This window comes from Vulpes lagopus, chromosome 1 (genome assembly GCF_018345385.1).
Source record: "Vulpes lagopus strain Blue_001 chromosome 1, ASM1834538v1, whole genome shotgun sequence".
NCBI lineage: Eukaryota > Metazoa > Chordata > Mammalia > Carnivora > Canidae > Vulpes > Vulpes lagopus.
In genome coordinates, this window is record NC_054824.1 from 109580716 (window position 1) to 109652804 (window position 72089).

Here is a 72089-nt window from a genome sequence, read left to right on the forward strand (position 1 = left end):
ACCCAAGATCTATAAAGAACTTATTAAACCCAACACCCAAGAAACAAACAATCCAATCATGAAATGGGCCAAAGACACGAAGAGAAATCTCACAGAGGAAGACATAGACATGGCCAACATGCACATGAGAAAATGCTCCACATCACTGGCCATCAGGGAAATACAGATCAAAACCACAATGAGATACCACCTCACACCAGTGGGAATGGGGAAAATTAACAAGACAGGAAACAACAAATGTTGGAGAGGATGTGGAGAAAGGGGAACCCTCCTGCACTGTTGGTGGGAATGTGAACTGGTGCAGCCACTCTGGAAAACTGCGTGGAGGTTCCTCAAAGAGTTCAAAATAGACCTGCCCTATGACCCAGCAATTGCACTGCTGGGGGATTTACCCCAAAGATACAGATGCAGTGAAATGCTGGGACACCTGCACCCCAATGTTTCTATCAGCAATGCCCACAATAGCCAAACTGTGGAAGGAGCCTCGGTGTCCATCGAAAGATGAATGGATAAAGAAGCTGTGGTCTATGTATACAATGGAATATTACTCAGCCATTAGAAATGACAAATACCCACCATTTGCTTCGACATGGATGGAACTGGAGGGTTTATGCTGAGTGAAATAAGTCAATCGGAGAAGGACAAACATTATATGGTCTCATTCATTCGGAGAATATAAAAAACAGTGAAAGGGATGATAGGGGAAAGGAGAGAAAATGAGTGGGAAAAATCAGAGAGGGTGACAAACCATGAGAGACTCCTAATTCTGGGAAACAAACAAGGGGTAGTGAAAGGGGAGGTGGGCAGGGGAATGGGGTGACTGGGTGATGGGCACTGAGGGGGGCACTTGATGGGATGAGCACTGGGTGTTATACTATATGTTGGCAAATCGAACTCCAATAAAAAATATACAAAAAAAAAAAAAAAAAAAAGAAGAAAGAAAGAAAGAAAGAAAAAGAAAAAAAGAAAATCCGGAAGAAAATATTCAATTGCAAATGCTTGGAAGCCAGTCAGTGTAGTAACATCTTTGTATTTTTCACAAGCTGATTTTAACATCCTTAAAGTAAAATGCTTCATGAAGAGGAAAGAGGCCCCCTTAATGCATGAAAGCCTCAAATCCCCAAGATGCACAATGACAAGCAGCACGACCACTGTAATAATTTAAATTCTTGTGCACCTTCCCTGAACCATGCACATTCATCATTTCTAATCTTTACAACAATTCTGCAACGTGGTTACCACAGGGTACCATGCCATGGGGGGTCGGTGGGGGATGACAGTAGGTCAGCTAATACCAAGAGTGTGTTAAAATGAGAATATTCTAGATGATAATCCCAATATATCCTTGGACATTTTAACTGAAAACATATAAGTGTACATTTACTCATTAGTTTTTTCATAAGGAACTAGAAACTCCTTTGCCCATTGGTTCATCTATTTCTTTTGTACATCTCACTTATAACACATGACCCAGTTTCCCAATTTCCAGTTTGGTCTTTCTTCAAAGAGAAGGGAGAACTTCGAAACACTTATGAAATCATTAAAGCTCAGATTCTTTCTGCGTCGTTATGTCCCACCAGCCCAGCCAGCAACTCACAGTTGTCTTATTTACACCTCACTCAACAGGAACATTTTCATTCCCTTTTTGTACTGTCTTCCCGATGCATTCAATGTGGATTTCATGGAGACAATTCTCTTTAAAAAATTTTTTTAAGTCATTATTTTGTTTATTAATTTTCTCTTTTCTATCATTTTAAAAATCAGCTCTGAAGTCATTTATATAATGACAATAAAAAGAAGAGAAAGCATAAATAAGGGTGGGAATTAAAACAACTTTGCAATGGGTATTCGGTCAGTTGGTGGCAGTGGAAGTGCTGAGTGTACCAGAGAGTAAGCCAAAGTCACACTTCTCAGACTTGAATGTGTGCACGAGCCACCCAGAGAGAGATCCTACTGAAATGCAGATTCTGATTCAGCAGGTCTGGAATGGGACCTGGGATTGTACATTTCTAACAAGCTTCCCGGTGACACAGTGCCACTGGTCACAGTCCCCCGCTCTGACAAGCAAGGTGGTGAAGCAGGCCGTGGCATCAGCCCGAGTATCTTCTGGAGGGAATGGGAGAGTCCATGAATGCAGATCGCTGAGAAGTGCCGGTCGGCTGTAAAAGCTTCTATTCATTATATAAGTGCAGAAGCTGAACACGGAGGCTGAAGGACGTAGCCAAAGAGGGCAAGTGGGCAGTGGGTGAGCAGGGACTCAAACAGATCTGCTTGGCTCCAAGGACTGCTGGAGGTCCTGCACAAGATGCCCGGGAAGGGCTGTAGGCAATGATGGCAGCTCTGCCCAGCCTGCTCAGAGGAAACAGCAAAAAGGAGAAACAGTTTTCGGGGCAAGATTGGTGACTTTCTGCATCTTATACATATCATTATATGGGTCAGCTAAAGATGAGAGACTTCACATTCTCTTCCTTAAATGTATGTATTGTCGCAAACATTTGAGGCTTGCAGAGTTCCTATGGGTTTTTAATTATTTTTATCACCACAATTTTGTCCAATATCCTGGTGCTCTTCGAGTGAATTGCAACTGGAAAGTTAACTTATTGGCTCTCTGTTGCCTGGAAAACTGATCAGAAGCTAGGCACAAATCAACAACTGGGCATTGTACAGTGATGTTAGTGCCTACATCATTCCTTAGAAGAAAGGTTGTTCCAGAAATAGAAAGTATTGTTGTTGGTTGTTTTCTTTTTTTCAATCAGGCTGCTCATTTGAATTCATATTCACTGCTTTATTATGCTGAAAATTGCACATGACTGCTTTGGATCTTTGGCTCAATAATCACTTTGATGTTTTATTTATTGATGCAAAAAAGGGACTTGCCTTTCAAGTTTGTTATCTCTCATTTCAATGGAATTTTTCAAAGTATTAAGAAGCTAGCTCCATAGTAGTGTCTACCCAGTTTGGAACTGGCACAAGATTCTGAAGTGTTATTGGTACCCCTGGGTGTTTCCTACCATTTAGTTTCAAGCTAATAAGGAAATGCAGAGGTTGACTAGAGTTTGCTGTGAATACTGTAGATAGACATTTGTACTGGAACACACTCAAAGAAGTTTCTTTAGAGAATGCATTTTATCGTACCAGAGACTTTGTTTTTTTGGCTATTGAAATGATCTGTATTTGGAAATCAGAGCTATTTCTCATCTTTGACCAACTCTTTTGTGAAGTCTGAACTTCCATGTTTATGGAATCTGTCTGTGACATTATTCAGTTTTTACCGTGGCAAAAAAAAAAAAAACCCACAAAAAATAATTTTAAAAAGTCTAGAAAAAGCCAAGGAAGGAACAATATAAAATATAACACTATTTTTGGAGAAATGCTTATTCAAGTCCTTCATCCATTTTGAAAATTGTTATTTCTTTTGTGTTTGGCTATTGAGTTGTAGTGGTTCCTTATACCTCATGTTTCTTGGGTACTAACCCCTTGTCAGATACATGATATTTTCTCCCATTCCATAGGTTGCCTTTTTATTCTATTGATTTTGGTGTGCAGAAGCGCTTTGGTTTGATATATGCTCATTTGTTTATTTTTCCTCTTGTTGCCTTTGCTTTTGGAGTCATATTCAAGAAATCATTGCCAAAACCAATGTCTGTGAAGCTATACTTTTGGTTTTTTTTTTTTCATAGAAATCTTACAGTTTCAGGAGTTTAAGCTTCTAATTTATTTTGATTGGATTTTTGTAATGATGAAGAATCCAATTTCATTCTTTTGGGTGTGGATATACAGTTTTCCCAACACCATTTGCTGAAGAGACTGTTCCCATGTATTCTTAATACCCTTGTCAAAGATCAATTGACTTTATAAATGTGAGTTTATTTCTGGGCTCTCTATTTTGTTCTACTGATGTATGTCTTTATGTCAATGCCATACCGTTTAATTACTATAGCTTTGTAATATATTTTGAAATCGGAGTATGATGCCTCCAGTTTTGTTTTTCTTTCTTAAGATAGCTTTGGCTCTTCAGAGTCCTTTGTGGTTCCATATAAATTTTAGAATTATTTTTTCTATTTCTGCAAAAAAAATGCCATTGAGATTTTGAAAGAATTACATTGAATCTATAGATCTCTCTGGGTAGTATGGACATTTCAACAACATGAATTTGTCCAGTTCATGAACATGGATGTGTTTCCATTTATCTATGTCTTCTTTAATTTCTTTCATCAATGTTTTGTAGTTTTCAGTGTACAAACCTTTGACTTTTTTAGTTAAGTTCATTCTAATGTGAAAAGCAAACTATGGAATTGGAGAAAATATTTGCAAACTATGTATCTGATAAGGGAGTAATAAAAAAATATAAGGAACTCTTATTACCCAAGAGCAAGTATACATATGTATATATGTATATATACATATATATATACATATATCCTGATTATACAATGAATAATGAAAATAATTATGCACAATGACTAAGAGGAATTTATTTCAGGTATGCAAGTCTGGTTCAATATTTGAAAATCAATAAATGCAAATCACCATATCAGTAGGGTAAAAAAGAAAAATCACAATGAGCACATCAATAGGTGTAGGTGCAGTAAAAATATTTAACAAAATCCAACAACCATTCATGATAAAGATTTTCACTAAACTAGGAATAGAGGACTTAATTAAGTCCCCAACTTGATAAAGACTATCTATAAAAACTGACAGCTAACATCATACCTAATGGTAAGAAATGGAAGCGTCCCCACTAAAATCACGTACAAGGCAAGCATATCCCCCCTCATCATCACTTTTCAACATCATACTAGAAGTTCTAGCTAATGCAAAAAGGCAAGAAAATTAAACAAAAGGTATACAGATTAGGAAGGAAAAATAAAACTGTTCACAGCTGCCATGATCATTTATGTAGAAAATCTAAAAGAATCAACAAAAAAACCTTTCAGAACTAATAGGTGATTATAGCAAGATTTGCAGGACAAAAGTCAATCACTTACCTATATACTAGCAATGAGCAAATGGAATTTAAAATTAAAAACACAATACCATTTTTTAAAAAAAGATTGTATTTATTTACTCATGAGACACACACACACACACACACACACACAGAGAGAGAGAGAGAGAGAGAGAGAGAGAGAGAGAGAGAGGCAGAGACACAGGCAGAGGGAGAAGCAGGCTCCATGCAGGGAGCCCGATGCAGGACTCGATCCTGGGTCTCCAGAATCACACCCTGGACCAAAGTCGGCGCCGAACCTCTGAGCCACCCGGGCTGCCCCACAATACCATTTACATTAGCACCCTAAAAACTAATACTTAGCTATAAATGAAACAAAATACGTACAAGATCTATATGAGGAAAACTACAAACCTCTGATGAAAGAAATATGGTAACTACATAAATGAAGAAACATTCCATATTCATGGATAGGAAGACTCAATATTTTCAAGAACTCAGTTATTCTCAACTTGATCTTAGGTTCAATGTATTCCCAATCAACATCTCAGCAAGTTAATTTGTGGATATTGGCAAACGGGTTCTAAATTTATATAGAGGGACAAAAGACCCAGAATAACCAACACAATATTGAAGAGGAACAGTTGGAGGGCTGACAACCCTGAACTCTAAGATTTACTTTAAAGTTACGGTCATCAAAACAGTATAGTATTGGCAAAAGAATAGACAAATAGATCAATGGAAAAGAAATAGACCCACATTGTTGTACTCAACTGATCTTTGACAAAAGAACAAAGGCAACACAATGGATCAACAAATTATGGGGAAAAGTGGACACCCACATCTGAAAAGTTAATTTAGACACAGACCTTTCACCCTTTACAAAAATTAACTCAATATGAATTGTAGACCTAAATATAAAACACAAAACTCCTAGAAGACAACATAGCAAAGAGCCCTAGATGACCTTGGGTATGGCAAAGACTTTTTAGATACAATATCAAAGACATGATACATGAAAACAATAGGATGGACTTCATTAAATTAAAAACTTCTGCTTTGTGAAATACAATGTCAATAAGAAGACAAGCTGCAGACTGGGAGAAAATATCTACCAAATAAACATCTGATAAAGAACTGCTATTCACAATATATAAAGAATCTTTAAAATCCAACAATAAGAAAACAACCCAATTTTAAAATGGGGTAGAGACCTGAAGGGACACCTCAGCAAAGAAGATGTATGGATTGGAAAGGAAAATAAGCACATTAAAAGATGCTCTGTATCATATGTCATCAGGGAAATGAGATACCACTGCACACCTATTAGGAAAGACAACACTAAATGCTGGTGCAAAACTATGGAGATAGTAAAAAAGATCCAAGGTTGCCAGGGGTTGGTGGAGTGAAGTGGGGAGGGATCAATATCTAATGACCACAGGCAGACATGGCCTTACTGGGACGATGTGCTAAGTCAGGGCCAAGATGAAAGCTAGCCTGCTAGAAAAATTCACTAAAACACACTTCAGCCCCAAAGAGTGCAGACACTCGTACACATACTTCCACCCAAAGGATGTCTCACACTGCACAACATGCTTCTCCTAAGGAGTTTCACTGAGTGCATTACATCTCTCTCCAGCTTGACCCAAGCTGCTCAAATGTCTGTCCCTTGAGCTTTAAATATCCAGTGTGTGCTCCTGTGTGCCAAAGACCATTATGAAGGCACCTTCACTCACTGGTCTGGAGACCTTGGACCAGGAAAGATCTGAATGGAGTCCTCTTGGGCCGGCTGAGGAACCGAGGGTCACTGAAGCCTGACAATGTCTGGAAGTTGAAAATGCCCACTTGATGCAAAGAGGGCACGCACTGTTCTGTCCAGACGGTTTCCGAAGCCTTCTGAGAGGAAGGAGGCTCCCTCAGCTTCCCCAAGCCTGATCCAGAGGGTAATGATTGGAAGTTCCACTCTCAAAGTTAAAAGCAGAGACTGACACTGCCCTAGTTTCCACTCTCTCTCCCCTGAAATCCGGGACTCACATATGTTTCACCAGCTTTGCTGTATCTCCACATGTTCTGGAAGGGTGGGTGATAAAGTCCCCAAAGAAAAACTGGCTTGTTTGTGGGGAGTTAGGACAAGCACGCTGCAAACCATAACCAGATTTTTCAGCAAGAATTCAAAACTGTAAAGAATTCACTACAACCATGCAAGGTTGTAGTGAAGATGAAACGAGTTAATGAATGTGAAGAACCAGTTATGATGTCACATATTCAGTGTGCATTCAAGAAACGGCTGCGGGGCTGGGGGAAGTCAGGCTGAAATTCTGGAGCGTGAGAATAACGACTCCATAAAAGCTCTTTGATTCCCTAATCCCTGACCTCAGGGAGCTTCACCTTTATCATTTATTAACATGAAATTAGTGATGCCTTTTTGGTCTTCTCTGGAGCCAGTTGAAGTTTACAAGGAATTTAATGCTCTATTTGCTACCTTATTTCAAGATTTTACCAATTGGTCAAATTTAATCTGGAACATGTAGTAGGAAAGAAGATTTGCACATTGATGAAATATACATATAATTAAAAACCAGAAGGATCTTCACACTGACAAAGGGTGGAAACAGCGTTGAGGTGGATATGGACGCCCGCCGGAATTGGATACGGACTGCCTCTCTTTCTACATAAGTGGCATGAAACCCTACAAAGAATGCTATTTCTTTTTAAAGGACCATCGTACTTGTCTTGCTGTGCTCTCTGATATTGGGAAGAGAATTCATTTCAAAAGCTTAATTTATGCAAAGGGCTTTTAAGGCAAAGTGGCCTTATGTGTTACTAAGGTGTCTTATTTCCAGGGATCGCAAGGCAGTAATGGAGTAAGAGAACTGTCTTCTTGCCTAATGCGAGTTTCCCCTGCCAAGCTGCTTGTTTCTAATACAACGCAATATACTCTCTTCTGCTTCGAGACGACACACTCTTTACAGGAACCTTTTTTCTTTGAATGCTCTAATTAGTTGCTCTGAGTTGAGAATACTATGAGGCTGATTATTCTTTCACGTAAGTGATGCTGGGACTCAGATGTAACATAGCTCCATTTCCCAAATAAATTGGAGGATAAAACTGCAACATGCAACAGATATTTCCATTTTTCAGTCTATGAGATATCTTAATGTTTCAAACTGATTCCAGGGCAGTCGTATTACCCAGGGCCCAGCCTGTGAGAATGTGGACTGTGTTATTTAGGGAACAGAAAGACATTCTGCAAATGAGCTTTCTTAATACACGGCGTCCCTCACTTGTTTATTATAACCTTGATTTTCTGAAGGTCACGCCCTATCAATAGTCCTCTGTATTGGCCTCATCTGCTGCAGAAAAATGTCTGAGCCTCCAGTGCCTGAAGTCCTTGGCAAGTACAATTCCTGAACTGCTGAGGATCTTTCTCAGATTTTCGTATCACTCGAGAAGGAGAGACTTCATGGGGAAGGGAAAGGCTGAAGCAGTTCCTAAGCAGCAAAGCTGCCAGGTGCCCCTCCAGCTCAGGAGGATGAAGAGGCAGCTAGTAGACAAGGCTTGGGGGCACGGGGCTGCAAAGTGCTCCTCTCCCTGCTCCCAAATCCTCTGGCCTCTGGATTCTAACGTAATAGCTATACCAGATTGATTAAGTCAAGGGGGCATGGAGTTGCTCGGGTGGTGTTCCACAGGGCATAGGGGTCATAGAGGTGGTGGTATAGCAGATGTCAGAAACCAAGAGACCAGAATGAATCCATGGAAACCACGGGAGGCCACGGGTCATATCCCACAACCTGTCGCCCAGGGAGCTGTGCAGTTGAGTAAAGGAGATGTGTGTTTGCCCGGTGTGGCACCTCTTGTGGGTACAACTGGGCGTCAGTTGGGTACCCCCTGGAGAAACGTGGTTGTGTCAAGCGTCCACTTCATCAGGCCTCAGCCAACGTTGAAGTCATAACCAGTAGTTTTTTTTTTCTCATGATAGTGTTACTTCTACCTACTGAAACACCAGGGAGATGGGGTTGTGAAAACATAGGAGCCCCACGGACACTCAGAGATGGTTTGTTTGCCCTGTGAGCCCAAAACTCTTGGATCATTACAGGGATTTAAAGAATTCAACTAGTATTTTAGGACATAAGATTCTCTTACTTGAGAATGCTTACACATTTTGTCAAGAATCTAGAAATCAGTGAGAAACATTTATCCAAGCTACTTTTATTTGTTCTTCACGCAGATATATTCTTATGAAAGATGTTTGGATTCACAAAAGCTTAGATGTCTTGAGAAGGCCAGAAAAACCTGTGTCAAGTAGAGAAATTGTGTCAGAGTGGGTTCCTCTCTGTGTATTTCCACCCACCATCCCTACTCCCCCAATACCCTCAGGACGGTCTGCATTTTCTTTTGAGGACAGTGTCCAGAAATGCCTCGTTAGATGCTGTTGGTTTTGGCACTCCATTGCTACATGCCTGATTTAAGTCTTATAGGGATGGCGGGGTTACCATTTTAAAATATAATATTGCAATATGTGTGTGGACTACTTAATGTAATCTTTGCTTTCAAGATATATTTAAAGAGTTGGTGGGATGGAGAATGGCTCTTCTATTATTGTGAAAGCTTTCCCTTCAACCAGGAACCACAGGTCTTATGTTCCAGTCGTTTTTACAAGATGTGTGTAAAGCCTTGTGGAGGATGCCCTGACCCTCAGCTCCTCTTGCAGGGATTCCGGGCACCGGGCACTGCTAAGAGTTACATTAGTGGGCTGCCACAGGACCGGGACCCCCTGATGGACTGTTCAGGATGGCAGGATGGACATCACCTGGATGTCACAGGCACTGGGCACCTAAGCAGATGACCAGATTTGTCATGTCTGCACAAATTGCCTTTATTCCACACTGAGTGATGGGGGCTCCAGGAAACTCCTTTCTGAGTCCAGGGTCCACCTGGATTTTACAAGGTTCACCCAAGGAACAACTTTCTGACCCTGACCATCATCAGCCTACTACCCAGGAAAACAGGAAGTCTAGTTCCAGGCCAGGGAAGTCTAGTTCCAGGACAGGGAAGTCTAGAAGAACCATCTTTTATTTACGTACTTCTTTCACCAAACCCAGTTTTTACAAGTGGAACTATCTGCTATTAACTTACTGACCCTTATTTGCATTAACATGACATAACCAAGACAAGATGTGATACACGTGGGTGATACAGCAAGCAACAGGCATATATCGGTGTGGATAATTTGTGAGTAAATTATACCAGCCATTCTCTGTAGTGATGTATAGTGTATCAGGAAGTGCTATGACCCCACAAATATCGTGTTATCTCTAAGACATAAACACATACATTACATACATGTTAATATCTACATATTTGGATATACGTGTGTGTGTGTGTGTGTGTGTGTGTGTGTACGTAGTGTACTTTTTAAAAGTGTGAGTAGCTAAGTCTAGGTGAGTGCCTGTGAATTCAATAGCTATAAATCTATCACTTTTATGGCAAATCACTGAGGTATTCTTTAGCAGTGAACATAGTTTTTCATATAATTTTATTATATCCTTTAAAGATAGCATTAGTATTGATTAAATAGATCCACAGGTAAAATGTATTCTGTGGGAGTACTTTTGACATCTTTATTAAACTTGGCAGACATTAAGTTAGTATTTTCATTTGAATAAACCCCCTCAGTATGCACCACAACTTAAAATATATTCTAAAGATAAAGCGCTTTGGTACTCCATGCTATCCTTATAACTTATCACCACACTGAATGCTACAGCATTTCATAAAGTTAATTTTTAAATACAAGTATGACTCTCGACCTTGATCACAGTTTCCATGCTCACTCCTGATTCCATCCAGGCTTTGGATGCCTTGCTATTTCCCTCCGTCGGTCTCTATTGGCAACAGCACTTGGTGTTCAGATAGCACCATCTGTAATAATCCAAAGTAATGGGCAGACATGCCTCATGCATCCTCCCAGTGTCTGAGAGAGAGAGAGAGAAGCTCACAGGCACTCTAGAAGGTGACCCTGAGACCTTCTGCAGTCACAGAGCAAAGGCAACAACAGCAGAGCAGAAACCAACTCAAGCTGGTACATCCGAGGATACGGGGGCTTTACCCAAAGCCTGGGTTGCACACACATCGAGTATCTAGTGCAGGCCTGGTGAGGACGCCCCCATGGCACGCTCTCTGAACATCCTGGCCCCCGAAGCAAAGCACGGTCTCTGAATAGTCATCTTTGAGGGTAGCAGAGATGGCTAGGTGAGGTTCCATCTACTCACCCCAGCCAGATACAGCATGAGCGAGGATGAGGGTTCCACGGGGAGGAAAGTGTGGAATGAACAGGCACTTTTTATCATTCGGGTGGCACATGACACAGTCACCACCCCGTACATTGCTGGGTCTGCCTGTCTTGCTTTTGATATTTGCTTGACTACCCTTGTCAACTGAGCAGCAGTAAAGCAGCGTGCATTCCGCAACCAGCCAGAAACCAGCACATAACCAAGTCTCCTCTCCCCATAAGTTAAAACAACGATAGTTTAAATTACGTTAAAACTTTAATTACAGATGTTTTTCCACTCAACATTTGAAAACTTGGATTCCCCCTTTTTTTTTTTTTTTGCATAAAGGCTGTCAGGATGGTTAAGCTAAACCCTGTGTCTTTCCCTATATACATATCTACACTCAAGTCTTTTCTTTATTAATAAGAGGTGTCTTGATTGCAGTCCCAAACCAACTCTGCATTGGATTCCAGGTTGCAAAACAGTTTCAAGGGAGGACAGGAAGCAACTGCGATACAGTGGCAGGAAAAGCTGGAGCTTGATACTCATCTAAGTTTAACTCAGAAATATAATAATAATTATGAGGAAGAAAAGAAGAGGACTTCGTTATCACCCTGCCCCCTCTACCAAACACACTAGCTCGACACTCTCTGCGGTCTTAAAGTGCAATTACCCTTGAGAAGGCACCCAGGCCTGGGATCCCACTGGACAGAGTTCAAAGCATAAACTTCAAACAGCACTGCTCAGGACTCAGGCTGAGAGGGAGGGGGCCAGGCAGCAGAAAAGGACCTCAGTTCTGGGGCATTCAAGTGCATCACAAGAAATAGTGTCCTTTCTTTTGGTAAATCTGTAAATTATAAGGAATCCTGGTCTGGAAAAATAGAGCTTCTTAAAAACTTCTATCTGAGGACATTCCAGTGCAGTAGAGTCAAAAGGCCGGTGAGTACAGCAAGGAGCAGGGGACAAGCGCTCCTTCCAGGCGCCCAGCTCCCATACTGGTGACCCCGGTAGTTCTCGGAGAAGTCCTCAGCTCTGGGCACAGAGGACGCACACTGCACTAAGGGCATCTGGTAGGAGGTGGCTCTCTTCTCGGGCCTGTCTGGACTAGACCCATCGCTGGGCCTCTGGCCATTGAACAGCAGATAGCGGCCACGGGCATCCTGCTCCATTTTGAAGATTTCGTATTCCGTGTGAGGTAGTTTGATCCCCAGCGCCACGCAGCCATTGGTGTGTGTCACGTCCTGCTGGACGCCCACCTGCCAGGAGCCCTCAGCTCCACACTCATTCCCGTTAAAGACGTTGAGGAGCGAGGCTGTGGCCGCATCCATGGGGGTGACCTTCATGTGGTTCACTGCGAAGGAGAGATGACAGGTCGGTGACTCTAGGGGTGGCGTGTGGTGCAAAAAGCACTCCAGCTGCGCTGGCCATCTGCTCTAAACCCCACCATGCCCAGCCACCCCCCTGCCGCAGCTTGCCTAAAAGCATCCCACAGTGGAGAGAGTTCGACATGTCGATCTGAAGGGTCATGACACCAAACACACTGCAGGTAGACCACATTTGGCGTAGAAATGCTGCAGCTGACTGCATGTTGACGTGACATCAAGCTGTCACACAGAGTATCTCCAAGGAGCTGTCTTTGGTGACAATGACTCTAGGGGATTGACGAAATATTCAACACAAACTGGAATGTTGTTTTTATGAAAGCATTTTGAAGTTTTTAAGTAGCTTTGGTGTTGAATACCTTTCCTAGTTATTTAGCAGTCTGGCAAATTAATACTGGCCCAAATATCAGGTATCTAAAATAAATGAGGCTGCAGGCAAGTAAAATATGAGTAATTAAATAGAAACCCCAGCACTTATAGAGGGCTGTTTTTGAAGGAGCCCAGGGGACCGTATTTTATGTATGCCGCCACAGCTCCAGGGTGGAGTCAGAGACTGTTGTTCTCTTAGCCACATCTAGCAAAGGTCCATCCTCCCTGGAGAAAAATCTTCCTTGCTAAGGTGGGGGGGGGCGGGGGGGGCAGCATGGGCTAAGATGCCCTAGGACTTATCTGGGTCAGCAGAAATATTTCATGTTAAATAGCCTGAATCAGGGGGTCACACCCAGTCTCTGCGCCACCTCTCTTTTGTTTGTCTGTGATGTGACTGACACCATCTCTTAAAGATGCATAAGTTTCAAAAGAAATTCTAGAAAAAAAGAGGCCACAAGACCTCCCTCACTTGTAACAGCCTGGTGAATTTCTACCCCTTAATCTTTCTCACTTTGATCCTCATTACGAATCCCAAACTTCCCACCTCCAAGCGCATGACAACTTGCAAGCGCATGACAAACTCAGCGCTGGAAAGGACCCTTCGGAGCCCCTGAGGCATGTAACTACCATCTCCTCTTTACTGCCCACTCAAGAGAGCACCCTGAATGCAGCAAGTACGTGTGACGTCATCCCAGGGGCAGCTCCAAATTGCCCCCAGCTGTGCACACGACAGGAACATGCAGATGCGAGGTTTCATCTGCAGTAACGCACCCCGTGGCCACATGTGACACCATGCACAGTGGGGAGGGGGGTGTTCCCCCATCTTGGCCCACAGGCTGAGCCACCCCTGCCGGCCCCATTCTGAGCAGAGGGGAGCCTCAGAGGCCGGTGTAAATGATGAACTAAAAGCAGAAAGTATTCCCTAGTCTCTCACCCAACATCTCTACCGGAAAAAAAAATAAAAGCCCTTTCCTTCCTTCAGGCTCTGCCTCGACAAAAAGGTCCCCAAGCCACTCAAGTTTGTCACCTGCTGGGCTGTTACCCTGGTTGCTGAGGTGGGAGCCCTACCTTTGAACACAAATTCCGTTCCTCCCATGACCCTGGAGGAGTGCACGCCCCGGCTGTAGCGGCCCTTAGCGTAGATGGTGAAGGTGGGATGCTTGCAGACGGGGTCAGAGTAGTGGTAGTAGTGCCCTTCCCAGGTGTTGTTGTTGTCATGGAAGATGAAGTGGCGCGTGAGGAAGAGGACTTCGGGCCGCACCTCGCAGCGCTGGCTCACCCACTCGCCATGCAGCCCGACGGTCAGGTCAGCCTTGGGGGGCAGGAGGGGCGGGCGGTGCTCGTCTGACCTGTGGATGATGCGGCAGGCTATGCAGGCATGGTCATGGTTCTAGAGACAGGAAACAAACACACGAGAGAACTTGGTCTTCATGACAGAGCAGTGCACGCACGCTTCCTTCAAGTCAGGCTCACAGTGGGACTGGGCGACATCGCTTGTCACCTGGGCACCCAAGAGGCACCTGGAGCCAAGCCCTCGGGCACAGATGGGAGAGTGTTGTGTGTGTGCAGGGAGGGGCTCACAAGCGCACACATGTGTTCGGCTGACATCAGGGACGTGTCTAAATATTTCAGCTGTGATGTGTACTCTCTTTAGAATCCTATCATATGTCCCAGACACTTGACTTTGGCAAGCCTGGCTTCACATCATACCCATTGGGATGGCTAGTATGAAAAAAATGTGAAAAGAACGGTGTGGACAAGGATGTGGGGAAGCTGGAACCCTCGTACTCTGCTTGTGGGAATGTAAAATGGTGCAGTTGCTGAGGAAAAGACCTCCTATACGATCCAGCAGTTTCTGTGCCCCCTCTGGTTTCTGCGCAAAGGAACTGACACCAGGGTCTTGAAGAGACAGCTGTTCATCCACGTTCCTCGCAGTATTATTCAGGCGGCCCGGTGACGCTAACAACCCAATCACATAGACAGGCAAATGGAGAAACAAGATGTGGTCCATCCATACAGTGAAAGATGATTCAATCTTGAAAAAAAGAAAAGTTCTGACCCAGGCTACAACAGATGAACCTTGATGACACGATGCTCAGTGAAATAAGCCAGACACCAAAGGACAAATACTGTATGATCCCACTTATATGAGGCACCCAGAGTGATCTAATTCAGAGACAGAAAGTAGAATGGTGGTTACCAGGGGCTGGGGTGGGAAGGAGAGTTTGTGTTTAATGGGGACACAGCTTCAGTTCAGGAAGATGAAAAAGTTCTGCAGATGGATGGGGGAGATGGGTGCCCAATAACATGAATGTGCTTAACGCTACTGCACCGGGCACCTAAAATGGTTAGGATGAAAATGCTTCTGTGTATTTTACAATTAGTTTTTTTTTTTTTCACTTTTAAAAACAATTATGAGACACACAAAACTGAAAAAAAAGGACAGCATTCCAATTGCTGGAATGACAAAGGGAGTTGCGTAGTAAAGCAGGGGTCCTTTCAAAGGAGGCGGCTGGCAAGAGGGCAAGAGCAGAGCCTCCGCGAAGCCAGCCTGCACACCTGTCATCCATTTGTGTCTGCCCGCCTCGAGGTTTGAAGGCCTATGGGCTCTTAATTTGCTTCCTGCTTTTTAGCTTTCAGCCATTTAATTAGTGCAACATAGCTGCAGCTCTTTCAGGGGCGCCTCGTTGTGCACCTGCTTGAGAACACTACCACAGCCTCTGGACAAGGGCCGTCTGTCTAGGGCTGTGGCTGAGAAAGCCTTTCAAGAGTAGAGGTGGCCAGACACTGCCAGCCATGTAAATGCTATTTGTCCAGAGAGCTTGGGGCTCCTCTCAAAACGCTACAGTCTGGAAGACAAGACAACTGGGTTCTGGGTTGCATCTGCCATTGCTGGGTGTTCAACCGAAGCCATGGGACACCTGCGTGCCGTGGGCTGCGTGCCCCTGGATTGGGGGATGACCTTTCTGGTATTCTCCTCCCACACCAGCTTGGCTAAAGCCAACTGGGCTAACAGAAGCACAAGGCAAATCTGATCAGTGCTGTGGAGGGAGGGTAACAGTTGTAGCCCACAGTCAGGAGGGCAGCTCGTGGACACTGGCCGGGGGCTCCCCTAACCATGGGGGCCATGGTGTGCAGCAGCTCACTGGTATGGCCTCAGGCCTGAGAGTGGGCACTGACAGGAACTCCCAGGAGCCTATGTATATGCTTCCTGGAGTCAGAAACCCAGATTTCCAATGCCTTTTCTTGTCTAGCAGTGGCTCAGTGTGACCTACGGTTGTTTGGTTAGGGGCTGGGAGATCTCCGAGGGTAGGAGAGCAGGAAAGGGCTTTTCAGTTGCCATGCCTCTACATTCCCTCTACATTCTCCTCCAAAGAGAACACCAGGCTTGCTAACTTGTTGCTGTGCTCATCAGATGAGTCTAGAGTTGGAACTAGGGGAGAGAAGGCTTCCTTTGTTCAGCTTTGTTTGTGGTTTGTAGATGATAAGATCAAGTGGGCTGCCACAGAGTCTCATTCCCCACAAACTGCTTTGCGATCTATAATTTGGGAATTTTAAAAATATCGTATGTGGCCACTTCATTGCTGGCCATTCTTAGGTAGGAGTCTCATTCCCTGACAAGATTTGTCTGCTCAAATACCAACATCAAGTCAAGAACCTCCCAGAAAGCTTCTTGGATGGGGTGGAGGTGGGTAGGAGAATAGGGGTCTTAGCTCTCACAAGACTGCTCCAGCATAATATCAGGGATCAAGTGCTCTTCCATCAGAACAGGAACCAGCTTGGTGATGAGAGGTAGGCACAGCCTGCAGGCCCAGGCTGCTCCGGAGACGTGCCATGGTAGCATCTGGAGTTCATGTGGTGCTTTTAAGGTCAATGGCATAGAGGCCTGAGCCTTGAGATGGGGACCTGGCGGAAGCATTTCCGTTTATCAGTGGAGAAAAGTAGGCCACAGGCAAGGAAGGCTTGCCGTCCATCATTTGGGTCTGTGAGAAATGAGGGACAGAGTGAGAGGAACTTGGCCCTTGGGTATTGGTCTTACCAAATTCCTACTTATTTTATTGTGGTAAAATACATAATGTAAATACATATGTACATAATGTAAAACTTACCATCTTAACCATTTTAAGTGCACAGTTCAGTGGCACTAAGCACATTCATACTCTTGTGCAACCATTACTACCATCCATTACTAGAACTTTTTCATCTATCCACATTGAAACTCTGTATTCAATAAACACCAACCCCTCATTCTTTTAATCGCAGCCCTTGGCAACCACTACTCTACTTTCTGTCTCTATGGGCTTGTCTACTCAAGGCACCTCATAGAAGTGAAAGCATACAGAATTTGTCCTTTTTGTGACAGGCTTATTTCACTTAGCGTAATGTCCTCAAGGTTTATTCACATTGTAGCTTGTGTCAGAATTTCATTTTAAGGCTGAATAGTATTTCAATGTATGAATGCACCACATTTTGTTTATCCATTCATCAGCTGATGAACACTCCAGTTTTTGGCTACTGTGAATAATGATGCCATGAGCACAGGTGTACAATCTATTTAAGACCTGACTTTCCATTATTTTGGGCATACCCTCAGAAGCTAAATTTCCCGATCATACCATAATTCTATGTTTAACTTTTAGAGGAATCACCATACCGTTTTTCCACAGCAGCTGCATACTTTACATTCCCACCCATGGTGCACAGGGTTCCAATCTCTCCACATCCTCATCAACAGGTTTTTTTTTTCTTTTTGATAATAGCCAATCTGATGGGTATAGTGCAGTGTCCTACTGTAGTTCTGATTTGCATTTCCCTAAGGATTAGTGATACTGAGCATCTTTACATACACTTATGGGCTCTTTGTATATCTTCTCTGGAGACAGGTCTACTCAAGTCCTTTCACCATTTTTTTTAATAGGGTTGTTTTTGTTGTTGAATGGACTAGTAACTTTTTATAACAACTCTTAAGCAGGCATTAAGAAACCAAGATGTCATAAACAAGGGTGGGATTTTTGGCCTCTCTGTGAATAACGTCATCAAGGGGAAAGTTTAGCCATGGTTAGATAAGGGGGAAACCTTTCTGTTGTACAGACAGATTTTTTAAAAGTCTAATTTGTGCTCTTTATTCCTATCATCCTTGGCTTGAATAAAACCCGCAAGACCCATAGCGACAATTATGTGGAAGCAGAAATTAAGGCCTATACTCTGTATTGGCTCTAAAATTTTTCTTCTTCGGGATGCATTTCTTGAATAGCAGCTTTTCAAAACAAATAAATGGGAAGAGCTTTTTGACATGAAAAGCGATGTGTACTCTGAAATATCAGGTGCTTTATGATTCTTGGTCCCCAGCTCCGATCCATTCTCTCCTCTGAGAAGCTGTCCTTTTGTAGGCTCTACCATTGGGGTTTCAAATCACTCCCTTCCCTGAATCATAGAAAGAACTACTTTAAAGTGAGGGTCCACAGAAGATCTGAAGGTTAAAGCAGAGGGACCAGAATGTGTTTTCTTGTTGCAACTCTTTACACCAACTATAAAATGTTTTAGCTCTGAAGGAGGAGGAGAGAAAAAAGATCCCTATGGAATTCATTGCCTAGAAGAAGACAATCAAACCTATTCTAAAAATGAAAAATCGGCCTTCAACCTCGTAAGTGTGCAATGTTCTAGGCAGAGTGGGGTTTTGCCCACTGTGCATTCTGATTCCTGCACATCAGCTAACCACAGCCTGCATGTATGGGACATTTGAGTCTGAGGAAGGTCAAGTAAATCATCCCCTTAGCTTATGATCTCTCAAAGAGACCATGGGCACACTTTACAGATGAGGCCACCATGGCACAGAGAGGTAGAATAACATGGCCCAGAGGATTCTACAAGCCAAAAGTAGAGTTTGGAACATAATTTATTCTTGGGGCTTTGCTGAGTGCTATCCCCTGGTTACCCCTTAGGCTGACGTCCTGCAAAGAACAGATGTCTCCCTATCAAAGACTCTGGTCCCTGGAACAGGTTTTCTCTGACCGATGACTGATAGGGATTCTCCAGGCTTTCTCCCGGTCCCAGCCAACATTTATTTCTGGAGAGTTGGTTCGTCAACAACATTTGGTGACAGTATCCACTTGTTTCCAGTGTCTTCCCAGAATGGAAGAAATTACTTTATATCATCTTGCTGTGAACAGATCAACTAGAGAAGCAGGATGAATAAAACATTTCTTGGGCTAAAAGTTTTGCCCAAGGAGGAGAAATGGGAACAGATGATGGAAACTTCCTTTCACAGTTTTCTTCCATGGGATAAAAAACACATTCATGTTTCTTAGGAAGAAACCTGCCAATGACTGAAGCTGAACACTTTTTTTTTCCATAACCGCAATTCTCCATGCATTTGATTCAATTTCTATTGTAGGTATTCCTACACATACAGCCTTCCTGGGGCCTCTCCATTCCACTGGAGAAGAACTTTATCAAGTTCTTGGTGGCCAAGACCAGACGTCTCTCCCTTTTTCCTACTTCCCATGACCCTGGGGGAGTGCGACAGATATGAAAAAGTCTCACCTGTGGCAGACTAATTGCTAGGATGCTGTCACTGGCTATTTACCAAAATGAATAGAGTAGGCTAGCATTCATCACAAATGATGAGAGCTGACTGCCTTGTGGAAGGGGCCTCTCAGGGTGCTTTTCAGATCTGGGGTCCCAGGACTTGATGTACTTGGGCTCATTTTGACCACCTCAATGAGTCATGATGATTCCACTTTCAGGAAGCAGTAAGTGGACTAGCCACGGTCACACATGCTGTGTCTCCCAAACAGTAGCTTTAGGGGCTGGAGGTAGCTGGCAGGAACCATGAGGGATGAACGGATGATGGAAGGACACAAGAAAGCTAGGCTGCCGACTCCTCAGGCTTTGCATTTGTCCCCTGACCACTTAGTGAGACAATGGTCAATTCAACACTGTCCTGGAGTTAAGAAGTGGAGGAGGCGCTTGGGGGATTGGGGTCCCTGGGAGCAGCTCTTCATTTTCTAGAAAGAGGCTTTCTAAGAAGTTTTGAACCTAAAGGTTAGCTCACAAAGACCTTTCTGGTTTATAAAACATTAGAAAAGCACACCAAAGATAAGTTTGCCTCCCCCTCGCATACACACACACACACACACACACACACACGCAATGTGCACACTCAACAGCCAGACAGAAAGGGCCCTCAGAAGCCAGTTCTTTAAAATAAATGACTTCAAGGATGGTTTCAGAACAAAATTTCTGATTGACATTTTGACTTGTTTCTTCTATCAATCTCAATTCATTTCAATAGCTAAAGTAGATTCGATTTAATAATCACACTAAATCTGCTAGAAATCCAAAGCCCCCATCAGGTCTGCCCCATCCCCCTCCTCCACTCTCCCTGCAGCGCTGAGCAGACGCCCCTACACACTGCGGGCTTACTACAGACTTTCTGAATGGTTGATTTCTGGCATGCCCAGGCTCTCACTCTGTCCTCTGGACTCTCTTGCCTTTTAAGGGATCAACTGTTTACCACTTACACTGTCCCTGACAACAAGTATTTCCTGGTCTGCAAACTCCTTAAATAAATCAACCTTGCATGTCTGTTTATCTGCTGAAATACTCCAGAGTCAAGGAGTATAATGAACTGTTTCTGCAATAAAAGTACGTGCCAGCAGGTGCGTGGTGCAGCAATTGCCTGACACTTCATACTCTGGCCCCAATAAAAGGTCCACACCAGCAATCCTTTCAGCATCAAGACCCCATCATCCAACCCCAATCATCAGCTCCGTCTTCTCATACAATGGGCAACGTTTGCTACTCTGCAGTAAACACCCAGCCCCGGCCAGCAGGGCCACACTTTTCTTTAGGACTCATCCTCAGTGTAAGATGGGCTTTTTAAGTGATGACTCCTTGAACTCCCCAGTCCTCTATCACCTCCTGTCACCTCCAGGATTCCCTCTCTTTTCCGGCCAGTGGAAGGAAGAGAAGGAAGGCCAATTCTTCCACAACCCACCTTCCAGGGCTCCTTTGACACCCACTGACCCAGCCACTGGGAGCCCTACCACACTCATGCCTGAGGAGGGGCTCGTCTGTGGCAGAGCCATCTCCTGGGCCTGGGCTGAAAAGTGCGCTGCCCGTGGCCACCTGGCCCACAGTCTCTCAGCTGTCACAGATACCAGAAAGTCTCACAGACTCTGAAAAGGCTCAGGAAGGCAAGCTCCCTCATAAACAAAGGCCGGTTGGCAATCTAGACATTTCTACAGAATTCAAGAGAGAAAGCACATGAGTATCACCTTCTTCATTTTCAGTGCTCAGCTACTTTTTAAAAAAGCATTTGGGTGCCTGTCTCCCTCTGATGTGCTATGAATGTGCAGGGGTACAATATTTGAGATACATGGCTTGGGGAAAGTGTCTGGTTTTAGACAACCCCTTTGATTTATGGCCCTGTGGCTAAATCAGTGCAGGATTTTGGAGAAAGATCAATTCCATTTGCTTACAAGTCTGATCCTGAGGCTCTGGCATTTCCAACAACCGGGGCAATCATTTGCTTTTAATTACTATTTGATTCTACCACTGAAAGAATTTGGTTTGCTAACCCTTCAACTGCACGAAAATCTAAGCAGAGGGTGACGGCTGCCCTGATGTTAAATTCAATTCAGGGAAAGCATCTTCTTTCAGGGTTATTTTATGTGGTCTTGATTTTTTTTTTTTTTTTTTTTTGTACTGAAGACTAGCCAATTTCATCCTGAAAAAAATCCTCCCGGTACACCTGATTCTCTTCAAACGCAGCGCATTTGCCAAAGGACTCTGAACCTCACAGCGAAGCTGTATAAAGCTTAGAAAAACAAGTTGATTTAAAGTTTCTATTTTTACACGGTGTCCCGTTTCCAGAGGGGCTGAGACTAGTGGTTTCAAACTCAATTTAGCATTTAAACTAATTTTCAGCCAGGTCTCTATGGACTGGCAATTAAGGGAGGCAAAGAGTTCAAAGAGGCGGGGTGGGGGGAGTGTGGTCTCTCCGGATGCTTCCCAGCCCTCCTCCTTCCCCTTCCCGGCGGGTGAGGTGACCTGCCACCAGCCAGTGGCCAGGGAGCACCCAGGGTTGTGCCTGCCCTGAGTCTGGAAGGGCACCACTGGCCAAGTCCGTTTATTCCTTCTCATAACTGTCCTGGGGAAGGATCTAAACACTTCCTGAGGAATCGGTGGCACACTGCGCGCCAGGCTGACCATGCCAGGGACAACAAGAGAAGAACGGGCCCTTTCAGCTCCCAGAGCCATGCAGACCTCACTGGCCTTCGAAGGACGCCCATGGCCATGCAGGCTGGCAGTCGCAATGGTGGACAGCACACACCAGCCCTGGACGCCTGCCTGGGTCCTTCTCTCAGCCCTGCCACCATCTCCAGCTGTAGCCACAGCCCTCTTCTGAGCCTCAGAGTCCTCACTTCTGAAATTTATTCTAATTTTGCATAGTGACTGTTCAGATAAATGTAAGATCGTGGCACAAAAGGTACAAAGATGTATAGGGCGATGAGTCTGGGTCCAACCATCACCAAAATGTTCCCTTTCTCAGAGGCAGTTGCTACATTTCTCCTGGACCCTTCTGGAAATACGGCCTCCTTTGTAAGTTCATCTTATACTTCTTTCATTATTAGTTTCACACAGTAGTATCATGCTGGTCATGCTATTCTATATCTTTTTCTTTTTTTTGTACTTAACAGAATGCCCAAGGTTCTTTCCACCCTTAAAATTTCTTAAATCAGGCCTAGGGCTTAGAGGGTCTACCTCTTAAGTATCTGGGTAAATGTCCTCACAATTGCCGTGGCAGGGGAGGGAGGAGAAAACGGGAGGCAATGATTCATGATGATGAATCATCAAACACTTTGAGGCCCCAGTAGATGTGATTGTCATTGTCATCCCTCTAGGAGACACCCGCCCAGAAGGGCTACCTACTTCAGGTGTGGGGAGAAGGGGGCTTTGGTGAAGGGCCCTACCCAGATGGCAGGCAGCATTCTGCACACTAATGCAACTGAGTCTTATAGTCTTATAGTCTTATCACTTTATTGAAGGAAGATTAGGTTTCAGAAGCAGATGACACCACCATCACCTGCAGCTGATGGCCACAGGAGAAGTGAATTCCAGGACTGACTACCATCTTCAAAGTCTATATTCTCGCCAATTTATCTAGACAGTGTTAAAAAACAAACAAACAAACAAACACGTCTCCCACTTTTTTGTTTATAAAAATTCTAAGGTCAGCCTTACAACTGTCATCCTCAGTCCTCATGCCAATGGTAATAACTCATGGTCAAGACATTTCTCCTCCAGGAACCACAAGTGTGTGCCTTTGCTCTCTCAACAGAAGGCTCTGTTCAGTGAGTCCACTGACAACATAAGAAATCCCTCCTACAGCCTGGGGAGGGAGTAGGAATCTTCCAGAGCTACAGGTCCTAGGAATACTGATTTCACCTATCTGGCCTCCTGATGAGCCATGCCACAAGAAATACAAGGGCAAATTCAGAGTGAGGGAATAGAGGTAAAAAAAAATAAAGTGCATGGTTAATCCTTTCTTTCGATTCAGGACTAAAAGCAGCCTCTATGGGTGTGTGTAGTTGACGAAAAGGAATCGGAACCTGTGTGTGGGCAAAGGACCAGCTGAAGGAGGGGACAGCGACCAGACACCAGCCCAGGCAGCTCCAAGACTGCACCTGCCTCCTCCGTCAGACTTCCTCCTCCTCACCCAGTTCCCCGCCTCACTGCTTCCACCTCTGGGCTGTTTGCTGCCTATTAGTGTCTCTGCTGGAGAGCCAGCAGGCACCATGCTTAGCATAGCTTCGTAAGGGTTCAGGGTGGGACCTGGCTGGTGCTCTTGGCTTACCAAATGTTTCTGGATTATCTGTGGGCTGTTTTTATTCATGACATTTTTACCCCCCATTCCCAGAGATAATTTAAAAGTTGGCTAGACTGTACTCAGAGGAAGCCAAATGTTCAGAAGAAAAGCTCCCTTACCTGGCTGCTCCCTCACACCAGAGATTTCAAGAGAAGTGCTGTTCAGCCGTGTTGATCAGCACCGACTGTGGATGATGCTTCCACCCGGAAGGGTCCCGTGAAGGGATGGGGAGCCCATGATTCCTAGCCGTCGTCTCATAAGCCACCCTTGCCTAGGTGCCACATATGGCACCTTGTGCTCTTGATGGCTTGGTGTGATGCACAGGGCCTGCAGAGCTTCAACTCTGCTCCTCACCCATCCTGAGGAGGCCTGGCAAGAAAGGCCACCTTCTGCTTCACTGCCCTAACTTACCTCTTGCTCCTCAGGGCCTCTGAAACCTCACGGCTAGACCCAGTAGGCCTGGCTCCCTGTTCTGTGCTTGGGGACATGCTGTGAGCCCAGGGAGGGGCTGGATCTGGGGCCCTGGACTGTCTGGCTTCACCTCACACATGGGGACAGTCCCTGGTGAGGCGCATCTAGAGGAAGCAGCGCCCGCCAAGTGGGCTTCCTCAGCAGATTTCCCACAATTATAATAAAGGCGACTTTCATTACAGGAGCTCACAACAGCACAGATAAACAGAAGATAACACCAAGTGGTCCTTGGCAGGGGAAGTACTCTGGGATATCTCTACCAGTCATAAGAAGCTCAAAGGACTAAGAAAAGCAATATATTAAAAAAAATGAATAAACTATCAAACAAAAGTCAAATGGGGCCCCTCATTTAGAGAGTTATTGTTCTAGAGAGGAGTCCACAGAAGCCAATCTGATGGGGGGCGTTTACTGGAGAAATCTCCTTCCACCCCTCCCCGCACACCCCTCCCTACCTGGAGCTTCCCCAGCTTCTGTGGTGGAAGATCATGTTACAGGCTGACATGGATTCTGAGCCCATGGGAAGGAAATGCTTTGTGAATTCCAAATATAATTACTGGACTATCATTCAAAAAAAGGAACATTATAAGGTTTTAATTGTTTCCTGCCCCTCTCCATCCTCCCTTGTGATCACAGTGACTTTACATTTCACTTAGTTGAATGGAATGAATGTGGGGTCTGGAGAAAGAGGTCTGGGTTCAAGTTCCAGTTCAGAACATCACCAAGTGCATGACCTGGGGCAAAAGAAAACCCCCAGAGTTTCAGCTACCTCCCCTTTCTGCCTGCAAGGGAGGCAATACCTGCCTCAGGGGGTCCTTGTGAACTCTGAAAGCAGCAGTGCGGGTGGGAGACCACAAGCCCCACAGTCTACAGCAGCACCCCCTTCCCCTCAGGCACCTCTCCACCTCCTCCAAGGCTGGGATCATTGCTATTGTGACATCCCTTTCACGTGTGGCTATGACATCTCCGAATTTCCTTTATGATTTCCTCTGAGATCAAAGGTGATGTTGGTGGAGGGTTAGAGCTGAGAAGAGCCTTAGGAACCTTCTGGAACCACCGCCCAAGGCCACAACGTAGGTCATTAGGAAAACCAGAGCCCCCACCCCCACCCCGCCGTCAGGTCCCTCCCTGGGCAGCCCCCACCTCTGCACCTTGATGCATGGGGCTTCCTGGGTCCCTTTGACCGCACCCATGAGCCTCCCCTTGGGTCACTCGTCTTACTTGGGCCCTGAGTAGAGAGCTGCGGGCTACCTTGGCATTCTGCAGGGGCGGCTGGTAACTGGACGGCCGGTAGAACATCCTCTGCGAGGCGTCGGTGTGGATGTCCCCAAGGAAGAGCTCCTCCACCAGGCGGTCCAGGTTGTGCTGCAGGTACTGCTTCTCCACGCGGATGAGCTGCAGCTCGTGCATGGCGAAGTTCACGGCCTTCGTGCACTCACAACCGTTCTCCGCCCGCCACAGGTCATAGGGCACGTCCTGCAGCCAGGGGCCCCCAGCGGGCACGAACCCCGGGCACGTGCGGTTCACCCGCTGGCTCAGCCTCTCGGCCACGGCCTCCGTGTGGCAGACCACCTGCACGTTGTGCAGCTGGTAGTCGGCCTCCGTGCCCCCGCGGATGATCCAGGAGGCCTGGCGTAGGCGGACCTTGCCCCGGATGACCAGCGTGTAGGTGGGGCTCGTGCACCGGTTGCCACCATAATAGAACTGGTAGGCCTTGAAGGTGTTATTATGGTAAAATCTGTAGGACCGCGTGATGAACTCTGGGCCTGACCTCACCTCACAGCTGAAGGAGGAAAGGAGAAGGCATAGGAAGAGATTCGTGGCAGTGTCAAGAAATTATGGCCATAGCAACAAATGTTCACTCTGAGCTGCCACTCTTGTGCCTACCACTTATTGAATCCTCGCTGCAAACCCCATGGTTCCATTTTACAGCTGGAGAAACCGAGGCATGAGGGATTAGGGAAGGTGCCCCGGGCCGCATAAGCACCTAGGAGAAACCAGGCAGTCTGGCTCCGGGCTGTGTTCCTAGTCTCTCTACACCACAGTCCTTATTCATTGTATGAACAAGCTAAGGGAGCCCAAACCTGCCCTTCTCACTTCCACCTGGGGGCCTAACTCCAGGGAAGTAAGCATCTCTCTTTCCGGTGGGAAGAGAGAAGAGAGTAGTGCTGGCCTATGAAGGAAGTCTCCTTAGGCTAGTCCAAGACTAGCTGATTTCCTGAACACTTCTCTTCTATGGACCTTGTCTAGAGCAGACAGGTGCTGGATGTCTGTCATCCTGAAATGGAATCTAGTCTGGGGAGAAGTCACTTAGGGGCAATTAGAAATTCACCCTCCCATCTACTGAAAATTAATTTTCCCTCTACTGGGGAAAAGAGTCCATTAGTGAAAGCAAAGCTAACGTAACAGAAGTAAGGGCTCCTTTTGTTTATGCTGACTGACAAAATGACGACAAAATGTTTTTTTTGCTGTGGCTTTAGATAAATGCTAGATTCGTAGGCCAGAGATACTTGGACTAGATCTACAGGGCACAAATGGTTGACAGGAATTGATCACTGCCCTACCCATGGCCAGTTCCTAGCTGTGCAGCACAGCTAGCACCAGGGAAACGCCAGAAGGGTTGAAGGGTTTCTTCAACACATCGGCCAATGAATCCGACCTCTGTAACTCTCCACTAGATGCTAATCTCAGTTATATCATGACTTACATCCATCAGGTTTGGCCTTATAACTCTGCTTGAGTCTGTGATAAATATATAACTATATAATATCAGAACTCAATAGAATATATAATATACACATGTACCACATATATAATATTTACTATATATTATTGACAATATGATTTGAGCAGACTCAGCATTGCTAAATGAAGCAGTGGAGCTGAAATCCCAAAGGCCTATTACTCTCAAAATCACTGACATTTCCATTTTCCCCTTAACACACTGGTACAAGGTAAACATTACTCCAAGTGGGCACCGCTGGGAAAGGCTGTCAGTGGAAGTCCAATGAGGGCACGTGCACAGAAGGCACTCAGGGGAACCCTGGGCCCTGTGGTCTGTCAGAGGAGCCACAGAGGTCCTCCCCTTCTGAAGAAGGCCTCGTCCAGCGTGAGTGGTCATTGTGGTCTGTTTATAAGGGCACTGTAAGTGTGCTGCTTGGCCTCAGGACTCAACATATCTCAAGTCCTCACACACTCCACTGGGCCGGCCACCCCCCTCACCTAGGCCTCGTCACCTCTAGATGCACATGTTGTAACCATCTTTTAATTGGTCATTCTCCCTTTTTCTACCACCCGTTTGCTGCACAGCAGCCAGAGTGCCTTGTGCAAAAGCTGACTCATGTCTTAAGCATTGTCCTTGCTGCAAACTCTTCGATGACTTTCTAGTTCTCTCAGATCTAACTCCAATCTGGCCAGACCTGCCCTGGAGCTGACCCTCCCCACCCCAGCAGCCTCATCTGGAGCTGCCCCTCCCAGATCACTACACCTGGGTTTACTATACCCTGTCTACAAGGGCTCTGGATCAGTTCTTTCTCCAACCCAGTCTTTCCCAGTTCTTCCAGATGGAAAGTTCTTCCCTGGGTCTTCGCACAGCTAAGGGCATCCCAGTTCAAGTGTCCTTTCCTTTGGTAAGGACCCCACCCTCATCCTAAAATAAGGCCCTGGTATTCTCCTTGAGCACCTGTTGTTTTTTTCCCCTCTTCATAGTACTTCTTTGTATGTTTATTTGTAAAATTCCTGAAGACAGGGACCATGTCTTGTTTTGTTCACTGCTATATACACAAAATCTAGAACAGTGCTAGGCACACCGTAAATATTTGTACACTCAATAAATATTTGTTTGAATAAAATGATAAATTAATTAAAAGTACATCATATTAAGATTGTGTAAATATTTATCACACAGTTATTTTACGAAACCACATCTTTAGAAAAAAAAAAAAACCTCTGGGTCTTCAACATCTTAAGATTTTTTTTTTTTTTTTTTTTTTTTTTTTAATGATAGTCACAGAGAGAGAGAGAGAGAGGCAGAGATACAGGCGGAGGGAGAAGCAGGCTCCATGCACCGGGAGCCTGATGTGGGATTCGATCCCGGGTCTCCAGGATCGCGCCCTGGGCCAAAGGCAGGCGCCAAACCGCTGCGCCACCCAGGGATCCCCCGGGTCTTCAACATCTTATAAAAATTCCTTTCTCTTCTCTTTTCTGTGTGCATTTGATCCCTTCCCAAGGTACCTGGAGAAGTGATCAGATCCCAGAGTGAGCCTTGTTAAATCTCAACAGTTTAATGGGTAGGGGAAAAAAAAAAAAATCACAGGTTTGCCTCTAGGCTATTTTTAAAAGCTCTATTGGAAGATAAGCCAGAGCTCAAACTGGGATAAATCTCAGCTCTGTAGCCTGAAAATGAGTCCAAGAACTATGCCCTTGCTAGTAGAGGTAGCTTGAGTACCTTTTCACTTACTCTTAGAACCCTGAAGCCATATATTAAATTACCAGAATATGGCTAGAATATTCAGATCCTCAGAAGCTTGCAAGTTATGTTTCAGGGTTGGTGAAACACAGACTCCTAATTTCACTTGCTAATGGCTTCTTTTTATACACCAGTGGTCCAGCAGACTTCGGTAAACAAGGACCCATTCACTCCCCGCCTGTGGTTAACAGTGGTAGGCATCTTTGCTTTAGCTAACATTTCTACAGTCTTTAGCTCGGTTTCTTTCCCAACCAGAGTTTCAAAGTGTTGCTCGGCTTTTAGTTAGAACTTAGATAACACCCGGACCATTGCAGAGAGGATACAGTCTCTGAGCATCCGAGAAGCCTCAAGGAAGGCCTTCCCCTGCCTTCCCCTCCCACCCGGTCCCGGTCTGGTCCCGGCCCTCTTACCCGGTGGACACCCAGTGGCCCTCAATAGCTGGTGGCATCTGCACGGTGATCCTTGCACCATTGTGGAGATGTTTGAGCATGTGATGGCACTGTGATTCCTTGAAAGCCCGCCAGGCGCTTTTCTCTAAGGACCTGGGATGGGATCTGCTGTCTGGATGAAGGAGGGCTGAACCCTCTCCCAGCCCTGGAAGAAAAGCGGGAAGTTCGCTGAAAGGAGAGCTCGGGGCAGACAGGAGTGGGGCTGAGGGGCTGCCTCCTTGGCAAGGAATCACCACAAATGGGAAATGCACTCCTACCCCATGGGTGTATCACTGTCTCTGCTCTCCAGGAGTTCACATCTCAAAGGGACACATCCCGTGTCCCGGGAGACCACTTCCCAGGGTAGAAAGCCGAGACCCACAGAGACAACTTGTCTCTCGGGAGATCTCTTGGCTATCTCCTGGCAAAGCCTGAGCTCCAATCCCCGCATCTGTGAAATGGAAAATCAGGTGGCGCATCCAGGGGAGAGCTTACAGTGCAGACTGATGAATCTTACGAAGAGACAAATGAACATTGTTCCAAAGTCACCCAAGGGAGGTGTAAGAAAGGAGTCAGCAGGAAGGATGGGCTCATGCAGTGGCACATCTGGGGGTCGGGGGGAGCACGGGGACCAGCCTCGGTGGAAGGGGAATTCTGAGGGAATGGAGGAGGCTCAGGAACAACTTGGAGGACTAACTGACATCTGCTCCTACTAAGCCACGCATCTTCTGGTTCTCTTCATCGCTGGATGGCCACCCTCTACAGGGCTGCCCATGGGGGGGGGGGGGTGTGTGCAAGTCACAGACCGCCCCCCTCCAGCGGGGTATGTGTGGGACACATTCCCCCAATCCCTTTCCCACTCTAGCCTCTCACACCCACAAAGTCATTGCTAATATAGGGTTCTCAATTAAGAACTACAAGAAAGAAAAAAAAAAAAGAATAACTACAAGAAGCCTATTTTTATTTTCCACAGATAAAGGAATATCAGGAATAAGTTCATCTTCAGTATAAGCAGTTTAGGTCGACAGATACTTAAACATGCAAAATAACCACCAGCCCGTGTTCAGAATAAAGCATAACACCAACAAATGGAGTTGTAATCTGAAAGCCCACTGTTTTCTTGAAGATTCACTCCTGAAGTAATTATCACATCAACACACCTCTATTGTGGACCTATTAAATAATCTGTACTGTGTTAGTAAAAACAAAACAAAACAAAAACCCCAAAACAAACCCCAAAACAAAAAGAAAGCTCAAAACCAAAAAACACTAGACATACAAAAAATAAAATAAAAATATACACAGAATAAAATACACCCATCAGAATGCTACCTATGAAGAGGTAGTTAAATATTTTGTAATCAACACCTAATTAACTTCATAGAGAAGCCAGGACTTATGAGGGATCATTCACATGAAATGCAACCTCACCACCAACCCTGTTTAGCCCAGCCAGGTGCTTTGGACCCCAGCAAAAATGAGAGAAATGTTAAATCTCCAAAATCCACATCTGATGGTGGTGGTGCTCACAGTGGTTCAGTGAGGCCCTTCCTTCCAGTGGCCCCTGCTTCCATGGAGGAAGAGTGACATTTCTAGGTATTCTCTCCTCATCCCTCATTCAACCTTCCCCAGTGAAGCTGTGTGCAAGTTGGAAACAGGCGTGCATGACTATGCCATTCAGTTCTCTCTGCCAAACTGGCCTCTTTTCAAAATATAGTTTGCCCTTGAACAATGTGTTATATGTGTTATATATTGTATTCTCACAATAAAGTAAGCTAGGATAAAGAAAATGTTATCAAGAAAATTATAAGGAAAAATAAATACACTTACAGTACTGTGCTGTCTTTATAAAAAAAAAAAATCCACATTTAAGTAAGTAGACTCACACAGTTTAAACTATGTTGTTAAAGGGCCAACTGCACATGGATTTGGATCAGTGCCTACCCCTGCCATGTAGTAAGGGCCCTGACCCATTAGTTGTTTGGCTGTGGCACTAGGCCAGGTGGAAAGTCTGAAAAATTCAGGGGTGAACTATTAGCAACCCCACCGTGGACATCTGTCTATGCTGTGTCTTCTGATTGAGTAGTTATCACAGTTCTCATGTTTTCATCCCCATTTGTCTGAGGACTCTGTGGATCTCTCAGTTGGCTCTGAACTAGAGAAGGGAGAGGGGGTACTATGGACTGTACCTCCACCAATCCCAAGAGTTGTAATTATCTTGATGATGGGAGGCAGTTCCTGAATCCTCAGTTAGGGGATCAAGCAATGAAAGATATCACAGCTTGCCGTCTAATAGGTCAATGACTGTGTGACCAATTACAATGTGGCTAACAAGATAGATTTTAATTCAACTTATGAAGCGCTGGGAGTTGGGGAAGATTCTGCTTTAAATGTGACACTAACAGGTGGTAAAGGACCATTATCTCACTATCAATCAAGCTATGTTCTGAAAATTGATTTGTAAACTCCTTTACACCCTGGAACTGCTTTCCCGTAAAGATAATAAAAGCCGGAAGGATAGTGGATATAGGCAAGGCTCTGGATCTAGGCTGCCTGAGTCTGAAACTGGATCTGCCACTTAAAGGATTTCATCGAATCCAAGACTTCAAGGATTGTTAAGATGCATCATTATTTTAGTACCAGTGACAAAAACACTCGCAGTTCAACGATGACACCATGCTTGAACAACAGTCCTGAGATACCACTGAATCCTGCACAGCAATGCCCTACTGCTCTCTCTTGCTTTTATCTGTTCAAGGAGATTTGACAATGTTTCTTGCCTTCAGTTGCAATGCTTCACCTGTGACAAGTGTTTGTTTTGCCTGTATCTCAATAGCAAACAAACACGGCCTCATCTTTTTTTTTTTTTTTAAGATCGTATATATTTATATATAGAGAGAGCCGGAGTGAGGTGAGGGGGGAGGGCATAGGGAAGAGGGAGAAGCAGACTCCCCACTTGAGCAGGGAGCCCCATGCGGGGCTAGATTCCAGGACTCTGGAATCATGACCTGAGCCGAAGACAGATGCTTAACCTACTGAGCCCCCCAGGAGCCACATCTTTCTATGGGTATCATCCTTTCTATGTAACTGACTGTTGCTATGTGAGAAAATATGGAATCGCAGTTTATTGTTCCAGTGATAAACATTTTCCTCACTGATGTCAAATTAACACTCCACTGCTCTGTTACAAGGCCACACTGATTCTGAAGAGTGTAATTTATAAGTGGGTAATGGAGAAAATAACCAAGCACGCGTGGCTCAAACATTTACTCTATTTTCAAAACAGACCTATTTGCAACTAATCCATCGACATGGAGTAACAAGGAGAAACATAAAAGAAGTGACGTGATGACTGTAGGAGCTGTTGTGGCCAGGTTCACACAGGCTAAGACTGTATCAGGGAAGCTCACCGGGGCTGGGACCCCCATCAACCCTAAAATGCACATCCAATGCAGAGATCTTAAAATAGGAAAAAAGCTGTATCTTCCAATTGATGAAACACACCATTAGCATGGTGATCTTAAGCAAATGACTCAACCTCTTCAAGCTTCCATCTACTCATTTGCAAAGAGGGGATAACATTACCTATCTCTTAGGGTTGGTCTCAGGATTCACTGAGCCTGTCTTCGTTAGCACAGACACACAGTTCTCATTAAATGTGTTATTATTTTAAATAATGATCAGGCTTTTAGACTGCCTTCAGAAAATCCTTCCTAACAGCACAGTTAAAATAATGGGAAAGTTGTCCAGAGCCAGGTTCCCTCTGAGCTCTGAGCAGGACAGAGTGCTCAGAGTAAAGAAAGATACAGGGCTCCCCAACAATTAACTGGAGATCCTGATACAGAAGAGGGCGGAACCCAAAGCACCAGGCTCTGTGGTTGTTGACAAATTCTACTCAGTTTAACAAATACCTATTCACTCTTACTTTGTATATTGTAGGAGCTGGAAGCATGAAGAAGAATGAAGATAAGTTTTTCTGACCTTGAGGCTCGCAAGGATTCATTGGCCTGGATGTCAAAGAACAAGGGTGGAGATGATGAAGGAGGGTTCTGGGAAGGAAGCTGGGAGTTCAAAGGCAGAGGAAGAGGGAGTGGTGGTCAGAATCTGCATGGGTCATTCAGAAAGCCATTCACAGAGGAAGGGAGCCCATAGTGATGCTTTTTAACCAGGGGTGGAAGAAATAAAATCCCACAACCAGAACCACCAATATGGCAATCATTCAGAAAGAGGCAAAAGATCATTACATCACTTGGGTTTCTAGAGACAAATCTCCACTTGGCCACCACTCTTATCAGACAATAAGCAAAAATTAGAGACCTGGTAAGGCTCAGTGCAGAAGATCAGCAGCATGAGCAGCCAGGTGGAGAAGAACTCTATAGTAAGCATGGCTCCTCAGCATACAGTGAGTTATGGTTTGCACACGAGGCTGCTACTATATTTTTAGGGTAGAAAAAATAGGATTGTTCTCTTTCTTTTTTTTTTTTTTTTTGGTTGGATTGTTCTCTTTCTATCTTTGCCCTTTGAAGTACCCACCACCTTACTCTTAGGTAGCAAAATTAAATGGGTAATGTGAAATCAGGAACTGCTGTACGGTCGGACAAACTGTCTCGGGTCTGCAGTCAACCGCCAACAGTAGTCTCCAATATTTACTTGGCTTGTCTTGTGTGGAAGCTCCAGTTGACCTTCTCATGAGTGCTACTTCTATTAAATGGCTTAGAATTAAAAGGTCATTTGAAGCATCAGGTCTAGCTGCAAGAAGGGGCAAGTTGAACAGCTTTCCTTATCCCTAAGACTTATGTCTCAGGATTAGCCATCCTGTGCCCTCCAGGGAGAACAGCCTTAGACTTCTGGTCAACCCAGGGACCTCTGTGTTCACTGTGCCACTCAGAGTACATCAACTCCAATTTGGGCCTGAAACTAGCAACTCATTCAAACCATCAGAAAAGTTCTGAAGGACAAGGATCTAGTCTAAGTATGGAAGCTACAAACATTATGCCCTGAGGGAGTATCCAATGGGCTGGACACCAGATCCCAAGTGGGTTTGTAGAGGGACTGATAGGACAGAAAGAGCAGGCTCTGAATTTATCCTACAAGGATTCATGGAGGGCCAACCATGCCTGGAACACTGAATGGAAGTGGTTTAGGCAGAGTATACAGCATATCCAACATAAACAGGTGGACAGGAAGGGTTCATATAGGAGGAACTGGGGCTGGGCTCAGGGAGGAGGGATCATAGGGTGGTTCACAACAGAGGAACAGAAGAAGAGAGGCAGGACCACAATCAGGAGTGCCATGAATCATACTGAGTGCATTTCACTGGAAAGGCAAAGAGAAACCAGCAAAAGATTTTTTTTTTAAGATTTTATTTATGAGAGAGAGAGAGAGAGAGAGAGAGAGAGAGAGGCAGAGACACAGGCAGAGGGAGAAGCAGGCTCCATGCAGGGAGCCCTATGTGAGATTCGATCCCAGGACTCCAGGATCACACCCTGGGCTGAAGGCAGGCGCTAAACCGCTGAGCCACCCAGGGAATCCCCAAAAGATTTTAAGCAATGTAACAGCACAATAGAATTCCTTTTGGGGAAGACCGATTTTCCCATTTTTGGAGGCATGAGAAGCAGATGGGATACAGGAAGATCCATCTTGAAGCTTCTATGATGATGGTTCAGTATATCATTTTTGCCTGAATAAATGAGGAAGAGATGAGATGGGAACAATCTGAACAAATAGCAGTAAATCTCTCTTATAGCCTCTGAGTTTTCTGTCCTGACCATCTTCTGAATGTTGTGGAGAAGGTATACAAGAAGTTATAGTCAAAGAAAGGAAAGAGGGAGGGAGGAAGCGAGAGAGAAAGGAAAGTAGAACTTACACTAATTTAGCACTACATCTGAAAAGAAACTTGTGCAAAATATTTATATATCTTAATCTTAAATTGTGGAAATCCATCATCCTGGTACTTAGCAACGCAATACTCAGGGGTGGTGACTAATAGAATAGTTGCTGTCTGAGTATCCCTATTATTCATAATAAGTTTGCTTGTTACATGTAATCACTTTTTAAAACCTCCAAGTAATTGGACTACCTATGTTAACTGGACATGTCGACTAGTCACAATAGCTCATTGCTGAAAATTCTGCCATTGTATATTGAATGCAGTTGACATTTATGGGCGTTCTTTGATGGTTCAGGTTCTCAAAGTGGTTCATGGTCATTATTAGGAACACTGGTCCCTATAGGGGCCGCATAGAGTCCCTGTATCCAGAATGAGGAAGGCTGTGTGTGGGAGCATAGGCACAAATAACATCGACATTTGGTTAACTGAGGATTCTAGATATTTTGGATATTATAGATTTGGATAATATAGATTATAGATCTAGATATTATAATTGAGAAGACTAGTAAATTGGGTTCTCATTTATCAATATTTTGCTATAAATGAATCCAAGGAAAAGAGGATCTCAAAGTCTTAAAAAACAACTATACAATAGGAAAGTAAATGAAAATTTAGTCCTCAGGTGGCTTTGGTAGTTCATCCAATTACGTACATGCCTTTTACTACCTGCATAAAAGTAAAAATTATAATACTAGTAATAATAAAGTTTGTGTAACACTTTACAATCTACTTTATACATATGTGATCTCATTTATCAAATGCCAGTTACTACCTGGGTGTAGAAAGTTACAAATGGAGAACCATTCTTTAGAACCACTTCTTTCTTTTAAAGAAGTACTCTTTAATGTGAAGTGTTATATAAGCTGTCAGTCAAAAGATACCAACTGAACTGGAAGCTCTTCATAGCACTGTTCCGTATCCAGCAGAGTTCTGAATCGGGAAAATGACTTTACCATAAAATGGTCTCCAACACTGGGGGTCTCATAGCCTGGGCTCAGATAAAATTATGACAAGTGGGTATTCCTTTCAAGTAAGTGTGGCAGAAAATAGTAGACTTTGGAAGGAAATTATTTACCTGTTGTAAATGAAAATTAATTCCTGAAGGGTTTAGGGTATAATTCTCTAGATTACCGCTTCTAGAGAACTAAATGAGATCCTAGAGCTCTGGATGGTTTATTCACGCGTATGCATGTGTGTGCGTGTGTGCACGTGCGAGTGATTAACCACCAGGGAATAAGACATTCTGTAACAGAAGTTCAAAATGACTGCACAGTGACCTTAACCACTATCATAATTGTAGTAGTCTACTGTTCAGAGACTGAGAACTCTCAAAGATACCAATAAAAAACAAAACAAAACCCAGAATCCCTGAAATGAAAGGAAGCATAGGGTTGACCATTTATACAGAGATTTATATCCTAAATACAAAGCCCTGTGACCAGATGACTGTTGACACAACTGAATTCACCAGATTGTGCATTCAGAAAGCAGTCCTTAGCACAGTTAGTTGTCAAAGGGAATGAATATACTACTCTGCTACAGCCATCTGCAGCAAAGCTTGCTCCTCAACCCACCGTGTTTTCAGGAAGCAACCAATCCAAGGACAGGGAGGGATGAAACAGAACAGTGAAGGGTGGGGGAATGAATATGCAGACAGAGCAGTGACTACTTGCCTTTTGAAAGTCAATATTCATTCATTCACCAACTAGCTGAGTGCCTACTATGTGTGAGGTTCTCTCTCATGCATATACCATTTTTTAAAAAGTTTTAAAATTTTTGAATTATCTAGCTATATTCCAGCTATATTCTCACCTGCCCATCAAGATTGAGAACCAAAAGCTCCAAACCATTTTATGTGTAATAAAATGGAAAATTAGTGAGGGAAGAGACAATTTTCAAGCACTCTTGGGACTGAATCTTTGATCAGGTCAGTCTCTATAATATGTAGTTCAATGCTTTTAAAAAAAATCCAAAATGGCTAAATAAACATATCAGCAATGGTTGTCTCTGGGTAGGGGATCCTGAATGATCTTGCTCATTTCACAGGCTTCTGTTTTAAATAATGTGACATGTATTACTTGGATAATCAGAATGAGAACGTATTCTCAAGTTAGAACTGGTATGATATGTAAAAACCCAAAACAGATAAAATGTGACTGATTAGATTAAATGCAGGTAATTACTTAGCCATGAAATTGCCCTGCCCAATTAAATAAGCAGTCATTACTGTAAATGTATGCTTTACCATGGATTCTGCTAGATAAACTCCAGCACAGCTTTCCATGTGCTGGAATAATAACTTGTATGCATTGCAGACAAACTGGATTTTACTACCATGTGGGCAGCTATGCCTACGAAGCTCTTATTTTTATTTCCAATTTGTTTTTTGAGGTAAAAGCTAGAAGAGCTGCTTTCACCACTCTTCAAACCTTTTTATCTAAAAATATTTTTCCCTTTATGAGAAATACAATAAAGTCAAGATTTCAAATTCTTGGCCCCATTCAACCGTAGCTGAAAATGAGGTAATTTTCTATGTCATTTTCTTTCTAAAGCCATGGTCCCCAGGCTAGACAGTGGGGTTGAGCCACAAACTATACAATATGCATGTTGCGTCTGTAGCTGACTGCTGAGGCCACAGCCATGCTCTTTAGCATGGTCGTGTGCACGTGCGTGCATGCATGGTGTGTGTGTGCATGGTGTGCGTGGGGTTGGTGGGATTCTCAGCAGAGAAAGTACTGCAGTCACACAGAGCACGCCATCCTCCCAGCTCAGGGGCTCGGCAACAAGCTTCTGCACCCCTCGATATTCTCTGGGGCTCTGCAGGAGAGGGGGCATGCGCCTCCTCACAGCTCCTGTCCCTGGCATGCAGTGGTACTTGGCACACAGTAGGGCCTCATAAATGTACCTGCTGAATGAATAAAACTGGAAAACCCTTATGGAACAGAATACCCTTAATAATTTTAGGGTGACACCACATTATTTCTCGAGCCTCGATTCCTGTCTCGTGACTTTCCAGAATAATTCTATTCCCAAATTAGAACCAAACAAGGACCTGTACGCATGACATCTTGACACATGTGAGAAGATGTGCATGGACAATGATGGCAGTTTCGTCACTTCAACACTATACACCAGCGTCCGTTGAAGGCATGTCCTGCTAGTGAGCTTTCGGCAGATGTATACAATCACTAACCTATCTTTTCGTGCTTCTAGTCTTAAATGTCTCATGCTTCACTTTGAGTATAGTTGCCATCAGAGTGTCCCTAAACAGTATGTAATTACACAGTCATATCATCCACTTAAGGTTTAGTTCTTTTCTCATTTGGGGAGAAAAAGAGTGAACGTGACTCTTATAGATCTGCCCAGCCACATGTTTGAAGCAAGTCAATTGATTTCGCAAGAGAATATTTAACATCTAAGACCCTTGCTCCCTGCTTATGTACCAATGAGTCATATTTCTTTTCAAGATTTCACTTTATGACCAAGGGGGAAAGGGTACGGGGAAACATGTTGTTTTCTTGGTTACAAAAACTGTCTTCAGTACAACAGTATTTCAAAGATTCGTAATTTACCCTATTTAAGTGTTTCCTATGATTTTGTTGGGTAAGCTCTCATTTGGAAATCTACAGTTTTGTTTTTTTTTTTAACGTTTTGCTAGAATATGCTTGAATGAAAAGGAATAGCTCAAAAGTACCTTCTCCTTTCAGAAAAGTCAACGAGTTCTACACAAGTAAACTGCACTGGCGGGGGTGGGGGGGTGGAGGGAGGAGTAGAACATCTCCCCCAGCATCAGTTCCAAAACTTAAATGTTTCCATTAGCAAAGAAGGTCAGCACTTTGCTAAGCATTAAAGTACCACTTATTCTGGAATACCTCATGCTAATCTGTGTTTCTGGAGCCGAATGATTTTTGTGGCTTTTCATCTAAGCAAAGAAAACAGTGATAATGGACATCTTCCAGCTGCATACCTCTGTGACATTCAATAGGTTTTATTTGGATTAAGAAATGCAATTGTTTTCAGAAGTTGAAGGAGATGAAAGTAAAATTGACACGTATACTTTTATGCCATTAAATTTTGAACTTGAGTCTTGCTCTACATTTACAGTTTTGAAAAACAGCAAAAACAAACAACAGGTTCAAATCCAGCCAGAGCCTAATTTACTCACCAGCAGGACATAGGGGTGATTTATGACTTGCAGTGAGTTGAAATGAAAGTAACCAACAAACAGCAAAGGCTGCAGACCAAATATCATAGTTTCTATAGCATCCTTACAAAGACTCTTCATGAAGGCCTTGTGCACTTTTTAGTCTTATTAATGTGGCTTGCTAGTGCAGCAATCTATAAATGATGTCCAAAACTACATTTATTAAAATTTGTCACAAATACATTCCTAACCCCAGAAAGTGTGTTGTTGCCTGGTAATTGCTACCATAAATAGACAAATAGTATCCTATGTTTGGCAATACAAGATGCCTCGGCATCAGGGAAAAAAAATCCTGATACCAGGATTAAGCCATTCTAAGAAGATTTCAGGTACTCTCTTTTGGACTCATAACCATTAAAATATATGATCAAGCTTGTCTGTCATTACAGAATTTTTACATGCTTGTAAACCCCCCCAACTCTAGAGTAGAACACAGTCCTCAAGCCATTCTCTTGGGTTAAGATGATTAATACTGAGTTAAAATTACTTCAATTGGGGAATATCAGGAGGAAAAAGAGGAACATGAGAATACTCAATTCTTTCCTAGTGTTTTACATTATCCTAATGAATTATGACAAGCCTTTCTTAAATCTCAAGGACTTATACACTGAACAACCATTCCATCTGCTTATTTTTTGTGCTCCAGTCCAACACTCCCTGCAGGATCCAAACTGGTCTTTGAGCAACTTCAGTGTTAATAATGTTGCCATTGCAGATTCACTTTGAAACTGGATAAATTTTTTGCAGGGTATCCATGTCATTCAATTAAAATTTGCAAACCCCTTTTTTATCTTATATTCTCTTCGCCACACAGGCACATACACATGTGCATGGGGCCTGCCTCCCACCCCTACCTTGGGGTATACTGCCCCCTTCCTTCCTCCCTCCCAGCACAACAGGGTCTGGGTAAATCTCTCATCCCAAGAAGTTCAGGCCAGCACAGACTCAAATTTGGAGATGCAGATAGCTATGCTCACAAGGATATACTGGCCTTTTCTTACCAACTATTTAGTCACTATCCCAGCGTGGCCTGGCGGGCAGGGTAGGAAGTATAATCACAACACCCACTTCTGAAAAGAGGGAGAAAAAGTTCATAATAAGCTTCTCCAAGCTGCCCATCTGAGGACCACTTTTGTAGTCCAACACGCAGAAAACGATCCTGCTTATGCCAAACTTCCAAGTCATTTCTCATTTTAAAATCATTTGACCCTACTGCCATTTTTGTTCGCAGATATCACAACAGATTTTTTTTAAGGGGACAATTTTCTCTGTTTCATCTCTCTCACCCTCTTTCTTCTGGTGCATGTGGCAGCTGCTGTTTGATCTGTTCATTGGCTCTGATTTGTTTCATGTTTCAGCCAAAGATTAAAACTGCTCTGTAATTCTAAGCAGATGGGCCTGGGAGTGCAACCCTATAATTATACCTTCTCTCCTTGGCCCTCAAACTGCAAGCCTTCCATCCTAAGTTTTAAAGTCTGGGATCACTGGGGCTCCGTGTACACACCCTGGCAATTCAGGCAGGTCTGGCCCCACCGGACACCTCAGCAGGGCCCACAGGGCTGGAGACGTCTGCCCTGGAGCAGGACCCCCCAGAAAAGAGCCACTCGGGTAGAGCTGCGGGGTTCATGGCTCCTGCCTTCCTAGGTTGTAGGGCTGGTGGGGTGGGGGTGGGGGTGGGGGATCACCGCGGCCCTGACCAAGCATCCAAGCATTCCGAAGCCCCACCCCGCTGCGGGTCCTGCTCAGAAACGGGGCGTCCTCGAGGGTGCTCGTCCGGCCCTCTGGCCCGCAGGGCTGCCGGAGGTTTGGTGGCGTGGAGGGCGGCAGGGCCACGCTCCGGCGGAGCGGCTCTGCCCAGACGGCAGGTGTCCACCGCGCGGGAAAGTTCGCTCGGGGCTTCCGAGCCGGCACCGCGCGTCCCGCCGCCGGAGCGAGGGCGGACACCGACCGACCACACCATCGGCCTTGCGGTTCCCACGGCGAGTCCTGGAGCCCCTTGAAAGCGCCGACGTCCTCTGCCTAAGGGTTCGCGGGCCCCGGAGAAAAGGCGGCGCGCGGCGCCCAGAAACAACCGTCCAGCGAGAGCACCAAGGGGGCCGGTGTCCGGCCCGGCCCGGGATGACCCACCCCTGGCCCCCGAGCCCCTGCTCCTCGCGACGGCCCCAGTGCGCGTGGCAGAGCGCGTGGCAGAGCGCGTGGGAGAGCGCCCCTCACCCCGGCCGGCAAGCACCAGCCCCCGTGGGCCCGGCACCTCGCGGGCTGCTCCTCCGCCCGCCCCGCTCGCCCCGCAGCGCACCAGGCCGGGCCTCGGCACCAGCCCCTCCCGCGCGCCCGGACACCTGGGACCGTCTGCGCTCGGAAAGCGCGGCCGTCCGTAGGGGCCTTCCCGGGCCTGGACGCGGCGTGTCGGAGCCGAAATGTAGGCGCGTGCGTGTGTGCGTGTGCGTGGGCGCGTGCGTGGGCGCGTGCGTGGGCGCGTGCGTGGGCGCGTGTGTGCGTGTGCGTGGGCGCGTGCGTGGGTGCCGCACCCCTGCGAGCACGCCCCGGCCGGCGGCGCGGGGAACTCACCGTGGAGCAGGAGGGCCGCGGCCGCGGACAGGTACGCGAGCAGGAGGCGGCTGGGCCCGGACATCTCCACCGCCGTCCAGGGACGCCTCGGCCCGGGGGACACCGGCGGCCGGCCCAGGCCCCCGCGTCAGGCGGCCACGGCGCGCCCCATGCCCGGGGGCGCGGCGCGGGGGCTGCGGGGCGCGCGCTCCCGGCCCGGCCTGTCCGCCCTCCCGGCCTCGCCGCCCCCGGGCGCTCCGCGTCCCGCCCCGGCCGCCGCCGCCGCCCCCGCCGCGCGCGCCGCTCCGAGCTGCCGAGTCCGCCGCCGCCGTTGCCGCCGCCGCCGCCGCAGCTGCAGCGTCTCTTCATATTTCCCGAGCGCCGCCGGCGGGGCGGCCGGGCCGCGGGCCGGGGGAGGGGCCGGGGGCGGGGCCGGGGCGGGGACGCGGGGGCCGGGGACGCGGGCACATGAAAGGGCGCGCGGGGCGCCGCCTCCCCCGCCTCCCTCCGCAGCCTCCTACCGGGTCCCCCTCCGGCCCCGGCCCCGGCCCCGCCCCTCCTCCCGCCTCCTCTTCCCGCGCCCTGCGGCCTCGGCTCGCCCCCACCTCCCCTCCCCTCCCCTCCCCTCCCTTCCAGGTTCTTAACCTCCTCGGGCCCGCCTGCATCCCCCGGTCCCGTCCCGGACTCCGCGCCCTCTCCCCCGCCCTCCCCCCTCCCCCCTCCCCCCTCCGCGCTCCCCGCCGGCCGGGAAAGCCGTGCCCTTCGCCCTCGCGGCCTCCGCCCGGGGCCCCGGACCCCTTTCCCTCCCTCCGCGGGGACGGGGGCGCCGCTTGTGGAAGCCGTTCCGAAGGGGGCGCAGCGGGGCGCGGGGCGCAGCGGGGCGGGCGGGACGGGGGGCGCGTCCCGGCGCGGGAGAGAGGGGGACCCGGACACACGGCTCCGGGGCAGACGGAGGGGAGGGGGCCTGGAAACCTCGCGGCGGGGACGCTGCGGCGGCTCCCTCGGGGAGCAGGGCGCGCCCTAAGCGACGGTCGGAACCACACGCCAGAGCCCGGGCTCCCCGCGAGCCAGGACCGCGTCACAGGCCCCAACCTGTGCGGGCAGCGGCGGAGGCAGCGGGAGCCGCGCTCCTCTCCTTCCAGGAGGCCGAGGACGTGTCGAGACAAGCGACAACTCTCGGGGAGCCACGCGCCGTCCATGCCCCAGGAAAGTGCGCCAGGCCCGGTCTAGGGCTCCTCCGCTCTCCCAGCCCCAGTCTTGACTTTATTTGCGTCCTGTGGCCCAGTGCAGGTCTGTGCAGGTCTGGTCACTTTGACGGTGGCTTTTAAGACCCGAAGGCAGGGCAGGCGTCCACTCTCTCAGCTCCCCCGGGCGCGGGTACGTTCCCGTCCGGGGCAGCCGGGCTTCTCCGGGGGCCTCTCCCCTGCAGAGCTCCTCCCTGGGCCGTTCACCAGCCCCCAGGGGGCTAAATGTCACCTCCTCCTCACACGGGCATAAGGAGCAGCCACGGGACCAGATGGAATCAAGAGAACATTTCTTGACTCTGCTAGTGTTTTTCAGAAGTAAAACACTTAAAAAGAATGCCTAATTTCCCAGGAGACTTCTCTGCCCCTTTGAACAATGTAACAATTCAACTCCTTATGCTCTAGACTTTCAAAACTAGTGGGACCTTAAGCATAGGCGTAAAACTTAGTAAAAATAGACAAGAATACATTTGACAGTTTCTAACTGTTCCCTTTTTTTTTTCTTTTTTCTTTCTTTCTTTTTTTTTTTTTTTCTGGGAAAGCCATGGGTCTTTTGATGAGATGGTGCTGATTCTGTTTGATGTGCTTCAATTTTTATCACCATCATTATCATCTTTCCATCTTTAATATGAGGGATCATAACTTGTACCACCTGCCTGGCTCACAAGGATGTTGTGAGGATTATGAGCCAATGTTTGCAAATCTCAGAGATGAAAGACTCTCACTGTGTGTGAGAGAAAGGGAAGATTGAGCAGGAGCATTCTTTTGTGCTAGGTTTGCTCTGCAGCATCTCTCCGGACCCACTTTGTTCCTGGTCTCTGGCTTGTCCCTTTTACGAGGTTTGGGTAGCAGATTATGATTTGTTGCATTTGAATGTTGCCCAAAGGTCAGTCGTGTTTAAAGTGGGAACTTGGTTTCCTCACAAATGTTGGGCAGTTGGAAATGATGTAAACAGCATACTTGGCTGCTTAAAGCAGAACATTAGCCTTGTCACCAGGAACACATACTAGGCAGTGTTTAGCTTTTCTATGCCTTCTAGTCATTTGGTGCTTTTTTAGTCTATCAGCGAATATTTGAAACAACAGGAGAGAATGCTAGGGATGGAGCATTCATAAATAAGCAACTGAGTTCATAGTAATTGAAAAATGTTAAGGTCATCACATGTTAGCAGAAGAATTAGGTAATATATTTAGTTAAATAATTATTTGATTCAGTTATTTAAAAAGAAGAAAACTAGCAGGCCAGCCAATAATTTGGTGTTGTTTTGACAGTCAAGTTGATTCCATATTTGTTTTTCCAACTGGTTTTACTGGTGTGCTATAAACATAGCCAGAATGATGTCATCAGCATAAAATGTGTTTTGCCAGTTTACTTTCCTTATGTAGTGTCATCGATTTAAAGGCTCAACCCTCAACCCTCAACATAATTTCCAGCCAGAGTTGCTACTCCCAGAATTTCCCTCATTGCCTCTGCCTTGTCCTGGCTATAGGGTTCACTCTCTGTACTAGTTTTTTACTCTTGCCCAGAGTGTGTGGACTTTTGAGAGAGAATAATGAAAATAGTGGGAATTTGTCTTAGAGTGATTACATAGTACGTGGCTATCTGCTTGGAATTGGGATGAGGACCTTTTCAGGGGGTGGCAATAAGGCGGCTGTGAGCACCAGCTCAGTAGCTGCCCCCCTAACCCCCTGCAACCTGCACAAGGAATTTGCCCAAGCCTCCTACAAGGATAGAGCTTGGAGCAGGAGCATGTGTAGTTAGGCCCTGGTGATAATGGCAGGAGTCCTTGGCCCTGGGCGGCTGGGCAAGGTACCCTCAGCAAGTATGTTCCACTAGTCAGAGCTACTCATGACTAACCTTTGGCATGTTGATGGGGAAGAGGAAACTCAAAGGGGCTGACTTCCCAGCCACACGGCAAATCAGAGGCACGCTCAGAACTCCTCTGATTGTTCAGTCACCAGCTCACAGGACCTCTCACATGCTTGGCAAGTGGTCTTTTCCCACGGACACTGCTGATCCTAACTCAGAGCCGGCTCCATCTCGGAGTTAGGACCAGCCCTTTGCTTTTGCCCAGTAACTGAGTCATGAGCATATTTTCTAGAAGGGACTGGGCTGGCCACATAGCTTGAGTGATCACCTTGGCTTGGTTTTCTTAGGAGGGTGTCTCAAGTATTAGTGAGCAGAGTAGTGGGCAGCTCACCTGCATGGTTACCCTGGGAGGGACAGGGACCAGTGTCCTTTAAAGCCTATGCTATAATTTGGTTTCCTAATCAGTCTTTGGAAAATTGATTGAAAGTATACAATCATGAAAGTCATTGCAAATTTAGAGATTCCATGTCTTTCAGTCCTTGAAAAAAAAATGATAGTTTTAAGAAGGCTCAGAGGAATGAAAACATGAATTCTGAAATGTATTCAACTATGAATAAGGTTGAAAGCATTTTACTACTGCTGCGTCTTCAGAGGATAGGAAGTGTCACTAGGAACAGACTTTTTTTGACACTTGCTGGACATCGGTAACCAGGTTGTGACACGTGGAAATGCCTCTGAGTATCAGAGCCTCAGGACAGGAATGGTGTCTATCACAACTCAACCCCTTTAAAAAGGCACCTGTGTCAAGGTCTCTGTCTTTTGCCCCCAGGAGGACTTCAGTAGTTGATTAAGACATTACATTTTAGGGATGCCTGGGTGGCTTAGTGGTCAAGTGTTTGCTTTTGGCTCAGGCTGTGATCCCAGGGTCCTGGATCGAGTCCTGCACCGGGTTCCCCGCATGGAGCCTGCTTCTCCCTTTGCCTATGTCTCTGCCTCTCTCTGTGTCTCTCATGAGTAAATTAATAAAATTTTTAAAAAAGACATTACATTTTAATAATCTTCTATAGCTTCCTCATAGGCAGAGCTAATTAAGTTATCCTGAGGTGTCCTTAGAAAGGGATATAAATCTGAGTTACATTTTTAAAATATGTTAACTCAATTTTGAAAATAAAGTGGGGTTTAGGTGCGTTTCTGAGTGACATGGTCTTCTGAGCTTCAGAAATTAAAGGTTATGTGCCATTGTATACTCATGACAGTTATCAGAGGAAGGCACTAAAATGTGAGCTTAGCATTCATCCATTCATCCATTCATCCATCTGACACACAGTGGCCACTGCTGAATATAGATATGTATGTACACCCATCCCGAAGTAGGGAGAGATATGCATGAGGATGGCCCAGCTTACCCACCCATTCACCCTATGTCACAAATCCGTTTGGGGGGCTGGGATGACAAGACTTGGGACCCTTAACCCTGAAGGAAAATATGAGATCAACGGGGACAGGAGGCAATAAAGGACCTCAGTAACATTTTTGTCTACACTTTCATGTGCCTCTTATAATATTCTTTCTTGTAGTGCTGGTTGCCCTGTCTAACTGCTTTATCTGCTTAACGAGATTACTTGGCTCTTTGAGGGCAGGAAGAAAATTGGGTATTATGTTTGCCTCTCCTCCCCCCCAATCCCTTCACAAGTCTTTCCATAATGGGCATTTGTTGGGCTGTTAGATGAGGCAGGATAAGATCAGCCCCTCAAGAAAGAGTCTTTATGAGGCCTACACCACCCTAAGCCACTGCGGCACACAACTACAGAAACAGGAAGACACAGAAACGCTAGTATTCAATCCGAGCATGCCCTGTGTTGTTAGGGCACACATAGCAACGCTCAAACATGTTTGTCAAAGGAGAGGCAGTGTGGCACACTCGCTAAGGAGCCAGACTCACCAGGCTCAGATCTTTCAGCTAGAGGACCTTGGCCAAGTTACTTAACATGGCTTTGAAATGGGGGCAAGAGTAGCATATGCCCTGCATGTAGTCAAGCACTGTGTAAGCACACCCTAAAAAATGACTCGCTGACAATATTGACCTCAGACTAGACCATACAGTTTCGATGATGGTGAAGACACCCCCAAGAGGGGAAAAATTGAGTTTTGGTGGGAGAGGATGTGGGAAAAAAAACCCCCACAACAACTCTCCAAAGGGGCACAGTACTGTATATCGACATTACTTATAATTTAATGGGGGTAAGGGGACAATTAGGACTAAATGTCTAAAAGGCTCCTTGTAGGACAATAATGAGAAAAGTTTGAATAACAGTTCTAGAGGAATAAAGTAAGGGTAGTTCTATTATAATTAATCACAGAGAAAGCATTGCTAATAACTTCACTTCTTTAACTCACTTGATATGTTTTGATTGCATGAAACCAAACGTGTTTCACTTCAGCTGACCATCTGGTGTGACAATCTACCATCTGATTATATCATCATAATATCACATCCAAATTGTTTATCTTTGATATAGATACTTTAGCGATTACTAGCTTCTCTTCACAGATGGGGAAGCTGAGGCCAAACAGATCAAGGTTTGCCTAAAAGTCACACGACTTTCCAGGGATAGAATCTCCTAACTTCCAAAGAAGGTGTACTTTCATCTCTAAGGCCACACCACCAAAAATAAGTGCCTTTTACCTCTTGGATGGAAACAACAACAAACACAACTTTGCGTTAGATGTGTTTGGAGACATTCAAGCTAAAAAAGCAACACCATAGAGGCTATTTGGACATTTCTTGCAACTGTCATCTAGGTGGCTGGTGCTGCAGTTTTACTGTTTTACACGTAAAATATCTGAACAGTCCAATTTCTAGAATGAATGGTTGAAGTCTATAAAATGAGAGGGTTGAGCAGATGGTCACAAAAGTGCTGCCCGCTGCTGTGAGTCTCTGAGCTCCTCAGTATTAGGACGTGGCCAGCCCTATCAGAACTACACATCTGTGTTTACTGTGCTTTTGGTTGTGTATATGCGGAGTGATGAGCTGTGTAGGCATGACTACATGTAATCTGATTTCATCTCCATAAAGAACAGGTCTCTAAAGCAGTGTTGAGTTTAAACAAAACAGTCATCCGGGCCACCCACTGCAACATCACCAGGTCCAGAGTGATGCCTAGCCTCCGCATTTGTGTAACATTTTGTTAGAAGTCTTCTCAAAAGACTTCCAAATACATGGTCTCTTTGGATCTTTGTGCTGTTTTGCAATGGCCAGAAGACTGCCGATGGCTGTTCTGATTTAGAAATGCCAACTTGAGCTTCAGAGAGGACTATGATGTCTGTGCTAAGATTTCATGACACAGAACACTTCACAATCTTCTATCTCCATGGACTGACAATATTACTTTAATTATATCAGGACATAGCAGGCCCTAACTTAGGCCCTTACCATTTTGTTTTTTATACAGAACTTGGTGTCCTTGCTCTATCCTCTATCCTTAGGCAGGCAGCTGAGAGAATCTTTTTTTTTTTTTTTTGAGAGAATCTTTTATAAATAGATACAGCACTCAAAAAGTATCAGAGTTTGGTTAAAAATAATCATATTAATCTAGGAAAACTTTAAGGGTATATAGTTTATTTTCTCACATTTTATCTCCATATTTTTCATAAGCTTTAGACTGGTGCCTAAATTAGTACTTATTCACAACCTCTCAATTAATTAGACAGGACCTAATATTTTACTGTAATGGATCCATTGAGTCAAATGAAAAGCAGCCAGTATGCTAGCAAATCATGCTGGAAAATAGACAAGGAGACAAGAAACCGAGTCATGTACACTAACCAACCTCATACAACAAGAGGCCAGCAGGTAGTAAGTTCATCCAGAACAAAACAGTGTGCTTAGGAAGGAGTCTCTGGTTGTAAAAGTCTAACATGGACCTTTTGGTTGACCCTATACCAGTGGGGATGCCATCTAGCCATGGGGCAGGACAGCACCTCTAGGATGACTGCATGGCACCCACAGTGTCTGCAGGTAGAGTTAAGCAGGTGGTCAAGGCATAAGTTAGGCTTGAGGCCAGAACTCACTCCTTTTGTGATGGGATGGGAGAAGGGTTGAGTAACTCTAAAAGTCAAAGTGAAACAACTGACCATAAAGCAGATGGTAGAAATGCCAAATTGGTACGCTCACATTTGGAGAGATGGAGTTTGCCTGTGATGGGTGGTGAGGAGCCTTGAGTTTAGCCAGAGCGTTCATGGCCACAGAAGGACTGAGTCCCAGGATCACACAAGCTGGGGTCCAGATCCAGAGCTGGGACCAGATTCTGGGTCTCCCATCTCATTTCAGAGCATCCTGCACTTCCACCTGGTGATTCAGATGTGTATTTTCTGTCTCATAATTCTCCAAAACTTGGAGAGCACGACCTTATGAGGCATTATGTTTGTTAAATTAATTATACTTTGGATTTCCTCTTAAATATATATTCTGCATCATTAATTCTCTCCTTCACTGCATCAATTCTGCCTTTGTTGCTTCCGGAGCCACAATTAGGTTCTTCTATCCAAGGTCCAAATAATTTCTACTTCACAAAAAGCTCCTGTTTTCTAATCATGTAAGTTTTAACATTGTAAACTAAGTGATTTGAATTTTATCTGTGGTACTTATGTTGTTGTTGTTGCTGTTGTTGTTTGTCTCCATCATGGTAGCTGTTGACTTTGTGCTCTTCTGTGCAGGATGGCCATTGTGATTCAATGAGATGAGCCACTGGGGAAAACCGGTCCTGAAAAATTCATTCATGTTGCAAAGCAGGCCTGGGGAGAGATGGATAAAGGAGGGAAAATAGAATCTACATTTTGATACCGATTCTGACATACTTTCCTAGATCCTCCAACTCATCTTTCTAATATTTTAATGCAGAATGAAGTACAAAGATGTTTTCTTTGCTGTTGCATAACTGGCAAGTATGCCAAGACGTGGTAGCTCTCTAAGGACTGACAGGTAGAGGAAGGAGCAGGGGTTGACTCCATGCTTCCCAGAGGAGAGGCTAAGGCTTTCCCGGCCCACCCTGAATTTAACATGGTGCTAGGTTGCCATCAAGCCCATGGAAGCCACTGTGGCAGACAGACTTTCTGAGACCTGATGCTTTTTAGAGTCGGAACAGCTTGTTAGAAGGCCATTTGAAGAAGCTGACCCCACACATTATTCTTGAATTTAGTAACTTCAGGTTTAAAATCTTAATCTACTCCCCTATACACAGTTTTGCACAGAAGACACTCCATTCCCCCCTCGCACACACACACACACACACACATCCACTGCTCTGCTCTAGAGATAGGACCTTCCTATGGAGCCCAAGCATTTGTGCAGAGCTGAGCCTGGCTGTAGGAGGTGGGTGCTGGAGCATAAGAGCTCTAAAGCAATTCACAGACAGCAGTCATTATTACAATGACTGCCAGGGGACGAGTCTACAAATGCAGTTGTCTGGCTCAACACTTTAAAAATCTTCATCTTCAAGTGCCCATCAATAAATTAATGGATATGTATTTATATACATATATATACTCAGTCATCAAGAAGAATGAACTCTTGCCATTTGCAACAACATGGATGGAACTACAGATATAATACTAAGCTAAATCAGAGAATGACAAATACCAAATAATTGCAGTCATATATGGAATTTAAATAACAAAGCAAATGAACAAAAGGGGGAAAAAAGATGCAAACCAAAAAACATACTCTTAACTATAGAGAACAAACTGGTGGTTACCAGAGGCGGGCCGTGGGTGGCGGGATGGGTTGAATGGGTGACAGGGACTAAGGAGTGCATTCATTCTAATGAGTACTGGTTGATGTATGGAAGTGCTGCATCACTATATTGTACACCTGAAACTCATGTAACATTGTATTTTGACTATGCTGGAATTAAAATTAAAAACTTAATTTAAAAAAATAACAAAAAGCCCTCAAAACCCTCACCTTGGATAATAAATTCCTCAGCCCAAAGAGGTAAGTTGGTGGTTAAGCATGTCTCTGACCAGCAGTCACTAACATCCTATTATAACAAAATTATTTGAAAACATATAGCAGCTCTATCCAATAAGCCAAAGAACAGGAACAATCTAACAATAAAGAAGAACAGGACAAGAAACATTAACTGAAAAATCTTAGAATAAAGCTGACATATACAGAGAGTCAGACACAAAGAAAGGAAAACATTAAAAACCTTTTTCTCTTTGTTCAGCAAACAGTTACTGAGCATCGAGTCTTATTTGTCCTCTCACACAGCCCTCAGATCTTAATTCAGATGTCACTTCCTCCTGGAAGACTTCCTGGACGTCAGACCACAGCCCGCGCAGCAGCCCGGACCTCATCAAGTGATGCCAATCCACTTGACTTGATGACTGTGGGAAGGCAGGGCCCCAGGCCAGCATCCAGGACAGGCATGGCACAACATGCATTAAATAAGTTTTTGCTGAATGATTAAGAGGATGAATACCATGTTCTACACATCCAGCTAGGGGCTAGAAATATAAATGTGAGTTGAACAGAATCCTGCCTCTGCAAGCTCACAGCCAGCATGAAGAGTGTGTTGAGAATCATAACTTCTCCTGCACACGTTCTGTTGATAATCTGACTCAGGGCAACGTGAGACCACAGGGAATCTGGGATATCATAAGGAGGTGGGTCGGGACGTTTATTTTCAACTCTGCTCCTGCCAGTTAATGCTCTTTTAGGCCCCTCCCAGGACTGAGAATTTTTATATCTACTGGGCTTTGCTGGAAGGAGAAAATGGAGCCAGGGGAAACTCTAAATAATCATTGTTGATTTCCCAGCACCATGCTACTATGTACTGTTCAGAAGGCACTGAAAGCATAGCTTGTGAACTTGATCTTAAGACATACAGTCTCCAAAGGATATTACTTTTGTCATGAGGCGATGACACTTCTTATTCATCATCTCTAACTTTGCAACCAGGACATACATGGCAAGGGCATGCGTTTGAGGTATGGAAAGTACATAACCCAGTGGGACAGTGGCTGATACCTTGTCCAACACCCATCCTAGCCTTTGGATTTAGTGCATCCTTGCATTTGGGGTGGAAATTTGACCAGTTGAGGTCCTGCATTTCCCAGCGTTCCTGGCGGAGAAGAATGGTAGTGAGATTTCAGGTTACATCAGATGAAGGTCTGGGAAAACAATCTCTGTCCCTTGCCCTTCACATTCCTCTCAATGCTGTGCTCCAGCATTACGTGAATTAACTCATCCAGTTCTTCTCACTGGTGAGCAGTGAGCTATCATCCCCATCCTACCTCAAAGAAACTGAGTACCAAGGCTCCAAGGCTAGAAAGAGGATGCACGGGGATTCAGATGCAAGCATTTTTAAGTTTAGATCCTATGTTCCTGACTGCAGTGCTCTACTGGGATCAACAAGACCAGAAGGCCAAACTAGTGATGCAGAGAAGAAGCGGGGCAGGGGATAGTCAGGGAGAGCCTCACCAAAGAGGTGCAGATGAAGTTGAACAGGTATGCGCCTTTCCCTGGGAGACAGGGTGACACCCTGCCTGTCCGCAGGGCAGCAAGGAACAGAGCACACCCAGGGGAAATGGTGTGTGGAAACAAGGGGCTGCTGCAGCACAGGACAGAGGGAAGGCGAAGAGTGCCCCTGAAGAAGATCCATGCCACTGTTCACCAGCCCATGCTAGTGCCCCAAGATTCCCTTATGTGCTGGTGAACACTCGCTTTGTGAGAGGTGAGGGCAGAGGCTAGCCCCGCATGGTACCCGAAGGCACAAGGCATTTGTCCTCTCTGTTCTCGCCTCCCTCTTTTCACATGCGTACAACAACACACATGCATGTCACACGTACACATACACATATGCACACACTAGTATACACGTGCAAATATATGTGGCTTTGAGAATACTTTTGAAAATTAAAGTCCTGGAGTTATAAGTGTAGCTACACATGTGTGGGAATCACTGCTGGCAGGTACACTCCAGATTTGAAAACCATTGGTTTCCTAGAATTTCCCATGAAGATCCACTACATTATATCTAAGCCCCTTCCAAACACATGTGATAAGAGTGGAAAGAACCATACTGATACATGTGATGGCATATTTCCACCTTTTCCACAACACCAGAGGCAGCAGAGTATGTGGAAGGTGGGCTTTGGGTCCCGGCAGATGAGATTTCAGTTCTGACTCTATCATCTGTAAACCCTTATGCAAACCAAGTCTTAGGCTTCTCATCTGGGAAATGGTCATAATAGTGAAATAACTATGGCTATGACTGCTCACCAATTCTTGGTGCTGGTGGGTAGGTGAGGCATGTGAATTATGTAAAGGTGCCTGGTCCTCAGATGAGCCTCACTGATGTTCCCCTAGGCACCAAGGCGCACCACATTCTGGGCTTCCTATTATAACTATTACTTGAACAGCCTGAGGCCCTTCTGTGTCTACTTTAAATCAAGCATTCATTCACTAAACACTTACTTAGCATCCACTGTATTTCAGACACTGTCTACATAGATGCACCACGATTTTCACCAGAAAAACACAGAAGAGAATCAGGATTAGATGAAGGAGTTTCAAAAAGATCCCCTTCTCCCTGGTGCTGCTCTGGGTCATGTTCAGCACTCATCTGACTCGTCTTCCTTCTTTCCTTTGCCCCATCCTCCCCAAAGATACCAGAGTGCTCTTATGTCCTCTGCCTTTATTCCTTAACAAAACAAGAATTGATCTCATAAACCCATTCGTACTAAAATGCAAAAAAGTAATCAGTCTGAAGTGTCAGCATTCAAATTGCATATAAAACCCTAACCCAGGATGAAACCGGAGAGGTGGAATTTTAGAAATCAGTAGGAAGTAGAGGGCTAGCCAAGCACTATCTTGAGTGACCACCCTGACCCCAGAGCATCTCTGTTGGAAGTAGAAGGATATCCAAGTACTATCTTGAGTAACTACCCTGACCCCAGAGCCTCTCACTTGGAAGTACAGTGGGCCATCCAAGTACTATCTTGAGTTACCACCTCGACCCCAGAGCCTCTCAGTTGGAAGTAGAGAGTTATCCAAGCACCATTTTGAGTAACCACCAGATCCCAGAGCATCCCACTTCCTCAAAGCACTCATATTGCCCATGAGCCTCTGTGCTTGTATTTAAGAGGCTGCTCACTCCCTTGTGGGGGTGTGAGTGAGGGAGTGGTGGAGACTTGGCTTTGCTGTGTTTGTTTTGAACTCCAGGAGAAGCCAGATTTCTCTTTCATTTACATGATGGCTCAGGTTGTTTTATGTATTATTTCTAGCTGGGGGTGGAGAATTCGGTGACACCACAGGAGTGTTGTCTTCTGGTTCTGTTCTAACTTGTAAATGCTATCTAGTTCTGTACTGTTTTCCACTTTATGTAACATAACTTCAGTATCTAGATTGCCTGAACCATTAATTGGGTTGCAAAACCCTTCTCTTTCCCACGTGAAAGCAGAGAGGAAGAGAAGACATGGCTATAGATAGTTGCCATACATATTTAGTTAGATTTGTTTTTTTAAGACTTTATTTATTTGAGAGAGGGGGAGAGAGAGGGAAAGAGAGAGAGAGAGAGGGAGAGAGAGAGAGAGAGAGAGAGAGCACAGGGGGAGGGGCAGAGGGTGAAGGAGACTCCCCTCTGAGCAAGGAGCCCAAAGCAGGGCTCTATCGCAGGACTCTGGGATCAGGACCTGAGTTGAAGGCAGAAACTTAAACAACTGAGCCACCTAGGTGCCCCCATATTTAATTAGATTTGTGGGATCATTTCCACAATGAAAAAAAAAAGCATTTGCTTTTTACATGCGAGATGGTTCTCTCCTCTCCTCCCCTTTACTATCGCTTGGCTAGTCACTATTTTCTATAAAGTATTGACATACCTTGGCCTAACCTAAAGCTCCGCCTGTTTTTCACTCCATGCTTTGGTCAGATTGCCGTATTGTACGTTTCCCAGTGTCAGTTTCTCCATCATGGGCAAGCTGGGATTGAGATTCTCAGCTCCTGTTCTCTCTGGCCAGTGGCGTCACACATGAGGTCTCCTCTAATGGATGGGAAGCTGGTGCATTTCAAGAGCAGGTCCATGGTCCCATCATTGAATAGTCTGATGGTCTTTCTTGTTGTCCGAGAGCATTTTAAGAAATGGGGAAATGACCCCTGGAAGAAGCACGTTGTGTCAGGATGGACTTTGCAGGCTCCTGGTGGATGGCAAGATGGGTCAAAGACCCTGAAAGTGGTGATGTAATCTGGGGTTTGCCTGGCCTGAAACCTAAAAAAAAAAAAAATCAATCTATTTCAGTATTAGCTAAGGAAAATAAGAGTCTATTTTTACATGTGGGACTCAGTATGATAAACATCAGCTATAACAAACTTATTTAAAACTCATTATGAAAATGAGTGTACCTGGCTTGAGTGGATAAATAAACAACAGACTCTAACAAACAAGTTACTATCATTTCTTTCATTTGGAAAGCAGTTTGCCCTTTTGAGGATAAAAGCAGAGACATTTTCATATCGGAGCTTCAAAATAACTTTTTACAATTTCTATTCTTTTTGGTTGCAAAGCTCTTTGCGGTTAAAATAAATAGAAATAAGAAGACAGAAAAAACCAGTAAAACAAAACAAAACAAAAAACATTTCTCTGGATTGCACTAAGCCTCGTGATTCTTTATGAGATAGGAAATGCAAAGTAGAGTGTGGTCATTATTGTTGTTGTTTCCCACTGGGAGGTGGGCTGTCCATGTTTTTTTTAAGATTTCCCTTTTGTTTTGTTTTGTTTTTTCTTCTTTCAAAGTAGAACAGCTTCTAGGAATTTGAAGATATAGCATCTTCAATTTATTCAGGTAATTTCAAGTGGAAACAGAAGTTGTTATAACGAAGAAATGGAGTTGTTTAGCTTGAACCCCTTTGCTTTTTGGGGTTCCGTTTACTTATAATCCATTGAATGTACAGCATGGCTAAAAGCTAGCCTGAAATTACACACACAAAGAGAAATAATAATCATATTAAATGACATTGTATCTTACTACACAATGAAGCCATCTTCAGGCAGCTGCTAAACAATTAAGCTTTGTGTGGGTGCGAGGGTTGGGGCTCCCGCCTAATACATTCACAGAATACACATGGCGGTATGAATAAACTGGAGAAAAACAAAACAGAACCGGATGAAGTTAACATGCCAGCCAGTTGACAATCTCCTGTGAGCATTTTGGCACTAACATTCACACAAAGAGGGAAAATATTAAAACCATAGTGAAGAGAACCAACTCCTTTTACGAAGCGTATGAAGTGTAGATGGTGTCACTAGATTAGACAACACTGCTTTATAAAAGTAAACTAAACCATCTGCTCGGCAAGACCAGTACATGGGGAGGCATGACTGGGGCTTATATCTGCAATGAATGAGCAGTCAGTGTGCATATTTTCTATTGTCCCAACTTCAGTGATGGCATTGCTCAGCTCAAAACAGATGATAAAAGAGATGTTCAGTTAGGTAGTATCAACGTGGTTGGGACTGGCTCAGACAAGGCAGGAAGGCTGTAGATTAGATGCTTAGGAAAAATTCTGATAATGTCTCCTAATGTCTCCAACACTGGATCAGATAAGATCACTCAACCACTTTATTTATTGATGGAATATCTGGCCCTGAGGCAGTTCTCTCCAAAGGGAGTCATCTATCCCAGCAGAGAGTACGACAGATCACTGCATGGTGGGAGACAGGTTTCTCTTCCGCCATTTAATTTTTTTTTCAGTGACACCAAACGTCATGGCCATATCTACAGTGACCAACTAGGCAAGTTAACAGCTGTTTCTCAAACCTGCATTTTGGTGGCAAAGGTCTGAATAGTCAAGGTTGAAAACTGCTCGCAGTTTTAAAATTAGCCACAAGATAGATCAAGTTGTGAGGTTCAGTTGGGGTCAGAAACGTGTTGCTGGTCTGCATGGTGGTAAATAATTGTGTGTCCAGGGGGAAGGAGACATGCAGGACTAGAGGCAAATGTGTGGACTTTGGTGTGTGATGGGCCTGGCTTCGAATCTTTACTATAGCTGTGGGGCTTTGGCACATTGTTCAATCTCTTGAAAACTCTGCTGTCTCGTTTGCAAAATGGTAATGATGGCATTGTGGATCTCATAGCATTGTCTGAGGATTAGCTGAGATGACACAAAAAGCTCTGTGCACCGTTCCTGGCACCTAGTGAATGTCAATAAATGAGTCTTTAGAGCTGAGCAGCCTTTGAGATAAGATGAGTAGATGAGTTCCTAATGGTGCTAGCTCGTGCCAGCAGCCAGTCTGAGAGTCCATGGCAACTCTTCACATTTTCCTTGAAATCTATTTGAATCACTAATTGAACAAGCTAGGGTTCTTGGCTCTAAAGCAACACAGATCAACTTTAGTTCATTTAAACAGAAAGCACAGAGCTGGGCTGGTAAAGACACAGCCACTACTGTCACTGGACCAGACCATGAAGATTGCCCGGTGGTTACCACTGCCACTGGACCCTGAGAATGGCCACTAGAACTGCTGCCCTACCCCTCTGAAGCAGAGACTGACTTCACCTGCTGGCTCCACCTACACCATGAGCTCCAGCCTCAAATCTGGAGTGGGTGAGTTGAATTGGCATCCTTGGTGCCCCTTGAAGTCACTCTTATTCAGGCTGTCTGCACTACTGCCCCCCTAGGGGCCGCCTAACTCTGCAGTGGGGATCAAGTCCATCTAGTACCTGGGAACTGTGAAATGATGTTTGAGGACTGGACCGTGGCTGGGTTCTGGATGTTTCAGCCCACCCATCTGTGATGGTCTCAGTTTCCCCTGAAGCTCAGAAAGTGGGAACTGGTTGGTGAGTCTCCTTGCAGAAGATATCTAGGGGGTTAAATGATGGAAAATACAGTGGGAATAGAAAGCAATGTGTGGGAATGTGAATATGGAAGACGACATCACTGGATTTTGAGAGGGGAAGTCAGGGGAGGCTCAAAATCCTCAGCACATCACTGGCTACACTCCCATGCAGGCGGAGAGCACCCGGGTTGCAAGCAGGTCAGCTCAGAGCAGCTTATGCCTTGTCACATGGCTCCAGCATGGATTAAGTCTCAATCCTGCGTACTGATGAGAGCTGAAGAAGCTCCCCATGCCCCTGCTGGGTGCTCAGGGAACTTTTACTCCTACTCCAGCAGAGCCAGGAAAAGCCATGAAAGATCACTGTTTTCCCTACTCCCAGGTCCCTTAGGTGGAGAGGAAAGAGTTACCAACATCAGCTTTCTCCAGATATAACTGGCAGGGGTTGATTTACCATCATACAACATGGTTATACCTTTGCCAATTCCAGACCCTAGATTGTAGATGGGAGGATGGAATATACAAGCACGATTGGGAAAGCCACAAGACAGTGATTTCCAAAGTGGGCCGTATGTACTTCCTGCCTCATCAGGGGACAGAAAGAAGATAGCAGCATTTCTTTCTTTTTTTTTTTTTTCCTTTTTTTAAAAAAATTTTTTTAGATAGCAGCATTTCTAACTTACTTTTACTCTTGTGTTTAAAATAAGAAAGAAGATTAAGGTTTACTAACGTTTTATACAGAGGCTGACCTTTCACCCTCATTTGGTCTGTGTGGTGAGGGGTCTCAGGTCTCAAACACAGAGCCTTGGCAGGACCCTCACAGGTGCTGGCTGCAGCCCAGTGCAGCGCAGCTGTTCACATCCTAGGAATCTTCAATTTCCTTTGATTTTCACAAACTAAGAACTTCAGATGGTAATTGTTCATAAAGCTCTGTAACGAGATTGTGAGTTAACACATCCTGGATACAACCCTGAGGTTTATTGTTAGTCTTATGGGAATGTTCTTAGGAGAGTTATCTATTTTTTTTTTAAGATTTTATTTATTTATTCACGAGAGACCCAGAGAGAGAAGCAGAGACAGAGGCAGAGGGAGAAGCAGGCTCCCTGGAGGGAGCCCGATGTGGAACTCGATCCCAATCCCAGATCCCAGGATCCCGCCCTGAGCCCAAGGCAGACGCTCAACCACTGAGCCACCCAGGCGTCCCTGGAGAGTTATCTATTATAAAATAAGCGGTATCTTTCTTATTAGTAAGGGACAGTGGGCTTCAGAAACTCAGACCTTTTCTTTAACCATAAATCCATGTCAGTGGAAAGCTGCCTAGCAGAGTTTTTTTTGGCAGCGGGGAGGGGAGCAGGTGGGGAGAGCGGATGAGGGAAGTAATCCCTTGAAAAAGGGAGACTCAAAAATAAGTAATCAGCAGTTACTTATTACCCTTAAAGCAGAGGTGACTTTAAAAAATAATAAATGATAAATGAAGGAGAAACTGGTTTTCAAAAGAGATTATTCTACCCTCAAATATTGGAAATATATCCTTGCAATTGTTTCCATCACTATATGATTTGTTGCTAAAATAGTATAAGCACCCTCATATCTCTACCTCTAAAACACTTGGAAAGAAAAGTTTCTAAACTGTCCAATTAAATGCCCAAACATTAAAGTGCAAAACTTTCTGATTAGTTTGCAGTGAAACAGAATAGTTCAAAGTCTTGATTGACATAAAGTGGAAATTTTTTAGCCAATTTCAGTGGAACCTTGATAAAATTGGTGGACAGGATTGAAAAATGAAAGTCGTGATTTAGAACTCCCAACTGATACAAAGTTTCTTCCATTTGGAGCCATGTAACTTTTAGTATTGCCTTCTTCAGCCGCCAGGGCTATTATAGCCAAGATGAAGATAACCATATAGCTGTCTTTATCATAAAGTATTAAAGCAAGATTTTCAAAGATTTTTCAAAAAAGCATGGTCAAAAAAACCCCACAATCATCGAGCAAAAAGATATTAACACCATTAATAATGGTTTTAAGATGCTATTTAGTTTAACCTTATTTCATCCTGTTAAAAAATCGTTTTTATGTATGTTCTTTCAAGGATGTAGTAGAGTGATGCCTTTTTTTTTTTTTCCTGATAGGGGTGTAAGATCAAAAAAAGTTTAAAGACCTCAGCTTTAGATGTTTTCTAAAACTGGCAGAAATTGGATCCCTTTCTTAGGGAAAAGCCAAATGGAAGATAGTTTTCTCCCCGTCCATTATAGGCATGTACCATGTAAAGCTAAATTCAAAACCTCAGGGGGTTTACTGAAGTCTGCTAATTTTGTGTCTTAAATAAAGTTAAGGACAAAGTTTAGAGTATTAACTCGAGAAAATGCATATAATTTTACATGTCGAACTATTTATAAGTATGTTGGCTATTAAATATTTTTAAACATTGTTCAAACAAGTGAGGGTCAAAATAACTGGTAGTAGATTACAAGCTATAATAATACACATATAATTGACCAATTGCATACAATAAGAAGAATTTTAGCCTATTTAATTTCTATTTATCTTTAAAACACTTATTTTCAGCTTCTACCTTCCATACATTTTAGATTATGGTTTACTAAATATCAGAGCTGTTTTTTTTAAATGTTTTCTTTTTTCTTTTTCTTTTTTTATTTATTTTGTATTTATTTATTTATTTACTTATGACAGTCACAGAGAGAGATAGAGAGGCAGAGACATAGGCAGAGGGAGAAGCAGGCTCCATGCACCGGGAGCCCGACATGGGATTCGATCCCGGGTCTCCAGGATCGTGCCCTGGGCCAAAGGCAGGCGCCAAACCGCTGCGCCACCCAGGGATCCCCAGAGCTGTTTTTTTTAAAAAAGGGTTCTTATAAATAATATGCTCTAAAGTGGAAGTATGGGGAATGTTTATGCCACATTAACTTCATCAAAAAGTTTTATATATTCTGCAGGTTCAGTGAAATCTACTTACGGTAATTTAGCTATTCAGGATTAGCATTTTACTTGATTTTAATTACAGAATTCTATGGAGCTAGTAAAAGCAGCATTTGGGTTTTTGGTCTATTTACCTGCTTGCTTTTGATCCATCAATGCATTGTTACTTCCAACTAGTTTCTCATTAGTCACCACCCACTTCTATATATCTATATGCTCTTTTCATATCATATCTCCAAGTATAGCCAAACTGGATAAACCCAAAATACCTGGTCTGTTCACCTCCTACAGACAAAGCTAAGTTAAAAAGGCAATATATAATGTTGGAGAGGAAATGGAGAAAGGGGAACTCTCTTGCACTGTTGGTGGGAATGTGAACTGGTGCAGCCACTCTGGAAAACTGTGTGGAGGTTCTATAAGAGTTAAAAAGAGTTAAAAATAAGAGTGGTTCTTATTTTTAAGATTCTATAAGAATCTTAAAATTTAAGATTCTATAATATTCTTTAAGGTTCTATAAGAGTTCTTAAGAGTTAAAAATAGATCTGCCCTACAACCCAGCAATTGCACTGCTGAGGATTTACCCCAAAGATACAGATGCAGTGAAACGCCAGGACACTTGCACCCCAATGTTTATAGCAGCAATGTCCACAATAGCCAAACTGTGGAAGGAGCCTCGGTGTCCATCAAAATATGAATGGATAAAGAAGATGTAGTATATGTATATATATATACAATGGAATATTCCTCAGCCATTAGAAACGACAAATACCCACCATTTGCTTCGACGTGGATGGAACTGCTGAGTGAAATAAGTCAGTCAGAGAAGGACAAACATTATATGGTCTCATTCATTTGGGGAATATAAAAAATAGTGAAAGGGAATAAAGGGGAAAGGAGAAAAAATGAGTGGGAAATATCAGAAAGGGAGACAGAACTTGAGAGACTCCTAACTCTGGGAAACGAACTAGGGGTGGTGGAAAGGGAGGTGGGTGGGGGGTGGGGGTGACTGGGTGACGGGCACTGAGGAGGGCACTTGATGGGATGAGCACTGGGTGTTATTCTATATGTTGGCAAATTGAACACCAATAAAAAATAAATTTATTAAAAAATAATAATAATTAAAAAGAAAAAAGAAAAAGAAAAAAAAGGCAATATATAGTCCAAGAGAATATCTGTTAGGGATTAACAATAGTGATTGAACAATTGCTGAAATATCCAATCGATCAAGCATCTATATAATAAACCAACCACTGTTTCAACAATGAGCAAATAAACGAGTAAGTCAAAATGCTCATTTGACCTGAAACTAGTACTACACTACATATTGACTAGCTTCGATTTAAAGAAAATCTTGGAAGATCAATCAATCAACTAACCAATCAATCAAACTATCGGTGGGGAGGGACAACAAACCCCAAAATGCTCATTTGAGCAATCATCGATATAGAACATTTTCTGTATGAGCTATATTGTGGGTAATTACATGATTGCATATGAGTTTATTTTGTATCTGTTCAGCAAAATGGGACAGATAAGCTCTTTCAACAAATATCAATGAACAGGGGTCAAGCTGAACAAATGTCAAACAAAATCTCAAGCATTGCTATTAATGGCTTTAAGATACTTTTTAAATGAACTTTTCATATTATTGCCTTAAAAGCTTTCCACTTAATTTTGACCCTAAATTTTCCTAGTCCTTCAGAAATCCAGGGCCCTGGCATAGGATTTGCTTCCTATTGAGTATTGGGGAAGTCTTACCCCGATTGCTTCCAGATGTGTCTCCCTAACCCATACCAGTAAGTCTGGAACATATGCACTTGTTTGGGGGAGGGAATAATCCTTTTGAATCAGAATCTGTTTTTCTAATGTTCAGTGTATGAAACTGGACCATTAAGATTTGGACATTTGATGTGGTCCAAATTGCATCTCTTCGTCTTATGTATTTGATGAATGTTAATTAGTTGTTTTAAGTTTTCTTCTAATGATTTACTTAAAAAAAAATCTCCCCTAATGTATACTACTTCAAGACAATACCATATGAAACATACATCTGAAATGTCACATGTGGTTTGCTGAAAACAATTATGTCTCTTCACTGAAAGTTTTTTTTTCTTTCTTCTTTTCTTTTCTTTCTTTTTTTTTTTTTTTCATAGTTTCACTGACACTTAAAATGTCAAGTAAAAGCACTAGGGAAAAAAATCAGTTAAATTATATTCACATGAACAAATAACAAGTTGCCTCAGAAGGCAGACTATTTGTTTGACCACAACATACAAATATCAGTATCAATGTAAACGCACACACGCATATGCTTATGTGTCTGTTTAGATCTGTATCTTCAGACACCAAATGGCAATCATAAACTTGGAAGATTAAGTCTATAAAAAAAAAAAACAAAAAGAAGAAAAGAACTATAAAGGGGAAGAAAGCTTTGAAACATGTCTGTAAACCATGTGAATTGCATTTAGGCTTTTCAAAGAGAATTGAAGGCTTTTAATTTCAACAGAAGTAAATTGCACTCATTATTAATAGCAGACATGTGGCAGTGTTTTTAATTGAGACCAAAAGTGTGGGTTCTTCTTAGCACAAAGACGGTGCAAACTCAGAGGCCGTGAAATATTTAAAATCAATTTTTAGTCCCCTAGAGGTTTTTTTTTAAAGCCTAAAAATTTAGTGTGCAGCCTTAGAGCTCAAGGAATAAGATATTTTGAAAAGTAGTGATAATCCTTTGAGCAGGAAAGGAAAGTCTATCATTACAATTAAATGAGGGTAGCCAAGAACTGTGGCTTTTAATGAGAGTTAGGGCAAAATGTACTCATACAGATGCTTCCAGGCAGCATGCAAACACCTGCTTCTTTGTCATTCTCTGACATTCTTTCTCCTAGGATTTCATGCTTCTCTATAACATGGTTCGACTTAGGGAACTTAATATAATTTAGTAAGTCTGTTCCCTTCATAAAAGAGTTAATAAAACTGCCCCAAATTTATAAACAGACTGATACTACCTGGAAAGCAACAGAAAGTGGCAAGGCTACCTTCAAAGACCTTGTAGTCAAACTGGGGAGGTAGATAATTGCAATTTAGTGTCTAAGTTCAGTGATAGAAATATGAACTGGCCTCCTGGTAATACAGAGCCGGTAGTTGGCAAGGCTGCTTGGGGACAGGCCCTCACTCAGGGAAGGTGGTTCTTATACTGGAATAGTGGTTCTTATACTTCAGGGAGCATTAGAATCCCGCCAGAGGCTTGTTATAACACAGATTGCCAGGCTCCGCCCCAGAGTTTCTGATTCTCTATGTAGGCCTGGGTGGAGCCCAAAGGGTATGCATTTCTGACATGTTCACGAGGGATTCCAAACCTGCTGGTTAGGGCACCACCCTTTGAGAGATACTGTCCCACATGATGAAGGGCTTGGCTGGGTTTTGTAGGAGAAAGAGAGGATCATTCTAGGCTTATAAAATACCAAGGGGGAAGGCCCCCAGAGGGGGCCTCTGAGGAGCTATAAATAGCCCTTAGGGTTATAGAGAAGGGCCCCAGTCAGGACACTAATCCTTCTGGTTGTCTAGTGACTGAGAGGGTCCCAGGATGCAGGACTAAAAACCAGGACACACCTGGGTGAACCTAGATAGTTGTTTGCCTGGGAACCGCAGGGGATGAAGCCAGACAGGTGGGCATAATTCACACCCCAATCTTCCCTGGAGCCAAGTCACAGGATTTTAACTCCAACCGGGAAGCCACGGCAGCCATAAAAGGACCTTCAGCAGAGAATTTTAAAAAGGTTCACGTTTTAGGAAAATCAGTTCGAAAGTCAGGTGCATGGTCTTGATTAAAAGAGGGAGAAATGGAAGGCAAACGGGGGGGGGGGGGGAGCTACTGTGGTGAATTTGGGGATCCAGTGAGAGTTGGCAGGACCTGAGGCAAGATGTGTGAGTTGTGATGGGTAAAGGGGAAAGACGCCAAGTATGCCAGCAGGCAGGCTCAATGGACTGCTCCCTGGCTTCCAGGCACTGAAGATGGGAGGGTGGCTCCCAGGTATGTGGCTGGGAGCTGAGAGCATCACTTCACAGGCTGGGATGGGAGACTGTGAACGCTTAAATGAGTGGCCCCTGCTACCATGTGCACCTGGGAAAGAGCCAGAACTGAGTTACCACCCGCACCCCCCTCCAGCGCCCCAGGATGAATTTGCTACCATGCTACTCCACCTCACTGTTCGCTAGGAGTATTTTTTTTTAAGATTTTATTTATTTATTCATGAGCAACACACACACAGAGTGAGAGAGAGGCAGAGACACAGGCAGAGGGAGAAGCAGGCTCCATGCAGGGAGCCTGATGTGGGACTCGAGCCTGGGACCCCAGGATCACGCCCTGGGCCCAAGGCAGGCACCAAACCGCTGAGTCACCCAGGGATCCCACACTAGGAGCATTTAGGCAGTGACTTGGACGTCCTCCTCGCTGTCGCTGTCGGGGGCCACAGCGCCCCTTCTTCGTGGAGTACCAGGCCGGGGAGGAAGTAAGGAGCTGTTTCAGCAGCTGTGCCCAGAATACTCTCTGCTCCTCGACTTCATTTAGGGGAGGTGTCTTGCCCCTTCAGGGAACATCATTTATCATACATCATTTATGGCTTTTTTACTCCTAATGTGACCCTGTGCGTGCTGGTTTCTTCTCCTCTTTGTTCCAAGTTTCACATCAGTGGGGCAGCATGCAGACTCAGGCTTTGTCAGCTTTTGGGTGTACACTCAAGTGACTAATATTGGTTTTTAAATGAATTTCTATTTCTCCGAATTAATCCCTTCTCCATTTTGGCCCACTGGGTAATAATGCTTTCAAACACAACCTTTGTGAACCATGTTGACACAGTGGGAGTGTTTTAAGGCTGCCTGAGGAGCACCTTCTACTTAACATCCCTGCTAATTGGAAATAAATCCTGAGTTTCAGAGTGAGTCAGCTAGCTTAATAGGAGCTCAGGGCCATTTCTATACCACTGCTGTGCAAACAGGGGCCAGGCAGGCTTTTTGCCTTTGGCTAGGGTTAACCAGTTTGAAATCCAGAAACAGGTGAAGGTCTTGGAAATGGCTGTGTGTACAGAGTGACCAGCACGGATATATCCCTTCCCCTGATCGAAAGGAGACGAGTGCTTGCTACCTAAACAGACTTTTTCTAGTAGCTCTTAGGCATTTATGTTTTGGTTTATTTCGAGGGACATGTCCTATGGTTTCAACAGGGCCAAGGCTAGCTGGAGATAGGGGAAAGCCTGGAGACTATGAGGTTGCTCTTTGGGGCTTGACTACATATCGTCCTTCTCTATAAACACCCCTCTTTTTCAGGCTACACTGTGCCCCACTTGCAGTGGAGACTCCAATGTCCCCTGCTGTTCCGAGGCTTCTGTGAGACCCTGCCCTGGTCAGCCAATTCAGACTATGCCTAATATTTGAGCCTTATGACTGCACTCCTTGGGGTCCCTACTCGGCAACTTGAGCCTATAATGTGAGCCAGAGACCTCCCAAAGAAGGGTCTGGCAAACAACTCTAGCCCAAAGGAAATTACTCATAGTGTCCCCATCTCAGATTTATTCTTCCATCCTATCTGTCCCTTAGTTCCTCATTGATTTTGGTTCTCAAACTGACTCTGTTTCTGACATATTCAGCCTTTGGAGTCTATGCTTTACAAACACCTGTTCTGTTTCTCTTTTGTCCACCAGCTCTGTTTTCTTGCATCTTCATTCCCCCAGGCATCTGCTGCTGACTTTGGCTATTGCTTTTCCTAGCTCAGTCCAGGCTTCCAGCATATATTTATCATTGCTTTGGATCTTTGTCTTTCACCTACCAGCCGGCTAATAGGAAATTTGGTAAATGAATTCATGTGGATGTAACCATAATTGACAATTCAAAGGGATGATAATTTTTGATGGGCTGGTGTCTTTTGTGTCCTTTAAATCACACAATATAGGCAAGTGTCTTCTCTACTTGTCTGTAAGGTTGATTCTGTGCCTGCAGGAGCTCCTTTTAAACTGGGTATTGGTGTACACAGCCCTCTCCCTCCAGATTTGCTAATTTTTCACCCCCAGAGGCCAATTTATTTTCCTCTAAAAATGACTTCTTTATATTTCTTATGAAAATGGTTCACAGTTGATATAAAAGTCTAAGCAATGTAGAAAAACCTAAAGAAATGGAAAAAAATGGGCAGCCCCGGTTGCTCAGTGGTTTAGCGCCACCTTTGGCCGGGGTATGATCCTGGAGACCCCAGACAGAGTCCCACGTAGGGCTCCCTGCATGGCGCCTGCTTCTCCCTCTGCCTGTGTCTGTGCCTCTCTCTCTGTGTGTCTCTCATGAATAAATAAATAAAATCTTTAAAAAAAAAAAGAAATGGAAAAATATCCTGAATCTCCTCAAAAAGAATTAAGTATTATTAGCATTATGTGAGCAAATTTCCAATGGTCTTTCTAGGAACATATACAAATAAAAACATAAGCTCACAACATTGTCTTATAAACATGAGATCATGGTGTACATTCTATTTAAAAAAAATAAAAATCATCTTTCTTAAATGAAGCAGAAACATATGTAAAAAAAAGGGATTTCAGGAATTCGGATCAAATTTTTTCTACATGAAAGAGTCTTTCCTGAAGAGATCCTTCTATGATTGATGAAAAAGACCAAGAAACTATAAATGGCAGGAGGCATTGGCTGTTTTAAAGTATCCCACTTTTAGATGGGATAGATACTCTCTTGAGAAAAGTAGGGTATTTGTGTACTTTTCTTCTTCTCCTCTCTTAGATCCTATATGAGTTTAAATTTTTTAACACTGATATTTCATTTTGTAACCATAGTTCTCTTTGTAAGCGAGTCCTTACCATCAGTTCTCTTACTGTGGTTATTCTATTCCTTGTTTCTTTACTTTGATTTATCACTTAATTGGCTGGATTTCATTCTTAAATGCTTGAAAGGAAAACTTGGCCGGATATCATATTCCTGGATCACTTTCCTTTAGAATCTTGTAAACATTGCTTCACTATTTTCTGGCATTAAACATTGGACCTAGGTTTGTCCATTTTTCCCTTGGTTTCATCAATACATAGTTTTTCGAGAAGGACTCCAGGGTGCTGTATTTCTTGAGTTCTTTCATGTTTGGGACTTTTTGTACTTGAATGACATCTTGGTTGGGTGTAACATTCCCGGATCATGCCTTCTTTCCCTTATAAGATTGCTCCAATGTAATTTGGCTATGAATGTTGTTGTGGACAACTCTGAGGCCGGCCAGATATTCTCTAGAAGCTTCTCTATTTGGATGACTGAAGAATTCTTGATTTTTGCATGGAAGATTAATAACAACCAGGATAAGTCTCAACAGTCATAATTGTTTTTTTAAAGATTTTATTTACTTATTCATGAGAGACAGAGACAGAGGCAGAGACACAGGCAGAGGGAGAAGCAGGCTCCATGCAGGGAGCCTGATGTGGGACTTGATCCTAGGATCCTGGGATCATGACCTGAGCCAAAGGCAGACGCTCAACTGCTGAGCCACCCAGACGTCCCAACAGTCATAAATTTTGTATCGATTTTCTGGAAAATATGTCCACATCAATAGGAGGTTCCCTTGATCCTACATTTCAGGAAAATTCATTTCTTGCTTTGAATACCTTTAGTTTTCATTTGCTGACTTTTTTTCCTTTAAAGATACTAACTTTTTAAAAATAATTTTATTTTTATTGGTGTTCAATTTGTCAACATACGGAATAACACCCAGTGCTCATCCCATCAAGTGCCCACCTCAGTGCCTGCCACCCAGTCACCCTCACCCCCCGCCCACCTCCCCTTCCACCACCCCTAGTTCGTTTCCCAGAGTTAGGAGTCTTTCATGTTCTGTCTCCCTTTCTGATATTTCCCACTTATTTTTTTCTCCTTTCCCCTTTATTCCCTTTCATTATTTTTTATATTCCCCAAATGAATGAGACCATATAATGTTTGTCCTTCTCCAATGGACTTATTTCACTCAGCATAATATCCTCCAGTAAGATACTAACTTTTATCTCTATTACATTCTCTTTATTGCAATTTGTCTTTTTCCTCTCCATTTACTTTGTTTATTTGAATCTGCTATTTTATTTTAGTAATTGACTTCTGACTTTAACTATTTTGTTTCTTGGCTATTTTTAATCTATTTATTTGTTCTGGAATGGTATTATTTCCATGCACAATTTATTTTTTTCAGTTCTGCAATTCTATAAACCTCAGTCTGCATTTTTTCCAAATCCTATTTTGCCTATTGTTTTCTGGAGTTCTTTTTAATGTTAAAGTATTGACTTTATATACAGAAAGGATTATTCATGAGTTATTTGGATTAATATGAAAATTTGATCTAATTGCAAATATTGAAATCTAATTTCTACTTCAAGTTTAATCCACAAATCTAAGTGTTCTTTTTATAAACTTCACACAAAACTAATCATATAAATTTGAAATACTTTGTGTCTCTACTTATCTCTGTATTTTTACATCTCTATGCTTTATATTTTTCAAAGCCCCGTGTATTGATATATTTCCATATACAACCAAGAGGAGTGGTTTTGCCTCCTCGGGTGGACCGGGATTTCCAGGATCAGACAACTCTAGGCATCGATCGGAGCTGTTGTTTCTCAACCAGGAATCCAAGTGAGGATGCAGGAACCGGGTGTACACTTGCAGAGTAAATTTATGCAAGTAGAGCAGCAGGCACAATTGTGCACTGTGCCCAGCACCAGGGTATCTTTAAGGGAGCCTTCTGGGGTTGAAATCTGGCCTGCACACTAAGCCCTGGCCTCAGCAAGGATGTGCTGTCAGTTGGAGGAAGGGCCCCTGCGCTAATCCTTCTGCCCAGGGCTACTGCCTTTTTCTTGTTGCTGTTTGTTTGTTTGTTTTAATTTTAAGTAATCTCTACCCCCAACGTGGGGCTTGAACTCACAAATCCCAAGATCAAGAGTTGCCATGCTCTTCCCACTGAGCCAGCCAGGTGCCCCTTGCCTTTTTCTCACTTGTACAGCCAGAGGGGCACTCTCTTTATTCATCAACTGTTCTATTGCTCCTGCCTTCTTCTGACTTGTGCAAAGCCGCCTTAGGGGGTCGAGTGCTAGTGGCAGCCCCAAGCCGCAGATGAATGTGTGCCTCCTCTCTGATGGCTTTGGGTTAGCAGAGAACCCCAAACCCTCACTTTTAGGTGGAATTCAGATTTACAGCCAGCGCCTCCTGTGCACACTGTTCTGGTGTCCAGTCCCGCTGGTCTGTGAAGTGGTAATCTCTGCCTCGGTAAATGGAACTCTGCTCCGCACTTACCTTACTGCCAATTTTTTTTTGTGACGTGATCGATTCAATTTACCTCTCTACTGACTTGTTGGATTCTCTGGCTGGCTTTCTTTTTTTCTTCCTTTCTTTCTTTCTTTTTGGTTAGATCATCGCCATTCTTTAGTTATTTGTTAACAGTATGTTTTCAAAATTCCCATAGTGTAAAGCACCTGAGGAATTTCTTCTTTTCCTTTAAGTTATATTTAAATTTCTTCCATTTCTTAAGTTATGTGTTTTTCCTGATTGGGCTCTTTGTCATGTAATGCTTCTTTCCTTCCTCCTCCCCGCTCTCTCTTTTTCTTTTCCCTTTCTCTCTTCTCTCTTCTTATTACTTTGTTGCAGCAGACTTGTATACTAAAAGGAGGATTTCTTAATTAAAATATTTCTTTAAAAATTGGATTTTTTTATTGAAAATATTTTATTTATTTGTGAGGTAAGAGAGAGAAAGAGAGAGGAAAGAGGAGAAGGAGAAGGAGAAGGAGAAGAAGAAGGGAGAGGGGCAGAGCGAGAGGGAGAAGCAAGAGTAGGAGCCCGCTGTGGGGCTTGATCCCAGGACCCTGAGATCATGACCTGAGCCAAAGGCAGACACTTAACCAACTTAGCCACCCAGGTGGCCCTAAAATCAGTTTTAAGTTTATAGGGAAAATTAAGGGGAAGTACAGAGTTCCCACATCCCTGCTCACTCTGTGCCCCAATTTCCCATTATTAATATCTTGCACTGGTGTATGCTGCATTTGCTACAACTGACTGGCCGATATTGATACATTATTAGTAACCAAAGTCTCTGATTTACATCAGGGTTCTCTCTTTGTGTTGTACACTCTATGGGTTTGGACAAATGTATCTACCATTACAGTATTACACAGAATAGTCTCCCTGCCCTAAAATTCTCCTGGGCTCCTCCTACTTACCATATGGGGCTTTTATCACCTGAGCTAGTTTGGGTGGCCCTATTAATTATATCTGATGTTTGCTGAGGTTCTATGTGTACTACAAATTGTAAAGAAGTTCGGATTCCTGAAGATTATTAGTAATCTTCAAAATATCAACCATTCTGCTCTGCAGAATCCTGCAGGTAAGAGGGAAGCCGATTGGTATGGATGAGGGGAGTGCCCTCGAACAGAAACTGTGGGTTCCATTACCATGGTCTCCACTTAAATGTAAGTGTCCCACTCAAGTCCTCATTAAACCAAGCTGCCCAAAATGAAGTTGGTTTACAACACATTTCCTGAATAAAATTTTCAGTAAAATATGTTTTCAAATACTTAACTAAAAAGAAATGGTCAACTCATGAGTTCGATTTTACCCTTATTTATCGGCACAATGGGAAGTTGGTTTAAAATCTACTAGGAACGTCTTAAATAACTGATAGGAAAATCCATCCCTGGAACATGTTTTCCCTCATGATTCTAATGACACAAAATATAAGACTTGAAGGTAGGATTTTGACATCATCACTAGTAATGTTACTAGCAATATCTTACAAAAACATATGAGAAGTGCTGAAAATTTAGAGATGTTCATTGGCCCCAACTTTCAAAAGAAGGGAGAAAGGTTGATGGCAAAACTCAACACCAAGTTATTCAAGAGTTACCTTATGAGTATTTCTTAGACAAAAGAAGTCATAGTTCCAGGGGATACCATATATGTAGGATGGCAGACAGTTCTGAGTAGCCCATTCTGGGCAAATTTCTTGCTATTTTGAAGCATATTTGGGAAACAGATATATCCTTGTTCTCTCAGCCTTTAAAGGCTCCACTTGACCTCAAGAGGAAGTTGGCATTCTGTTAAATGACATAGGAAGCCACAGAGAAAGGACAGTTTATGTCACCTGTTTAGCTCTGATATCAACCAGACCTGTTATTGAATCTTGGCTATGCCAGCTATCAGTTGTGTGACCAAGGACAAGTTAATGAGCATGTCTAACTCCAGTTTCCTCATCAACAAAATGGGGACATTGGAGTTTGTCCCTAGCAAGATTGTTATGAAGACTAACAGAATACATGCTGTGTGACACCTCATGTGCCCTCAGAGGGAAGCTACTAGTTTTGTAAAGCCTCTTTAGGGTCATGCCCTTGATACCTCTTCATTTGGAAAATCCC

General features: G+C 44.3%; 1 protein-coding gene across 2 annotated transcripts; it reads right to left on the reverse strand.

The window, feature by feature from the left end:
- Positions 1-11480: 11480 nt before the first annotated feature.
- On the reverse strand, positions 11481-42101 carry APCDD1 (APC down-regulated 1). 2 transcript variants are annotated; one of them, XM_041759407.1, is made up of 5 exons: positions 41874-42101; positions 29194-29377; positions 25567-26098; positions 14043-14364; positions 11481-12574 (listed from the first exon to the last, which is right to left on the reverse strand). In XM_041759407.1, exons 1-5 carry the CDS (start codon positions 41935-41937, stop codon positions 12123-12125), a joined length of 1554 nt encoding a protein of 517 aa, XP_041615341.1. In that variant the 5' UTR covers positions 41938-42101; the 3' UTR covers positions 11481-12122. The 2 variants fall into 2 exon arrangements, with proteins under 2 accessions (XP_041615341.1, XP_041615347.1); XM_041759413.1 differs by lacking the exon at positions 41874-42101 and adding an exon at positions 29490-34553.
- Positions 42102-72089: the final 29988 nt, after the last annotated feature.

Excerpts from the sequence above, each read along its gene's own strand:
- APCDD1 (XM_041759407.1), bottom strand. The coding sequence starts at position 41,937 with ATGTCCGGGCCCAGCCGCCTCCTGCTCGCGTACCTGTCCGCGGCCGCG. Across the intron at positions 29,378-41,873 it reads CGCGGCCCTCCTGCTCCACG|GGCTGGGAGAGGGTTCAGCC; the intron begins GTGAGTTCCCCG and ends CTTTTCTTCCAG. Across the intron at positions 26,099-29,193 it reads GGCCACTGGGTGTCCACCGG|CTGTGAGGTGAGGTCAGGCC; the intron begins GTAAGAGGGCCG and ends TTCCTCCTTCAG.